Below are 61,074 nucleotides of genomic sequence, written 5' to 3' on the forward strand. Positions count from 1 at the left end.
ATGTGACTTGACTCTCTGTACAAAACTTAGCTCTAACTTTTAGTTGGTTCCTCTTGGGTAGCAGGTAAATCCATTTGAGGCTTCACATGTTGAATCAGTTAGCATTAGGATTAGATGAGTTGAAAAAGTGTGAAAAAGAGAGGCTTAAGCAACATGTTTATTATTCCCTCAACTAGGCAGCATTGAGGAATGGGGAGTGTTATGGGCTAAATTGTATCCTCCCCAAATTCATACGTTCAAGTGCTTACCCCACCTGTGCTCCCCCCCCCAACAGTTCAGTTTAGTTCAGTCGCTCAGTCGTGTCCGACTCTTTGCAACCCCATGAATTGCAGCACGCCAGCCCTCCCTGTCCATCACCATCTCCCGGAGTTCACTCAGACTCATGTCCATCGAGTCAGTGATGCCATCCAGCTGTCTCATCCTCTGTCGTCCCCTTCTCCTCCTGCCCCCAATCTCTCCCAGCATCAGAGTCTTTTCCAATGAGTCAACGCTTCTCATGAGGTGGCCAAAGTACTGGAGTTTCAGCATTAGCATCATTCCTTTCAAAGAAATCCCAGGGCTGATCTCCTTCAGAATGGACTGGTTGGATCTCCTTGCAGTCCAAGGGACTCTCAAGAGTCTTCTCCAACACCACACTTCAAAAGCATCAATTCTTCGGCGCTCAGCCTTCTTCACAGTCCAACTCTCACATCCATACATGACCACAGGAAAAACCGTAGCCTTGACTAGACGGACCTTAGTCGGCAAAGTAATGTCTCTGTACCTCATAAAATGTGACTGTATTTGAGATGGGGGTCTTTAAAGAAGCAGATAAGATAAAGTGAGACCATTATGGTGGGCCCTCATCCGCTAGGACTGCTGTCCTTGTAAGAAGAGATTGGGACACAGATACTTACAGAAGGAAGATGACATGAAGTCAGGGAGAAGATGGCCATCTACAAGCCAAGGAGAGAAGCCTCCGCAGAAACCAACCATGCTGACTCCTTGATCTCTGACTTATAACTTTCAGAATGGTAAGAAAACAGATTCCTGTTGCTTAAGTCACCCAACTGTGGTACTTAGTTTTGATAGCCTAAGCAGACTGACACAGGGACTTGTTGCTGACTAGGCTTCCCATGTGGCGATAGTGGTAAAGAACCCACCTGCCAATGCAGGAGATGAAAGAGTGCTGCGTTCAATCCCTGGGTCGGGAAGACCCCTGCTGGAGGAGGGTAAGGCAACCCACTCCAGTGTTCTTGCCTGGAGAATCCCATGGACAGAGGAACCTGGTGGGGTTGCACAGAGTCAGACACGACTGAAGTGACTTAGCATGCATGTATACAACTAAGCTAAAAGAGATAAAGGTAGGCAGTTAATTTTGCTATGGTGATTCTTTGGATATCTCTAGAATATCTGAGATATGGTAGTTTTATTAATACTATCCTTATGTTGCAACCTTTGCTCTCCTAGTTCAAAATGGCACTGAAGCTCCCTCCATTCATTTTTGTCCCGGGCAGCAGGATGAAGGAAGAAATGGAAAATACCTTTCAAGTCATTCCCAGAAATCCCACACAATCTCTGTTTGCATAGCAATGGCTCCAACATAGTTACATATAAAGAAGTTGGGAAATGTACCCTTTAGATGACTGGAACATGTTCAACTAAATATCAGTTTGTTGTAGAAAAAAAGGAAGATGAATTATTTAGTAAGTAATTATGAGTCTCTGCCACCCACAGAATGGCTTGATCATGGAAGTAAGGACATGTTTGTAATCGGATTATGGAAAGAAGGAGGTGCATGTGCTTGCATAACACATTGTTGGCAGTCTAGGAAAATGGAGAGGGGCATCTACTAACATTATGTGCTCATCTTTTCTCTGAGAACAGTGTCACAGTAGTATTTATTCCTCACATTTATTGACAGTTAAAGGCAAATTTCTTGATCTGGGTGCTAATTGTAGAGGTATGTTTCCTTTGTAGAAATTTACCAAGTGCTTTTCAGAATGTATTAATATGTACATTGATATGTAATATTCTAATAAAGAAAGACAATGAGAAAAGGTGATTGGGAGAACATACTGCCTTTTAAAGATTTGTTTCAAATCCTTCCCTAGTTTTGTCCATTTGAGTCACAACACTAGGAACCTATTTTCTTTCCCCTTTGTATAGAAGTATATAATTATTTAGCATATAAATATATTTATATCACTTTATCATCATCTGTTGGAGAAGGAAATGGCAGCCCACTCCAGTATTCTTGCCTGGAGAATCCCAGGGACAGAGGAGCCTAGTGGGCTGCTGTCTATTGGGTCGCACAATCAGACATAATTGAAGCGACTTAGCAGCAGCCATGCAGCAGCATTATCACAGATAAACACATAATAAAATTTATATATCTATTTATCAGGATTATTACTGAGGCCCACAGATCTGCCTATAAAGCCTTGGTATTACACTACATTAATTATTCTGAATCTAGAAAAAAACATAAAATAAAACCAAATTAACATTTGGAACTTTTCAATGAAATACTTTGTTTCACAATTTTATAACTTGCCTCCTCATCCTGCAGAAAATTCATGTGGAACTACTTCTACCAATACCTATAACATCCTTGAAGTTTCCCATATATCAGTGAGAGTAACCTTTCAAAGCACAAATCTGGCTCCCCAACTTTCCTGCTGAAAGCCAATCAATGACTTGTCAATGTTTTAGGATACAATTCCCAAGATCCTGTATGATACGACCCCTTCAGTTCAGTTCAGTTCAGTCGCTCAGTCGTGTCCAACTCTTTGCGACCCCATGAATCACAGCACGTCAGGACTTCTGTCCATCACCAACTCCCGGAGTTCACCCAGACTCGAGTCCATTGAGTCCGTGATGCCATCCAGCCATCTCATCCTCTGTCGTCCCCTTCTCCTCCTGCCCCCAATCCCTCCCAGCATCAGAGTCTTTTCCAATGAGTCAACTCTTCTCATGAGGTGGCCAGAGTACTGGAGTTTCAGCTTTAGCGTCATTCCTTCCAAAGAACAACCAGGGTTGATCTCCTTCAGAATGGACTGGTTGGATCTCCTTGCAGTCCAAGGGACTCTCAAGAGTCTTCTCCAACACCACAGTTCAAAAGCATCAATTCTTCGGTGCTCAGCCTTCTTCACAGTCCAACTCTCACATCCATACATGACCACAGGAAAAACCATAGCCTTGACTAGACGGACCTTAGTTGGCAAAGTAATGTCTCTGCTTTTGAATATGCTATCTAGGTTGGTCATAACTTTTCTTCCAAGGAGTAAGCGTCTTTTAATTTCATGGCTGCAGTGACCATCTGCAGTGATTTTTGGAGCCTCCCAAAATAAAGTCTGACAGTGTTTCCACTGTTTCTCCATCTATTTCCCATGGAGTGATAGGACCAGATGCCATGATCTTCGTTTTCTGAATGTTGAGCTTTAAGCCAACCTTTTCACTCTCCTCTTTCACTTTCATCAAGAGGCTTTTCAGATCCTCTTCACTTTCTGCCATAAGGGTGGTGTCATCTGCATATCTGAGGTTATTGATATTTCTCCCAGCAATCTTGATTCCAGCTTGTGTTTCTTCCAGTCCAGTGTTTCTCATGATGTACTCTGCATAGAAGTTAAATAAGCAGGGTGACAATATACAGCCTTGACGTACTCCTTTTGCTATTTGGAACCAGTCTGTTATTCCATGTCCAGTTCTAACTATTGCTTCCTGACCTGCATACAGATTTCTCAAGAGGCAGGTCAGGTGGTCTGGTATTCCCATCTCTTTCAGAATGTTCCACAGTTTATTGTGATCCACACAGTCAAAAGCTTTGGCATAGTCAATAAGGCAGAAATAGATGTTTTTATGGAACGCTCTTGCTTTTTCGATGATCCAGCGGATGTCGGCAATTTGATCTCTGGTTCCTCTGCCTTTTCTAAAACCAGCTTGAACATCTGGAAGTTCACGGTTCATGTATTGCTGAAGCCTGGCTTGGAGAATTTTGAGCATTACTTTACTAGCGTGTGAGATGAGCGCAATTGTGCGATAGTTTGAGCATTTCTTGGCATTGCCTTTCTTTGGGATTGGAATGAAAACTGACCTTTTCCAGAGCTGTGGCCACTGCTGAGTTTTCCAAATTTACTGGTATATTGAGTGCAGCACTTTCACAGCATCATCTTTCAGGATTTGAAATAGCTCTACTGGAATTCCATCACCTCCACTAGCTTTGTTCGTAGTGATGCTTTCTAAGGCCCACTTGACTTCACATTCCAGGATGTCTGGCTCTAGATGCATGATCACACCATTGTGATTATCTGGGTCGTGAAGATCTTTTTTGTACAGTTTTTCTGTGTATTCTTGCCACCTCTTCTTAATATCTTCTGCTTCTGTTAGGTCCATACCATTTCTGTCCTTTATCGAGCCCAGCTTTGCATGAGATATTCCCTTGGTATCTCTAATTTTCTTGAAGAGATCTCTGGTCTTTCCCATTCTGTTCTTTTCCTCTATTTCTTTGCACTGATCGCTGAAGAAGGCTTTCTTATCTCTTCTTGCTATTCTTTGGAACTCTGCGTTCAGATGCTTATATCTTTCTTTTTCTCCTTGGCTTTTCACTTCTCTTCTTTTCACAGCTATTTGTAAGGCCTCCCCAGACAGTCATTTCGCTTTTTTGTATTTCTTTTCCATGGGGATGGTCTTGATCCCAGTCTCCTGTACAATGTCATGAACCTCATTCCATAGTTCATCAGGCACTCTATCTATGAGATCTAGGCCCTTAAATCTATTTCTCACTTCCACTGTATAATCATAAAGGATTTGATTGAGGTCATACCTGAATGGTCTAGCAGTTTTCCCTGTTTTCTTCAATTTCTGTCTGAATTTGGTAATAAAGAGTTCATGATCTGAGCCACAGTCAGCTCCTGGTCTTGTTTTTGTTGACTGTATAGAGCTTCTCCATCTTTTGCTGCAGAGAATATAATCAATCTGATTTCGGTGTCGACCATCTGGTGATGTCCATGTGTAGGGTCTTCTCTTGTGTTATTGGAAGAGGGTGTTCTCTATGACCAGATACAGCCCCTGCTACCCCATAAAGTCTTGTCTCCTGCCATGCTTTCTCTAGCTTTCCAGACACACTGGTCTTCTCTCAGTCTGAATTTCAGGAATGACAAGACTCTCCTGAATTGTGGTTTTATGAATTCAGTCTTGTATCTCTGGTGCTGATGCAAGGAGAGAGGAGGTAGGAATTAGAGCTACATCTCTATAGGTGCTGATCTATGGACCTATCTGATAGTACCAATAACTGTGACTCTTCTTAGACATTCATAAGAGGATGGGGTTGATTCTTCTCCAGCCTTACCTCTCCACAGCCCTTATAAGAGATTGGAGAGGGATCATAGGCTCTTTTCTTAGTACCTCCTGCCTTTGTAGTTTTTCTCTTAAGAAGGACACCCCAGTCTACTATGTGTATATATATAAAGGTCTTTACTGAATTGTCCATGGGATCTCAAAAGCCTGGAGAACTCTATCAGAAACAGTGGTCATGGGAATTTGCATATAAAGCAGAATGTCACAAGTCTGCAAGTGAAGCTGATTCACCTTGGTGGGGAACCCTAAAAATTTACCTCCTAAATCTTGCTACCTAGATGTCAGTGTTTTACTTTTCTCTGGATTCTTCAGTTTACTCCAAAACCCTTCAGCAAGATTCTCCCTCACCTTTTTTATTTGGGTATCTTGCATATAACCAGCTGATACATGAGTTACCATTTCTGCTCTTTCAGTCCTTTCCCATCTTTTGCAAATACAAATGCCCTGATTTGCCCTGATGTTGCTTGAAATTCTCCTTTGCTAAATCAAGATTGATTTTGGAGTGGAGAAAAGTAAGCTCTAGTCTAAAGGATGAGGGAGAAAATGGGTTCATTCCATTCTGATTGAGTCTCCTTGTCAGTGAAATTTTGCAGCTGATTTTCTCACTAATATTCTTACGAAATAAGTAGATGTCAGTAATATTATGAAAATGAGATTTTTTTCCCCCTGTGGGATCTTAGCTCCCTGATCCATTCTCCCTGCAGTAGAAGCCTAGAGTCCCAACCTCTGGACTGCCAGGGAAATCCCAGGAAAATTATTTTTCTCATCATCTGACCCAACTTTTGTGACATCAAAGCCCCAGAATTATTGTGCTAAGGAACATTTGATTCTCTGAGAACTGATTTGTTTTTCAAGAGCCTCTATCCAAGATGGCTCTCTATTTTCCACCTAGAAATGTGGTGATAGCTTATTTTAGATACCTTTTAATTCAGGCCTTTCCAACAACTGGGTTGATTTTTTTCTTCCAGAGCATCCCTGCTTCATTCTCCTTTCTTCTTTCTTGAAGTCTCCTCCACACACTGTTCCTTCAGCTATCTAATGTTTCCTCATTTTTCAGCCTCTGATTCCAAAGGGAAGTTCTCTTGAACCCTCAAAACCAGGCCCAACTTCCTGGTCTGCATTTGCTCAACTCTTACAAGTTCATCTGTATAGCAGTTATCATATCTGACTTCTGTTGCATTGTCACAATTGAAATAAAATTACTGATTTTACTTAGTGCTGCCTTCCAGAGTAGAAGACTTCCTGGTGGCTCAGATGGTAAAGCATCTGCCGACAATGCGAGAGACCTGGGTTCAATCCCTGGGCCGGGAAGATCTCCTGGAGAAGGAAAAGGCACCCCACTCCAGTATTCTTGCCTGGAAAATCCCATGGATGGAGAAGCCTAGTAGGCTACAGCCCATGGGGTCGCAAAGAGTTGGATACGACTGAGCGACTTCACTTTCACTTTCCAGAGTAGAATATAGTCTGCATGAAGACTAGGGATGTGTCTGTCTTTTTATGTGCTATATCAGGATGGTGTTTGAATCATAGCAGCTGCTAAATAAATACACATAACCACTTTTTAAAATAGTTTGAACTTGGTTGGTTGGGAGCTAACATCTAAGACTGAGTACCCTTTACATCAGGACTATGTCAAACTGCCTTCTGTCACTTAAGGATGTTTTAGAAAAATCCCTCAGTTTCATTTTTATCACTTCTAGTAACTTAACAGTACAGTTCAGTGTAAAACTCCCCTTTAACCTCTTCCTGTCACTCCAGCTCAGGCTTATCTCATGGTCCAAAAATCTATAATAGGGAGGTGGATATGGTTTGAACTCCCCCACATCCTCCTAGTTTACCTCATCCATTTCCAGCTTCTGACGTGGTTTTAAGTCAGGGACGAATGGGCCAAACTATATCTTAGTTACTTGGCTTCTTAGTTATCTCTGTTTCTCTGGTGGGGATGATGCTGAGGGGCCTGGGCGAAGGGACCATACTGTACAGTTTACCCAGCTGGAGCACGGGAGAATAGGCAGAGCAGCTGGTGAAAGACGATGATACTGATCCACTATAGACGGCTTCTCTGACACATGCCTGAATGCTGGCTGTTGCGTGGAGCATGACTTGGACAGCCTTGGCAGTGGTGGGGGTGAGGAGCTCTCCACTGAAGAGTGCCGATGTGGGAGATGTCCTCTGGTGTGGCTGCTTCCTGCCTTCTCCCAACTCAGCTCCCACTGATGATGTACTATACACCCTCTCGGTGCTGAGATCTGCCTTCCTGGTGGCCAAGGTGGCAAGACAACTAAAACCAGGTACTGTCTGCCAAGTCCATTGTGGAAACTCCTATATATCAAGCTGTGAGTATATAGGCTGCTTTTTCATCTAGCTCCAATGAAGCTCACCTGCACTAGAGGCTGTGCTCCACAACAAGAGAAGCCACTGCAATGAGAAACCACACTGCAACTAGAGTAGCCCCCACTCTCCACAACTAGAGAATGCCCACATGCAATAATGAAGAACCAGCATAGCTAAAAATAAATAAAATTTAAAAAGAAGAGGGGCAAAGAGTGCTGGGGTGATTGCTGAGGCAGCAAATTCAGTTCACAGTCATCCCTGACTGAGCCTAGACATTTACTGTCCCTGACTTATTTGTAGCTCTCTTTAGAATGTGAGATCTCTTTCTCTTTCTAAATCTGAGACATTTGGAAAAATTCTGCCAGGAACCCCATTACAGATATTTGTTGAGAGGATAAGCCAATGTGTTTGTTGTGCTGTCTGTTCCATCCTCTGCCCCAGCTGGGCTCCCAGGCACAGAGGTCACTGTGGTGGGAAACATTTATAGGGGGTCACATTTCTTATTTCATTAAGGAGGAAAAGAATCCATCCAAGGCACTGCCTATCAGGAGATGTACAGACTCTCATCAACCGATGGAACATCAGAGGCAGAAATGTCTCAGTAAAAGGCAGGAGTGATGAAAGAAACAATCAGTAGGGTGAGGTAGAACAGAGGAATGAAAAATTAAGAGGTGGGAAAATGGAACAGAAAATGAGGGTGACAGAAATTTGGAAAGAGAGAACACAATGGAGGAGACAGGAGGGAAGACTAAGAGGTGGGGGTGATGCTGAGGGGCCTGGGCAAAGGGACTGTGCTAAATCGCTTACCCAGCTGGAGTGTGGGAGGATGGGCAGAGCAGCTGGTGAAAGACGATCAGGGCCTGTGGTTGCCACTTTCCAGCTGGTGCAGGTGATTATGGGCTAAAATTTCCCCTCCCCCACCATGCAATCTGCTGAGAAGGTGCAGGGAGTAAAGGAGAATAGCAGGTGGTTGGGGGAGGGGAGAGCACACCTCTCCAGGTGGAGGGTCTGCCACCTTAACAAATGCACTTAAACATAACCCAGAGGCACTGGAGGAGGTTGATACTGTTGTTCCTGGACAAGAAATAAAGATAAAAGACGGAACCTTTCTAAGCAAGAGTCATGTAAGTACACATGGTCAAGGAAGTTATTTAAATCCAAAACCCAGTGAAGAATTTTGGAAAGACTTCTCCCAACTCCCAGCACTGCCCCCTAAAGGAGAGTATTCAAGACAAGAACTCATCACAGAGCTGGGCACGTAGATGGCCTCCATCAATGTTAGTTCGTATTAAGCAGCTCCCAACATGGAGCTTCAGCAACAAGCATGGCCAGGCACTCACTAAATATGGGCAGAGAATGAATGAACTCACTGATCCAAGAGTCCTGGTTTAGTTTGCCTGATCCCACCACCAGGGCCTTGTGCAGAGCCAGATATGAAAACTGTATCCTCTCAGTTCATAGGAGCTCTTGGCCTTGCAAACCTTCCTTGTGCTGCCTTTTGGGACTAACTGGTCTGCTGGGAACCTGTGTGAGGAATCCCACCTGTGACAAAGGTCATGAGGAAGGAAGCCCGACAAAACGCAAAGGCGTGATCTGGCTTCAGGGGTTCCCCCTGGGTTTTCCTGAACATCTACCCCAGAGTCTACATGCTCTACTGTACTATGCTTTCCACTCTTCTGACATTCTCTGGAAAAAAGTTAACTCAGGGCTTCAGTCTCCTGCATATGAAAGGAATGTTTCAGCTCAAACCCCTTCGATGGCTCTCTAACTTGCCTGACAGGTTCCCCCGGGCTTTTACAATTTGTGAATTGCTTACAGCCCCCCAACCATGAGAGGCACAAAGCTTAAAGCATCTTAAAGATACAGAGCCTTTTCTAAAGAGCTAAAAATTATATTGGTGATGGGTTTTCACTGTTGACTCAATGACTGCTGCCAGGCCTCCATATTCTTTATCTTTTAGGCACCTGGGAGGATATTAATCAATGTAATCGGGATGCAGAAATAGGAATATAGTAGTTTTGATGTTAGCAACACTAGACTTTTGAGTTAATTACTTTTCTCTTTGTTATAAATCACTGTACTCCTTTTACTTGTTATAAATTGTTGTATCCTTGCTACTTAAGAATGTAACTTTATTTAGTGCTTTCTGAGAGTGGCACCAGACTTTGGGAAGAACAACATTTTTAAGACAAATAAGTCTTCTGGACTTATCAGAAAATGGCCGTAAAATGTTAATTGGCCTTCTGGCCAGAAGATGATGTAAATCACCTAAGACTTGTGTAGACAAGTAAGTATGCAAAGAAAAAGCCTGGTCTCGATAAGAGTCAGGGCTGCTGACACTGCATAATTTTGTATTACCCATTGATCTCTATGTACAATCAAAAAGTATAAAAAAGCCTTCTGAATAATAAAGGATGGACCAGTTTCTCAGGCTAGTCTCTCAAACTAGTTTCTTGGAAATCTGGTTTCCCCCGTGTCTCTCTCTCTCTCTTTCTCCCTCTCCCTCCCTCTCCTTTTCTGGCTGAATTCCCAACTGGAGGGGGGAGGCTCGCCACATCTACTAACTTGTCCCGGCAAAAAGCCCCTTGAGAGAGGGAGCCCAAGGCGGGGCACCCTCCGCTATTCAAACGAGCACCGGTGGCCTAACGTAGACGGTGCAAACTTCTTGTCCTGAAGTTTTATTGGCTTTCCCCGTAAACCAAGTTATTCAGCCTCTTTTCTCCACTAAAATTTCCTACTATATTATTTCTTCTTAATTTCATTTATATTTCCAAATAAATAAGTTTTTCCTCACCATGCCATCGCTGCTTCGAATTACCCTGGATCCACTGGGGCTGGACCCCGGCACTGGTCCCTGGTGGTATAGGTGATGCACCTGAGGACACTAGGCACCTGGGAGGGACCACTGGAAAATTTAACTTGAGAAGGAGAGGAGGGTGGTATCCAGGAGCAGAGCAGGGCAGGCAGTGGAAGAGAGAACAAAGTCCCATGGACAGGCCTAGAACCATGAAGCTAAGTTCAAAGCAAGGAAGCTTATAGACGTCTTCTTGCACCTTGTGGCTCAGAAAGTGGTCCATGTACAGCAACATTAGCATCCCGTAGAGGTCTTGTTAGAAATACAAAATCTTGATCTCCACCCTAGGCCTGCTGATCCAGAGTTTGCATTTTAACAAGATCCCAAGGTGATTTATTACCGTTAAAGTGAAGATTTGAGAAGTACTGATCTAATCCAAGGCATTTAAATTTAAACTTGCTGCAGTGGAACCACCAGACATCAGTGCTTGAGTTCACTGATCATCATCCCACTAAGTTTTGAAACATATGAGGGTCTGGGGAGTACATGAGAATCTGGTTTGAGCCCTGTACTGGGACTATCAGAGAAGCAATCCCTTTGGGATAGGGGATCAGACATCCTCGAGGCAAACTGAGCTTCATGGGCATGAAACCTAAGCAATCAAACAGGGCCCTGTGCTCAGAAGGGCTCTGCACTTCATTTAGTACTCTGTTGTCATCATCTTAAAATTCTTTTTTCCTCCCTTTTTAAAATTTAATTTTTATTTTGTATTGGAATATCCATTCATGCTAAGTCGCTTCAGTCATGTCTGACTCTTTTTGACTCTATGGACTATAGCCTGCCAAGCTCCTCTGTCCATGGGATTCTCCAGGCAAGAATACTGGAGTGGGTTGCCAGTCCCTTCTCCAGTGGATCTTTCCAACCCAGAGATTGAACCCATAACTCCAATGCCTCCTGCACTGGCTTTACCACTAGCCACCTGGGAAGCCCATATTGGAGTATAGTTGATTTACAGTGTTGTGTTAGTTTCAGATGTACAGCTAAGTGATTCAGTTATACCTATACATATATCCACTCTTTTTCAGTTTCTTTTCCCACATAGTTTGTTACAGAATACTGAATGGAGTTCCATGTGCTATATGGTAGGTCCCTGTTGATTATTTATATATAGTAGTGTGTATAAGTCATTCCCAAACTCCTAATTTATCCCTCCCCCTATACTTCCCTGCTAGCAACCACAAGTCTGCTTTCAAGGTCTGTCTCTGTTTTGCAAATAAGGTCATTTGTATCATTTTTTAAGATTTTGCATGTAAGTAATATCCTGTGATATTTGGAGTTGAAATTCCTAATAACTTAATCTTTCAATTTGTGTTGTAAGTGAAGTTCATTGGAACAAGGGGGCACACTCTTGAGCAGTTCTGTACAGTATGTGTCAATAACTGTTCCTTATGGCCTTATTCATCGTACCCCATGAGCATAGGAGTTAAGTGAGACTCAAATGAGTACAAAGGAGACTCAGATTGAGTACTGGTGGAATGTGTGTGCATGTATGAGCTATGAAACATGAATTGAGTAATTTCAATGATTCTGCATACAAATTAAATGTTCTTGTATTTCTTTCTAAGCTGACATTGCACAATATAAACAGTAAAACTCATAGTAATAATTTAAAATTTTAATTTTCCTTTACTTAGAACAACATTAAATAGCAAGTTAGAAAGTACCATCTCAAGAAGAGAGCCTGAGGAAGACTTTATTTTGTACATTTAATGGGTTAAAGCTCAACATGCAGAAAACTAAGATCTTGGCATCCAGTCCCATTACTTCATGGCAAAAAGATAGGAAAACAGTGGAAACAGTTTATTTTTATGACTTTATTTTTTTGAGCTCCAAAATCACTGCAGATGGTGATTGCAGCCATGAAATTAAAAGACACTTACTCCTTGGAAGGAAAGTTATGACCAACCTAGACAGTATATTAAAAATCAGACATAACTTTGTCAACAAAGGTCAGTCTAGTCAAAGCTATGGTTTTTCCAGTGGTCATGTATGGATGTGAGAGTTGGACCATAAAGAAAGCTGAGCACCGAAGAATTGATGCTTTTGAAGTGTGGTGTTGGAGAAGACTCTTGAAAGTCCCTTGGACTGCAAGGAGATCCAACCAGTCCATCCTAAAGGAGACCAGTCCTCCATGTTCATTGGAAGAACTGATGCTGGGGCTGAAACTCCAATACTTTGGCCATCTCATGCGAAGAGTTGATTCATTGGAAAAGACTTTGATGCTGGGAGGGATTGGGGGCAGGAGGAGAAGAGGACAACAGAGGATGAGATGGCTGGATGTCATCACTGACTCAATGGACATGAGTTTGGGTGGACTCTGGGAGTTGGTGATGGACAGGGAGGCCTGGCGTGCTGCAGTTCATGGGCTTGCAAAGAGTCGGACATGACTGAGCAACTGAACTGAACTGAGTGGCACTCTTTTTCTGCTTTTTGATGGTTGGATGGCATCACTGACCCAATGGACATGAGTTTGAGCAAGCCCAGGAGACAATGAAGGACAGGGAAGCCTGGCATGCTGCAGTTCATGGGGTTGCAAAGAGTCAAATACGACTTAGCAGAACAACAATGGCACTCTTTTTCTACTTTTTGAACAAGTATTCCCAAATTTTCATTTTTCACTGAGCCCCACATATGTGTGCCTGACACTGCCTCAGAGATGGGAGAGGCAGAGAAGAGTTGCTGCCGGGGCACCTAAGTTGTCTCAGGTGGGATTTGCTCCAAGTATTAAGTAACTAGAATCAGTAGAAGCATGATGCCTGGAGAGGTGTGCCTGTTTCTTAGCAGCCCAGGAACATGCTGATTTATAATATACAATGGCTTCTCTTTCTTTTTACTCTTTCCCCCAGAATTGCTCTTTTATTCCATTCATGTATATTTATGTATGCATGCCCGTGGGTGTGTGTGTGTGTGTGTGTGTGTGTGTGTGTGTGTGTCTGTCTGTCTGTCTGTCTTTCTCCCAACAAAACTTCCTCCTCTGCCAAAATAATGGAAGGAAAAGGGGATGATGCTGCATACAGAAAGGAGATCTAGACAGTAAGATTGGAGGATGCGAGCTGATCAGAGGTGAGTTTGGGATGGATATGCAAGCTGGTCTGAGGGAAAGAGAGGGGTGTCTTAGGGAGCCCAGGCCATCTTCTTGTAACAAACAAACCCAAACTTTCTTACCATGCGTGTCCAACGCAGATCAGATAGCCAGCTTCCAAACAATTGCTTGGACCCAGGTTCATTGCATTATGTGGCTCCACTTCTGAGTCCATCGCTTCTTGTTATGTCAATTCCACCCACTTTATATTGGCTAAAACCAGGCACATGGCCCCAGTTAGATGAAAAGGGAGCTTGGAAAAAATTTTTCTATTGATTGATGTATTAGTCAGTGTTCTCCAGAGAAATGGAACCAATAACATACCACATACACACACAAATACATACACGTGCACACACATGTACAGAGATTATTTATGAGGAATTGGCTCATGCAGTTATGGAGGTTTACAAGTCTCAAGACAGCAAGCTGGAGACCCAGGAGAGCTGATAGTGTCAGGAAAAACCAAACATCCTAGCCTGAAGACAGTCAGGAGGAGTTCTAAACTCGTGGGAGGATAAGCCTTTTTGTTCTTTTTTTGGTCCTGTTTTTTTTTTTTTAATTGTTTAATTTTTAATTGGGGGATAATTGCTTTAAATATTGTGTTGGTTTCTGTTGTGCATCAACATGAATCAGCCATAGGTATACATATATCCCCTTTGTCTTGAATCTCCCTCCCACCTCTCATCCCATCCAGCTCTCTGCTGCTGCTGCTGCTAAGTTGCTTCAGTCGTGTCCGACTCTGTGCGACCCCATAGATGGCAGCCCTCCAGGCTGCCCCATCCCTGGGATTCTCCAGACAAGAACACAGGAGTGGGTTGCCATTTCCTTCTCCAATGCATGAAAGTGAAAAGTGAAAGTGAAGTCGCTCAGTCGTGGCCGACTCTTGGCGACCCCATGGACTGCAGCCTACCAGGCTCCTCCATCCATGGGATTTTCCAGGCAAGAGTACTGGGGTGGGGTCCCATTGCCTTCTCCAATCCAGCTCTCTAGGTCACCACAAAGCACTGGATTTGGGTTCTTTGCCTCATACAGCAAATTCCCACTGGCTATCTATCTTATATATGGTAATATATATGTTTCAATGCTCTTGCAAATAATCCTACCCTCTCCTTTCCTCACTATGTCCAAAAGTATGTTCTTTGTGTCTGTGTCTCTTTTGCTGTCCTGCAAATAGGATAATAAATATCATCTTTCCATATATATGTGTTAATATATGGTAATTGTTTTTCTGTTTCTGACTTCATCTATATAATAGACTCTAAGTGCATCCACTTCATTAGAAATGACTCAGATGTGTCCCTTTTTACAGTTGAGTAATATTCCATTGTTTATATGTACCACATTTTATCAACTCATTTGTTGATGGACATCTAGGTTGCTTCCGTGTACTAGCTATTATAAATAGTGCTGCAATGAACACTGGGATACATGTTTGTTTGTTTTTTTAATTATGATTTCCTTCAGATATATGCCCTGTAGTGGGACTGCTGAGTCATATGATAGTTTTATTCCTAGTTTTCTAAGGAATCTCCATAATGTTCTCCACAGTAGCTGTATCAATTTGCATTCACACCAACAATGCAAGAAGGTTCCATTTTCTCCACACCCTTTCCAGCATTTATTGTTTGTAGATTTTTGAGAATGGCAATTCTGACTGGTATGAGGTGATACCTCATTGTAGTTTTGATTTTCTTTTTGTTTTTCAGTTGCTAAGTCATGTCCGAATCTTTGTGACCCCATGGACTGCAGCACACCAGCCTCCCCTGTCCTTCACTATCTCCTGGAGTTTGCCAAAACTCGTGCCTATTGAGTTGGTGATGCTATATAACCACCTCATCCTCTGCCACCTTCTTCTCCTTTTGCCTTCACTCTTTTCGAGCATCAGAGTCTTTTCCAATGATCTGAAGTCGGATCTCTACATCAGGTGACTGTAGTATTGGAATTTCAGCAGTGCTTTGAATGAATATTCAGGGTTGATTTCCTTTAGAATTGACTGGTTTGATCTCCTTGCTGTCTAAGGGGCTCTCGGGAGTATTCTCAAGCACCTCAATATGAAGGCATTAATTATTTAGCACTCAGCCTTCTTTATGGTCCAAATCACACATCCATACATGACTACTGGAAAACCTTAGCTTTGACTATGCAAACTTTTGTTGGCAAGGTGATGTCTTTGCTTTTTGATATGCTGTCTAAGTCTGTCATAGCTTTCCTTTCAAGGAGCAAGCATCTTTTAATTTCATGGATGCAGTCACTGTCCACAGTAGTTTTGGAGCCCAAGAAAATAAAATCTGCCACTGTTTCCCCCTTTTTCCCTTCAATTTTCCATAAAGTGATGGGACCAGATGCCATGATCTTAGTTTTTTGAATGTCAAGTTTTAAGCCAGCTTTGAATTTCTCTAATAATGTGTGATTTTGAGTACATTTTCAGTCATCTGTATGTTTTCTTTAGAGAAATGTCTGTTTAGGTCTTCTGCCTACTTTTTGATTGAGCTGTTTGTTTTTCTGGTATTGAGTAGAATGAGCTGCTTGTATATTTTAGAAACTAATCCTTTGTCAGTTGTTTCATTTGCTATTATTTTCTCCCATTCTGAGGGTTGTCTTTTTACCTTGTTTATAGTTTTCTTCACTGTGCAAAAGTTTTTAAGTTTAATTAGGTTACATTTGTTTATTTTTGTTTCTATTTACCTTTCTCTAGGAGGTGTGGTTTTTCCAGTAGTCATGTATGGATGTGAGAGTTGGGCTGTGAAGAAAGCTGAGTGCCGAAGAATTGATGTTTTTGAACTGTGGTGTTGGAGAAAACTCTTGAGAGTCCCTTGGACTGCAAGGAGATCCAACCAGTCCATTCTGAAGGAGATCAGCCCTGGGATTGATCTCAGGGCTTATCAATCCTGAGTACTTGACCACCTCATGCAAAGAGTTGCTCATTGGAAAAGACTCTGATGGTGGGAGGGATTGGGGGCAAGAGGAGAAGGGGACGACTGAGGATGAGATGGCTGGATGGCATCACCGACTCGATGGACATGAGTCTGAGTGAACTCCGGGTGTTGGTGATGGACAGGAGGCCTGGCATGCTGCATTTCATGGGGTCGCAAAGAGTTGGATATGAGTGAGCAACTGAACTGACTGAAGAGGTGGGTCATAGAGGATCTTGCTGTAATTTGTTCAAACAGTGTTCTGTTTATGCTTTCCTCTAAGAGTTTTATAGTTTCTGGTTTTTTACATCTTAAATCCATTTTGAGTTCACTTTTGTGTATGGTGTTAGGAATTGTTCTAATTTTATTCTTTTACAGTAGCTGACCAGTTTTCCCAGCACCACTTATTGAAGAGACTGTCTTTTCTCCATTTTATTCATATATTTTTGCCTCATATATCAAAGATAAGGTGCTCATAGGTGCATGGATCTATCTCCAGGTTTTCTATCTTGTTCCATTAATCTATATTTCTGTTTTTGTGCCAGTACCATATTATCTTGATGACTGTAGCTTTGTAGCATTGTCTAAAATCAGGAGAGTTGATTCCTCTATATCCACTCTTCTTTCTCAAGATTGCTTTGGCATCTTTTGTATTTCCATACAAGTTGTGAAATTAATTGTTTTAGTTCTATGAAAAATATACCATTGGTAGTTTGATAAGGATTGTCTTGAATCTATTGATTCCTTTGGCTAGTGTTTTCACTTTCACAATATTGATTCTTCCAATCCAAGAACATGGTATATCTCTCTCTCTGTTTGTGTCATCTTTGACTTCTTTCATCAGTGTCTTATAGTTTTCTGCATACAGGTCTTTTGCCTCTTTAGACAGATTTATTCCTAAGTATGTTATTATCTTTGTTGCAATGGTGAATGGGATTGTTTCTTTAATTTTTCATATTATTTTTCATTGTTAGTGTATAGGAATGCAAGACATTTCTGTGTATTAATTTTATACCCTGCAAATTTACTGTATTCATTGATAAGCTCTAGTAATTCTCTGGTGGCATCTTTAGGGTTTTATATGTATAGTATCACGTCATCTGCAAACAGTGAGTGTTTTCATTTCTCTTTTCCAATCTTGATTTCTTTTATTTCTTTTCCTTTTCTGATTGCTGTGGCTAGGATTTCTAAAACTCTGTTGAATAGTAGTGGTCATAGTGGGTACCTTGTCTTGTTCCAGATTTTAAATGAAATGCTTTAGGTTTTTCACCATTGGGAATAATGTTTGCTATAGGTTTGTCACATACGGTCTTTATTCTGTTGAGGTATGCTCCTTCTGTGCCTGCTTCTGGAGAATGTTTATCTTAAATGATTGTTGAAGTTTGTCAAAAGCTTTCTCTCTGTCTATTAAGATTATCGTATGGTTTTTATCTTTCAATTTGTTAATATGATATATCACACTGATTGATTTCCATGTGTGTCTATTGAGATTATCATATGGTTTTCATCTTTCAATTTGTTAATATGGTATATCACATTGATTGATTTCCATATATTGAAGAATCTTTGCATCCCTGGGATAAAACTGTCTTGATTATGATATGTAACTCTTTTTATGTTGTGTTGGATTCTGATTTCCAAACTTTTGTTAGATGTTTGCATCTATGTTCATCAGTGATATTGTTCTGTAATTTTCTATTCTTGTGGCATCTTTGGTTTTGATATCAGTGTGATGGTGGCCTCATGGAATGGATTAGGGCGTTTTCCTTCCTCTGCAATGTTCCTGAAGAGTTTGAGCATGAAACCTGTTAGGTCTTTTGGTAGAATTTGCCTGAAGCCATCTGGCCCTGGGCTTTTGTTTTTTGAAAGACTTTTTGTTATAGTTTCAATTTCATGTTTGTGATTGGTCTGTTCATATTTTCTATTTCTTCCTGGTTCAGTTTTTGAAGGTTACACTTTTCTAAGAATCTGTCCATTTCTGCCAGTTTCTCTATTTTATTAGTATATAATTGCTCATAAGAGTCTTATGATCTTTTAACTTTTGAATTTCTGTGTTGTTCATTGTAATTTCCCTTTTATCATTTCTAATGTGATTGATTTGAATCTTACCCTTTTTTTCTTGATGAGTCTGGCTAATGGTTTGTCAATTTTGTTCATCTTTTCAAAGAACCATCTTTTAGTTTTATTTATCTGTGCTATTGTCTCCTTCACTTCTTTTTCACTTATTTAAGCTCTGATCTTTATGATTTACTTCTTCTACTGACTTAGGGTTTTTTAATCTTCTTTTACTAGTTGCTTTAGGTGTGAAGTTAGGTTCTTTAGTTGTTGTGTCTCCTGTTTCTTAAGGCAGGCTTGTATGGTTGTTAACTTCCCTCTTAGCGTTGCTTTTACTCATCCCACAGGTTTTGAGTGGTCATGTTTCCATTGTCATTTGTTTCTAGGCATATTTTCATTTCCTTTTTGATTTCTTCAGTGATCTGTTGGTTATTCAGAATTGTATGGTTTAGGCTCCATGTGTTTGTGTATTTTTTACAGGTCTTTTTTTTTTCCTGTAGTTGGTATCTAAACTTATAAATACCATTGTGGTCAGAAATGATGCTTGAAATGATTTCAATTTTTTAAAATTTACCAAGATGTGATAAACCCTGGAGAATGTTCCAAATGCACTTGAGAAAGAAAGGAAATCTATCATTTTGGGGTTAAGTGCCCTATAGATAACTACCAGGTCTAACTGGTTCAATGAATCATTTAAAGCTTGTGCTTATTAAATTTCTGTCTGGCTGATCTGTCCATTGGTGTGAGTGGGGTGTTAAAGTCCCCTAGTATTATTGTGTTACTATCAATTTCCATTTTAATAGTTGTTAGCATTTGCCTGATATATTGAGATGCTCATATGTTGGGTGCATATATATTAATAATTGTTATATCTTCTTCTTGGATTGATCCCTTGATCATTTTGTAGTGTTCTCTGTTGTCTCTTGTATTGGTCTTTATTTTAAGTCTATTTTATCTGATGTGAGTAGTCCTCCCATTTTCTTTTGATTTCCATTTGCATGGAATATCTTTTTCCAACCCCTCACTTTCAGTTTTTATGTGTTCCCAGGTCTGAGGTGGGTCTCTTATTGACAGTATATATAGCTCAGTTCAGTTCAGTTCAGTCACTCAATTGTGTCCGACTAAGACTCCAAGGACTAAAGCACACCAGGCTTCCCTGTCCTTCACCAACTCCCAGAGTTTTCTCAAACTCATGTCCATTGAGTTGGTGATGCCATCCAACCATCTCATCCTCTGTCATTCCCTTCTCCTCCTGCCTTCAATCTTTCCCAGCATTAGGGTCTTTTCCAGTGACTCAGTTCTTCATATCAGGTGGCCAAAGGACTGGAGTTTCAGCTTCAGCATTAGTCCTTCCAATGAATATCCAGGACTGATTTCCTTTTGGATTGACTGATTGGATCTCCTTTCAGTCCAAGGGACTCTCAAGAGTCTTCTCCAGCACCGCAGTTCAAAAGCATCAATTCTTCGGTGCTCAGCTTTCTTTACAGTCCAACTCTCACATCCATACATGACTACTGTGAAAACCATAGCTTATAGATTTTTTTTCTTTCATCACTTTAAGTATATCCTGCTACTCTCTTCAGGACTACAGAGTTTCTGTTGAAAAATCAGCTATTGGCCTTCTGGGGATCCCTGTGTATGTTATTTGTTGTTTTCACTTGCTGCTGTGTTTAATTTTTGTTCATTTGATGAATATGTGTCTTGGCATATTTCTCCTTGGATTTATCCTGTGTGGGATTCTCTAGTCTTCCTGGACTTGGGTGGCTATTTCCTTTCCCATTTTAGGGAAGCTTTTGACTATAATCTTTTCAAATATCTTCTCATACCTTTTCATTTTGTCCTCTTCTTCTGGGACCCCTATGATTCAAATGTTGGGCCACTTAATGTTCTCCCAGAGGTCTCTGAAACTGTCCTGCTGCTGCTGCGTCACTTTAGCCGTGTCCGACTCTGTGCAACCCCATAGACGGCAGCCCACTAGGCTCCCCTGTCCCTGGGATTCTCCAGGCAAGAACACTGGAGTGGGTTGCCATTTCCTTCTCCAATGCATCAAAGTGAAAAGTGAAAGTGAAGTCACTCAGTCTTGTCTGACTCCTAGCAACCCCAGGGACTGCAGCCCACCAAGCTCCTCCGTCCATGGGATTTTGCAGGCAAGAGTACTGGAGTGGGGTGCCATTGCCTTCTCCATGAGACTGTCCTCATTTCTTTTTATCCTGTTTTCTTCATGTTGCTCTGTTTCAGCTGTTTTTGCTATTCTATCTTCCAGCTCACTTCTCTGTTCTGCTGCTTCTCTCATTCTGCTATTGGTTCCCTCTAATGGCTTTTCACCTCAGTTATTGTGTTCATTGCTGATTGTCCGTTCTTTAAATCTTCTGGGTCCTTGGTAAATATTTCTTGTATCTTCTCAATCTGTGCCTCCAGCCATTTTATTTCCATGATTTTAGGTGATCTTTACTATAATTATTCTGGATTTATTTTCATGTAGACTGCTTATTTCTTCATTTGTTTGGTCTTTTGGCTTTTCACCATGCCCCTTCAGCTGCTGCATGCTTCTATGTCAGTTCATATTGCTTACTTTACTGTGTTTGGGGGTCTCCTGGTTACAGGTTGGAAGTTGTGGTTCCTTTTAATTGTGCTGTCTTTCCCCTGCCCCTTGAGGGTAGCTGTGATTCCTGGTGCCTAATGAAGTTTCCCTGATAGGGGGACTTGTGTCTGTGTTCTGGTGGATGGAGCTGGATCATGTCTCTCTGAAAGGTAGTGCTGTGTCCAGTAGTGTGTTTTGGGGTGTCTATGAGCTTGGTATGTTTGGAGGCAGCCTTTCTGCAAACGTGCAGGTTTGTGCTCCTACTTTGCTAAATATTTGGCATGAGGCATCTGGAACTAGAGCTTGCAGGCCTTGGAGTGGGGCTTGGTCTTAGATTTGATACAGAGACTTTTGAGAGGGCTCTCACCTATTAATATTCCATGGTGTCGGGAGTTCTCTGGTGGTCCAAAGTCCTGAACTTCGGTATCCAACCTCTGAGGTTTAGGTCCATCCACTTAACCTAGCACCAAGATTTCACAGGCCACACAGCACAGAAAACAACATCCCAAGACTAATGGTGAAACAACAGTCAACAGCCAAGAACACCCAAAGAGACACACACTTACAAAGACAAGAGAGAAGAAGGAGAAAATCAAGGAAGTCAAAAAAGAAGAGAGCAATCAAGCCAATAATCAAGCCCCTAAGTGAAAATGAATACTAAAAATTAGACTCTCAAAAATACAAAATAAAAAACATGGAAAAAGTTGAAGTGTAACTAAGGAGTACTAAAGAGTAGAAATAGGAAAATAAAATTAATTTATTTAAAAATGAGGTGTGTTTTACAAAAGAAAAAGTAAGTTATAAAAAATAAAAATTAAAGGAGTAATAAAGAACGTTATTAGAACAATATAAAAAAAGGGGGAGAGAAAATATATAGAATGGTAGTGATAAGCATGTCCATGTGATTCCTCTGTTTTCCTGCTCCAGTCAATTTGCCTACTGAGAAAGCCCTCCAGTATTTCTAGGAACATCTGTGGACCCGTTGTGGGCAGTGTGGGTTCAGAATAGATCTTGCCTTGCTCTAGCTTGTATTTGCTTAAAATTCTATATGTGTGCATGCATGCTAAGTTGCTTCAGTTGTGTCTGACTCATCGCAACCCTATGTCCCGTAGTCTACCAGGCTCCTCAGTCCATGGGATTCTCCAGGTAAGAACATTGGAGTGGGTTGCCATGCCCTCTATAGAGAAAGAGCAAACGAGCCGAGATGGCATGGTCAGGCTTTCTTGTCCCACATCTTGTAAACAATGATCATGTAACAGCTGAGGTCAATACAAGCTAGAGCAAGGCAAGATCTGACCTCAACTAACATCTGTGTTGCCTCAGTGCCATCAGAGTATCTTCATGGCAGTCAACCCTGGGTCTCTTCCTGAGGTCCAGCCCTCAAAACCTGAGCCTCTGCAACCCAGCCCCACTCTCCACAGCGGGCATGAGCATGTGAGCCTGTTCTCAGCTGGGAAGTGCTGCTCCGCGTGATCTCTGTGTGAAGTCTCTCCATTTTGCCTTCTGAGCATGTGCTGTTGCCCTGCCCTCTGAGGTTCCAAGTTGAACCCGCCTGTGAGGGGGTTTCCTAGTGTATGGACTTTTCTCCTTCACTACTCACTCCCGGGGTGTGCAGGTCCCCAACCTGATATCCTTTGTGTCCCTTTTTGTCTTTAACTATTCCCCTACCTCACTCTGAGGGAACTGGTTTGCCTTTTTAGAAGTCTGGGATCCTCTGCCCGCATTCAGAAGATGTCCTGTGGGGCTGTTTCACATGCACATGTGTTTTTGATGTATTTGTTGGGGGGGAAGGTGGTCTCCCTGTTTTATTCCAACATCAACTTGAAAGTGTCCCCTGCCTTTTTGTGTTTTTCAAGCTTCAACTGATAGGGTGAGATTTGCTCCCACCCCCCCAAACTGGAAAGGATAATTTGCTTTACTAAGCCTATTAAGTCAAACGTTAATCTCACCCGGAAACACCCTCAGGGGCACCCAGAATAAGGTTTGACCTGTGACCAGGTGCCTCTGTGGCCCAGTCAAATTTACACGTAAAATTAACCATCAAAGTCTAGGAAGAAAATGAAAGGGTTTGATGAACACACGGTATTGTCTCTGCCACAGACGTGATAAGGGGAGGGAGAGGTAAGGTTGGTTTGATGCAAAGAGGAAGTGATCTGTGGTAGGACAGTTTGTTGAAAGGGAAAATTGTGTTTTAGTGACCCTATCAGCTCCAGGCCCATGAAGAACCACAGAGGAGGCAAACCAAGAGCAAAAATTCCCATTGTTATGTCGGTGGTGGGCCTGGAAGCTCTTGCCATCCTGTAATGAAAGACCATGGTGAGAGAGCTTTGTCGATTTGATGGGCTTTTTGGATCCTAGGATTCAACAATCAATTTTGACAATTTTAGCATTGTTTATTGAAACAAAACATTGCAGAATACATTCTGCCCATTTTTGGTGGGAAAGCACGTATGTATATGTATGCTAGAAAAACAATAAGAAAACATAGAATAAAATATTACTGTGATTATAAAAACTTCATGTGAATGTTCTTTTAGACATCTCAGTCCATTGCCTTATTCCATATAGCCAGAGATTCTGTCCTGGTTAAGAGCCGATTGCCAATGAGGGCAAGATCTTGCATTCTTGAAGTTTCACTCTAGTTAGCTCTTCTCAGGGACAAAGGAGATTGAGAAGAGTGGTTACCATGATCACTAGCCAAGTTGCCATCCAAGCTACTCCGGAGGAGGAGGCTGAAAGAGTAAGAAAATGCAAAACATTTAGGTGTCCTGATTAATTTGTTGAGAAGGGGAAGGGGTGCTGGACGTTGGCATGGGAGCTTCCATAGCAAGGGAGTGTGTCTCCTCTCTGAATCCAGGCACAGTGTGCCCTGCACATCCTTTTTCCCAGATGAGCAAGAGCTCAATCTCCCAGATGTAAAGTAGAAAGAACACAGAAATCCTCTAAATATTACTGGCTTAGCTGAGTCCTGTACATGAAGATTATCTTGGCGTGTCTGTGGGTCTAGCAAAGAATCATTCTCCTACAGTGGACAGCAGTTAAGTAGGGCAGACCTTCAAGTGCAGTAGTTCATATGATACTGTATGCTAAGTTTAGGGGAGAAAGCACTGCCTGTTGATCACTACCAACTTGGTGGGGAAGGAAAAAAGAAAGGGAAACTAAGAGATAGAGAAGTGTAGGGCAAGGGAGAGGAGAGGAGAGTGATAAATTCTGGAAGGGGAATTAAGGATACTCTTCTAGGATAATTGAGGTAGCTGAAAAGTAACAAGACGGGCTTAGACCTCAAAAAAGAAATGTATTCTTGCTTTTATCCACTCTGTGAATGGGCAGTCACTTTCATTCTATAAAGAACAAGGACTGTGTCTCTTCCTTTTTCTGGATCTCAGTATATGGTGTTGACATAAAGGTGATTTTAGAACCACCCAGCCAACTGGTGGTCTCATGGTCAGACACCAAAGTCTTATACTGGATCTTCAGTGGTGGAAAAGCAGGGCATTATCATGTAAGACTAGAAGACATGACCAGTTGGTTGGGAAGAACACAGAACTTATAGTTTCTATAGTTCGCGTGTGGGAGCAGAGGCAAAGAAATCAGCATAGGTGAGCAGGGTAGACTGGGTCCAGGAAGACCATGGAAGAGCCACGTCCCCAGGAGCCACGATCCCTGGTGACTGGGCGTGCAGAGGGTCTCAGGTAAATGTTGGCACCACGGGTACGAGTTATTCTGGAGAGATGTATACACCAGGGCTTGGGGATGTGATTTCAGGGGTGTGGAGAGTACAGGGCCTAGAATGCTAAAGAGAGTGATTCATATGTATCAAGTGGCCCCCCAAATCCCTAGTGTCTCTAGAATTAAAAGGACTTGGTGGGTCTAATTTAACCACCACTCATTGAAGGCTTCTTTGATACTGTGCTAGGTAGTTACCTGTATTGTCTAGTTTAATTCTCAGAACAGTATGCGATAAGAACTATTATTTTGTCTTATTTAAGAAGGACATGACTTGGAGAAGCTGTCACTTGTTTAGCTAATAAGTAATAGTCACAGGATTAATCCCAGGTGTGATTGATTCCAAAATCTATAATCGTAGCTACCCCACAATTGGACGTGTGTAGGCTTGAGAGAGAGCCAGGAGTGATGCTCTATTGAGTGGGGCCTCCCAGGAAACAGAGAAATCTCAAACAGGAAACCCAGAGTTTGCCTTTCCGACTTTATCAAGGGGCATACACCTGGGAAGAGCAGAGAATCTCAGTCCTAGGGCCAGGCTCTGTTGCTCACCACTCGTTCCCACTCATGTTCATCCATTTGGCCCTTCTTTCTTTTGCTCCTCATTCGTCCTCAACCACTTCTTGGCCCTTCTTTCCTTTGCTATCTACCAGAAACACCTTTATGTCGCTGTACAACACTATCTGGACTGTTCCTCTACTTGCCTTTTTCCTCCCTACTCATCTTGAAATCTCAGTTTATCCTGCAAGGACCCTGCCCTCAGATTCCAGGACCATGCACTTATTAAAGCAGGACAGGCAAATGGGACATGAGAGCCCTTTGCAGGTGAGGACACTGAGCTCCACAAAGGCGAGGGAAGCTTGCTGAGAGATCATGTCAGAGACACAAGGAGAATCCAAGTCTACCACACCTCACTGCTGCCTTTGGGATTCTCCACCAAACGCTATGACAGGCAGAGGGAAAAGATCCCCACACTTTTCTTCATTCAAGAGAAAACTAGTTACCCTGTGCCCACCTCAGCTCCCTTGGGAGAGACTCTTACCTTGTACACAGGGTGAAGTGAAGTGGATTGTGTCGTTTTGGTGGCTTATAGGATTGCTGACTTGGCAGGTATAAGACTTTGAGTAGCTTTGTGGCGTGTGGACATCTTCAAGCACACTGCTCTGTAGCTGTTTTGGAAAGGACCCTGATTCCCAATACCAAGTGTAGGTTACAGATTGGTCCTGGATCCCACAGGATAGCGTCAGGTTGCAGGTGTTCATTTTCTCTGTCATGTTAACATTTATTTCAGGCTTCTGTACAGGGTCTGAAGATGAAGATGTTATAAGATGAGACAATGGGTTTATGCATTTATGAAGCTTTTTGCTGGGAGGGTTTAGCCAACAAAGGGCAAAGGGAGGTCCTGAGGAGCAGCCACGGGGAAGAGGGCCCTGTAGAGGGAGCTAGTGGGCAATTTTGACCTCTGTAGGCTTCAGAGGGAAAGAGCTACTTCTTGGCGTGAAGCTAAACTGAATCCAGAAGGGGGAGCCAGTTACCCAGAAATAAAATGGAGTTATGCCCATCTGTGGGTGAGAAAGAACAGCAGAGTTTTAGCACAGAGATCAGCTAGAGTTGTACTTGATATTCCAACTGTCTGAGCTACTCAGGGCCCCTTCTCTAGCAATGACCCACACTTGGCACCTTAGCCCATCAGTCAGTCCTTCAAGAGTTCTTGGGCTCAGATACAATGAGAGTCCTGTAAGAGATACCACTCTACACCTTTCCTGAACTCTGGCAGAACCACAGAGAACCTCATGGATCTCCCAGCGCAAGCTGGTAGTGATGAATTGCATCTGTTAACTTTGGTATCTCAGTGCCTGCCACAGAGCAGGTATCCTGATGAAAGGGAAAGGTGAATGGATGTAGGAATGGATGTATGTAGGGATGAAGCTGTTATGCAACAGAAAAGACAAAATACTCCCTTCACAGTGAGACAAGCTTGGGTCCTGGACTTGCTTCTGAGAGAGTGGCTCTGAGAGGCAAGACAACTAACCCTCTGAACTCCTTCTCACATGGAAATGACCCTACTTCATAGCACAATGTTAGTAAGATACAGTACCATCATCTGTGAGTAAGTGCTTTTGCTGGGTGTGATGTAAGCATGTTGAAGGTCACAGCATCATCACTGCTTTCACCCTGTGGGCCGATGGGTTGAGATGTAATCCCATCATCTGCTCCTTCCTTGACTAGGACTGCTTTACCTGAAATCCTCTGAGGTCTTTTCCTTCTGGTCAAGGGTAAAACACCTGCAGAATCAATGCAGCTCAGAAGTCATAGGATTAAAATGTAGCAGAGAATTGACCCAATCCGAGCTGACTTCTGGGTTGTATGTCTGTGAGGGGCGATGGAAGCTCTACCAATCTGACCTCCTGAACTCGAGATCCATCTCCTCCATGAAGCCTTATCACATTGCTGGACTCCTCTTGCATACTTTACATGAGCAATCTTCATATGCTTATTCATTTCCTGTGGTCTGGCCTCAAGTCTTATAAACCTTCTGCATTTCCCATAGTAAGCAGCTCAGCCCTGAGCACTCCAGAGCCAGATGGAGCAGTCTGGTTCCAAGATGCCCCCTTTGAGCTTTAGAAATTCCTGAGCTGGACAGAAGGATGAGCCTTTCACTAATTGCATCCTCAGAGCCTTATCCAGAGGCAAGTGTACTAAAGCCACATAGGCCTATGGCTTGTAGGATATTCAGAAATTTTGCAAGTTGGTTGTAAAATGAAACTGATAGCAGTTTACAGTTGGCTGTAATGGGAATATTTGCCACAAAAACTGGTAAATGATGTATATATGAGACCTTTTTCTTTTAATCACTGTAGGAACCTTTGAATATTTCCTGTTGCTAATACATCTTGCAAGTTTAGGAGATATGATATGGAGGAAGTGAGCAAGAAGGCGATTCTAGCCTCTTAGACCAAGGGTCATCATGACCTATGTTAGTGGGACATGAATATATACAATATTCTTCATTCTTTGCAGCATTTTAGCATTTTTATGGCTCCTCACCAGACACAAGACCTTCTGGCACATTTGTTTGTTGTTATAATTTTATCATTTTTGACTGCACCATGCAGCATGTGGGGTCTTTGTTCCCCAACCAGGAATTGAACTCAACACGCCCCCTGCAGTGGAAGCATAGAATCTTAAGCACTGGACAACCAGGGAAGTTCCAGCATTTTAAAAGTGTTTTCACTTTCATTATCTACTTTGAAAATCCTAACATTCTAAAAAGATATAATTATCCTCACAATATGATGAGGAACTCAAGTCTCTGAGGGGCACATCTCCCTTGGATGTCTGCCGAGCCCTCCTCCTCTCATAATTGACAATCTCATCAAGAACCAAGTTTCTGCCTTATAAGCTGTCTTTGGACCCTGAGTTTAAATCACATACCTGAACCAAGATGGGCTAGTCAATTTCTCTCTCTTGAGAATTTAAGTAAGAGACATGAAAGCCTAGACTTTGAGAGAGATAGTCTATACCGGCAGGGACCCACCTTCACATGAAAGATGCCGGTGGCTAGAGGCTCTGGACTGAGCCAGGCTCTCATTCTTCCTCCTCTTCAGTCCTTTTCAACTCTTCTAAACTTTCATTGTTTTAAGAAGTCATAGCTTTAAAAAAAATTCTCCTTTTTTGCTAAAGGTATATCAAGTTGGTGTCCATTACTTGCCATCAACAGAATCTTACCTAATGGGACAGAGATGTCAAGATCTTTCTCCAAGGTCACACAGCCAGTAAGTGTGGTCCAGTGGTTAAGAATCTGCCTGCCAATGCAGGGGACACGGGTTCCATCCCTGGTCCGGAAAGATGCCACATACTGCAGAGCAACTAAGCCCATGCATTACAACTGCTGAAGCCCACACATCCTAGGGCCAGCAAGCTGCAGCTACTAAAGCCCACATGCCTAGAACCCATGCTCCACAATCAGAGCCTCCACCACAATGAGAAGCCCATGCACCGCAACAAAGAGTAACCCCCACTTGCCACAATTCAAGAAAGTCTGCGTGGAGCAAGGAAGACCCAGTACAACCAAAAAATCAATTGAAAAAGAAGAAGAACTCAGACTTATTTGGATTGACCACAAGAGAACATGAAGAGAACAGAGAGGAAACCATCTTTGTTGTCTCCTTCCTCTTCAAATCTTAGACTCTCTAATGTCAGAAGAGGTTTCAAATGTCCCAAAGTTATCTACTTTGGGGTCTGCTGGCCCAGACTCACTTCCAAGTGGAACTGGCTCCAGGAGAAATGGATTAAGCCTGTCCTGAGGTTTTCTCTCCCCCTCCCATGGAGAGTCCCCAGAATCACCAGGAAGCTTCCCAGTGATCTTTCTGGGGCCCCAGAGTCGGGACTAGCCCTTTGGTTACCGTAACTTACCAAGCACCATCAGAGAGATCTTGTATTCCTCCTCATGTCCATTGTCCTTCAGCACCCTCAGGAGGTAAGTACTGCTGTCTTCCTTCTGGACCTTGCGGATGTGCAGTGTGCCACTTTGAGAATCAAGCGTGGCCCTGTCCTTAAATTTAGTATCGAAGTACTTAGTAGGCTCACCAGATTCCCACTCTACAATCTTCTGGTCAGTAGTATAAAACCAGGTGAGTGATCTGTGGTTCTTAGGCAGATTGGAGATTTGCAGACTCACATTGTCACCGGGGGTTGCATATTTTGAATAGCCTGCCAATGAAAGTCAGAATGAGTGAGACCCATTTTAGAGAAAGCAGAACTGCCCAGTAGCCCAAAGCCTGGGCTGGTGGAACAAGGAAGAAGGGAGAGAGTTTTGCTTGGGAGGAGAGAGTATGATCTTTATCAGAGGACCTGACCCCTGATCAGGAATTCAGTGAAAGTGAGAGCTTGAGAGTCTTCCCTGGTGGCTCAGATGGTAAAGCATCTGCTGCAATGCGGGAGACCTGGGTTCAATCCCTGGTTTGGGAAGATCTCCTGGAGAAGGAAATGGCAACCCACTCCAGTACTCTTGCCTGGAAAATCCCACGGACGGAGGAGCCTGGTAGGCTACAGTCCATGGGGTCTCAAAGAGTTGGACACAACTGAGCGACTTCACTTTCACTTTTGCACTTTAGAGCCTGAGAAGTGGGCATGGGGATAGGCAACGTGCTTATAATCCATCTAATTCTACCCTAGATGATAAAGAAAAGGGACACTGAGCTGGCCCTGCCTCCCTTCCTTACTCTCATACCAGGACATTTTCAAATCAAATGATAAGTTACCTTTCCCCTCTGTGCTTGTGCTCTCTGTGACTCAGTTTAGCTCTCTAGCAGTGGCTTCCCAGTTGGCATTAGTGGCAGCTAGAATACGCCTGCCAATGCAGCAGACACAAGAGACACGGGTTCGATCCCTGGGTTGGGAAGGTCCCCTGGAATAGGAAATGGCAAACCATTCCAATATTCTTGTCCAGAAACTTCCATGGACAGAGGAGCCTGGCGGGTCCATGGGGCTGCAAAGAGTCAGACACGGCTGAGCAACTGAGCACACACAGAACTAGGCAAGAAGTAAAGGAGACACAAGGTTTGAAATGAAGGGGAACAAGAGTTATTCAGTGACAAAGTATTATAGAAGAGTGAGCATTTTATTAACAAAAAGATTGTGCTATTTTTCTGGCTTTTGTGATCTTTGTATTTGTTCAGGTTTTAAAAACTTGCCACACATTGGGACTTCTTTTCTCATTCTAACTACACTTCTTTTCGTTCCTATTTGCATTTAGAGTTCTATTCTTTTTCTCATGAGAGCACCCCAAATTGTATAAGCCTCAGTTCTTAAAGACCTGGTTTCATGAAGGCAAGAAGAAAAGGATGATAGCCAGAAGATAAAGATGAAGGGAGGTCTGCTGACTCTTGTAAATGAGAGAAATCTCTGTATAAATGTACAGACTGAGAAAGAGCAGTGAGTGCTGAGTCGCTTCAGTCATGTCTGATTCTTTGCAACCCTATGGACTGGAGCCCACCAGGCCCTTCTGTCCATGGGGGTTCTCCAGCAAGAATATTGGAGTTGACATGCCCTTCTTTAGGAGATCTTCCCAACCCACGGATAGAACCCGTGTCTCTTATGTCTCCTGCACTGAGAAAGAGCCATAGGAAGAAGCTATAGAGGAAAGTGGAAATAAATCTCTATCACTCTTTCCTCAAATACTGTTACACAAAACCTCACATTGCTCAGCATTGTATCTACACCTGTTTTGGGGGTTGGCCAAAAAGTTCATTTGGGTTTTCCCATAGGCTGTTACTTTCCACATGTCTATCATTTACAAAAACATTCTTTTGAATAAAGATTAAAAATACCTATGGCCCCAGGTCTTTCAAGTTCCTAGTCATTAATCCTTCCAACTATCCATTGAACAGTCAGTTATGGAGCATTTATCCTATGCCTGTTGCATTCAGAGACACACTTAGGCATCAATTTCCACAGTGCTTCTGATTGGTCCATCCCATGCTCTATAATCTCTGTGACATAATCAGTCAGTCCAAACGACAATATTTGAACAATGACTACATGCCAGGTCATGTGCCAGGCTCCAACACCAGCAATGTAGACAGAGTCTCTCACCTCTTAGACCATACAGCCTCTTCAGGAGCATACATTCTCTTTAGGATTTCAAAATTATTGGACACATATTCTAGACTTGTTCTCATTCCATTGCTTGTTTCCATGTGAGTTAATAAGAGCTGTTTTAATAGACAGCCTGGGTCAGTGTTTTTCAGCCTTGGTACTATTGACATTTTTGTCCAGGAATTCCTTTTGCCAGAGATGTCTTTGTGTATTGTAAAATGTGTAGTAGCCTCCCTGGCCTCAGCTCACTAGATGCCAGTAACATCATTCCAGTTGGGATCTTCAAAAATGTCTCCAGACAATGCCAAATACTCCCAGGGAGGCAAATATCTTACCTCCTTCATTCTGGTTGAAAACTGTTGGCTTAGGCATCCTTGGTAGACTCTCCATCAAGTCTCAAAAATATGCTGAAGAATATAGCACAACCCACAAGTAACCACTTTATTTCTAAGGAGGAAGTCACAGCCATCTACCAGGATGGCTTCTTTTTTTTTTTTTTTTTAAATCATTACTCACAGTGGTAAAGGAAGGGGGAGGGACAGCTGCAACATCCTGTTCATGCCTATATATTCAAACTCAGATCATATTAAAGTGATCCATTTAATACCTATTACTTGCCTTTATCACCAGACTAGAAGCTTCCTAAGGACAGAAAGTGAATCTTATAAATTAAAATCATTTCCATTGTAGAACATGGGCTCAGGAATTAGACTATTCAAATCCTGACCTTGTCACTTATTAGCTGTGTAACTGCCAACATTTTACCTGACCTCTCTGCCTTCATTTTAGTTTATCTTACAGAGTTTGTGATGGTGAAGTTCAAGTGTCAAGTTTACTGAGTTAAAGGATGCCCAGATAGCTTGTAAAACACTCTTTCTGGATGGTCTATAAGGGTTTTTTTTTTTTTTTTTTTTAGCAGAGATAAGCATTTGAATCGGTAATTCAAATTTGACTGGGTAGAGAAGATCACCCTCACCAATGTGGGTAAGCATCATCCAACTTGCTGAGGCCCAGAATTGGACAAAAAGGAAAGAATAAAAGCAAATTTCTTTCTACTGTGAGTTGGGTATTCCATCTTCTTCTACCCTTGAGCATCAGTGCCCCTGGTCCTTGGACCTTAGGACTTGAACTACAGCTTAGACCACTGGCTTCCCTGAAGCCTCTTTGTGGAAGGATGAATGAAGTTGAGTCTACTGAGAATGAAGATTACAGAGTGTAGAAACTCAAATTGTGAGTCTATATAGTCTCAGATCTGTGGATTTCTACTGAAACTACACAAGGAACTTTCTTGGCCTTCATCTTACAGGTGGCAGATCATGGGACTTCTCCAGAGAAGTACAGAATATGGATTATGCTTCCATAACTATGTGTGTGTGCTAAGTCACTTCAGTCATGTCTGACTCTGTGTGACCTCATGGACTGTAGCCCCCCAGGCTCCTCTGTCCCTGTCTATTCTCCAGGCAAGAATACTCGAGTGGATTGCCATTCCCTTCTCCAGGGTAATTTCCCGACCCAGGGATCAAACTGACATCTCTTATGTCTAACCTGCTATGGCAGGCGAGTTCTTTACCACTAGCGCCACCTGGGAAACTGTGTGAGACTCACTCTCTCTCTATATCCCATTGATTCTTTTTCTCTAAAGAACCCTGACCCAGAGTAACAGAAATAAAATGCTTAGAATATAATTTGATTAATTCAAATAATCAATACACATAAAATACTTGGTATAATACTTGGAAGATTCAGTTCAGTTCAGTTCAGTCACTCAGTTGTATCCAGACTCTTTGTGACCCCATGAATCGCAGCATACCAGGCCTCCCTGTCCATCACCAACTCCCAGAGTTTACTCAGACTCATGTCCATCGAGTCGGTGATGCCATCCAGCCATCTCATCCTCTGTTGTCCCCTTCTCCTCCTGCCCCCAATCCCTCCCAGCATCAGGGTCTTTTCCAATGAGTCAACTCTTCGCATGAGGTGGCCAAAGTACTGGAGTTTCAGCTTCAGCATCATTCCTTCCAAAGAAATCCCAGGGCTGATCTCCTTCAGAATGGACTGGTTGGATCTCCTTGCAGTCCAAGGACTCTCAAGAGTCTTCTCCAACATCACAGTTCAAAAGCATCAATTCTTTGACACTCAGCTTTCTTCTCAGTCCAACTCTCACATCCATACACGACCACTGGAAAAACCATAGCCTTGAGTAGATGGGCTAGTCAAGGGCTTCCCTGGTGGTACAAAGATTAAAAGCGCCTGCCTGCAATGTGGGAGACCTGGGTTCGATCCCTGGGTCAGGAAGATCCCCTGTAGGAGGAAATGGCAACACACTCCAGTATTCTTGCTTGGAGAATCCCATGGACGGAGGAGCATGGTGGGCTATAGTCCACGGGTCGCAAGAGTCGAACACGACTGAGCGACTTCACCTTCACTTTGACTAGATGGACCTTTGTTGGCAAAGTAATGTCTCTGCTTTTTAATATGCTATCTAGGTTGCTCATAACTTTTGGTTAGTAGATAATAAATGTCAGGTATTGTTTATTATTATTACCTACATTATTTTTTGTATCCATAAATTCTATACTGTGCATAAATTATTGAGATGTTCTTTTTAAAAATTTTTCATATGCTTCAGTTTATTCTATTTTTTAAAGTTAAATTTATTTATTTTAATTAGAGGCTAATTGCTTTACAATATTGTATTGGTTCTGCCACACGTCAACATGAATCCGCCACGGGCGTACACGTGTTCCCCATCCTGAACCCCCCTCCCACCTCCCTCCCCGTACCATCCCTCCAGGTCATCCCAGTGCACCAGCCCCAAGGATCCTGTGGGATAGCTTATTGAGATGTTTAACACCTGTCATTAAACTCATTTTATTGTGCCAAAACAGTGGTAAAATAAGGACTAGAATTTTTTTAGGAACGAATGCCTATCTGTGAATCTGAAAGTATAGAATGTGGTGGAAGGGGGAAAAAAAATTGCAGCAACTCCTGCAGAGGCTTTCACCTATAAGCTAGATCTAGTAAACGACTTCAGGGTGTGTAAAAAAGAAACAAACCAGGTCTTTGGTTAGGACATGTGATTATAAGAAAGAGTCCCCAGCACCATTGTAAGACCAGAGAACTTACCTGAAACTTCCTTGGGCAAAGAAAAATGAGGATGAACTCAATGAGGAATAAAGAATACAGAGCATATAGACTGAAGTTATGATTCAGACTCAGTTATAATATACATTACTTCTCCATGTGAGAATGAAGTCTGCTTCATAATAATAAAACAGGGAACATTTCATACAAAGATGGGCACAATAAAGGACAGAAATGGTATGGACCTAAGAGAAGCAGAAGATATGGAGAAGAGGTGGCAAGAATACTCAGAAGAACTATACAAAAAGACCTTAATGACCCACATAACCACAATGGTGTGATCACTCATCTAGAGCCAGAATGCTGGAATGCAGAGTCAAGTGGGCTTAGGAAGCATGACTTAGAACAAAGCTAGTGAAGGCAATAGAATTCCAGCTGAGCTACCCCTCAAAGATGATGCAGTGAAAGTGCTGCACTCAATACGTCAGCAAATTCGGAAAACTCAGCACTGGCCACTGGACTGGAAAATGTCCGTTTTCATTCCAATCCCAAAGAAAGGCAATGTCAAAGAATGTTTGAACTACTGCACAATTCCACTCATCTCACACATCTTGCAAAGTAATGCTCAAAATTCTCCAAGGGAGGCTTCAACAGTATGTGAACCAAGAGCTTCCAGATATTCAAGCTGGATTTAGAAAAGGCAGAGGAACCAGAGATCAAATTGCCAACATAGAAAAAGCAAGAGAATTCCAGAAAAGCAGCTACTTATGCTTTATTGATGACACCAAAGACTTTGACTGTGTGGATCACAACAAACTGTGAAAAATTCTTCAAGCGATGGGAATACCAGACCACCATACCTGCTTCCTGAGAAACCTGTATGCAGGTCAAGAAACAAGAGTGAGAACTGGACATGAGACAATGGACTTGCTCAAAATTGAGCAAGGAGTACATCAAGGCTGTATATTGTCACCCTGCTTATTTAACTTCTATGCAGAGTACATCATGCGAAATCCTGGGCTGGATGAAGCCCAAGTAGGAATCAAGATTGCCAGGAGAGATATCAATAACCTCAGATATGCAGATGACACCACACTTATGGCAGAAAATGAAGAGAAACTGAAGAGCCTCTTGTTGAAAGTGAAAGAGGAGAATGAAAAATTTGGCTTAAAACTCAACACTCAAAAGAGTAAGATCATGGCATCTAATCCCATCACTTCGTGGCAAATAGATGGGGAAAAAAATGGAAACAGTGACAGACTTTATTTTCTTGGGCTCCAAAATCATTGCAGATGGTGACTGCAACCATGAAATTAAAAAATGCTTGCTCCTTGGAAAAAAAGCTATGATCAAGCTAGACAGCATATTAAAAAGCAGAGACATCACTTTTCCGACAGAGTTCCGTCCAGTCCAAGCTATGGTTTTTCCAGTAGTATGAATGTGAGCGTTGGACCATAAAGAAGGCTGAGTGCCGAATAATTGATGCTTTTAAATGGTGGTGCTGGAGAAGACTCTTGAGAGTCCCTTGGACCACAAGGAGATCAACCCAGTCAATCCTCAAGGAAATCAACTCTGAATATTCATTGGAAGGACTGATGTTGAAGCTGAAACTCCAATACTTTGGCCAGCTGATGCCAAGAGCTGAATTGTTGGAAAAGACCCTAATGCTGGGAAAGACTGAAGGCAGGAAGAGGAGGGGATGACAGAGGATGAGGTGATTGGATGGCATCATTGACTCAAAGGACCTGAGTTTGAGCAAGCTCCAGGAGTTGGTGAAGGACAGGGAAGCCTGGCATACTGCAGTCCATGGGGTCACAAGGAGTCAAACATGACTGAGCGACTGAACTGAACTTACAACATTAAGATCTTGTTTGTCCAGGCTATCCCCAACACGTTCCAAAGAACTTCAAACTAAAGCGTGAGGAGGAGGGGGAAGATATAACAGACACAGAGTCCCTGAGATTGTGAACGTTTCAAAGGCGAACACCATGTGTTACTCAAATTTGAATCCCCAGAATACTTGGCTCACATTTAGTGTTTAGTATAGAATGGATGGGACAAAAATCTATACATAAGTGTTCCCATTCATCTCCTCATAACCTCCAAGTAGTCATATTGTTTTATCCCACTTAGCCTCCTTTTGCTTGGGATGTGTGTGTGTTAGTTGCTCAGCTACGTCTGACTCTTTGCAGGCTCTTGGACTGTAACCTGCTAGGCTCTTCTGTCCATGGGATTTTCCAGGCAAGAATACTGGAATGGGTTGCTGTTTTCTCCTCCAGGGGATCTTCTTGACCCAGAGATCAAACCTGTGTCTCCTGCGTTACAGATGGATTCTTTATCACTGGGCCACCTAGGAAGCCCTCCTCTTGCTTACTTCTTAAGATTTGTTTGACCTTTATGAGGAACCACTTGGGTTGGTTTAGAAAATAGAGGTTCTATAACATTATGGCTCAAGAGAATGAGAATCTCTGAGCTGTGGGAGAATGGAATAGTTTGAGAAGACTGAAGAGGGCAGATAAGTGTATGATAGGAAGAGGAAGTATTGCTATAGCTTATAAATTGGATTCCTTTTAACATCTTTAGAGAGACCTCAAGTAGAAATTTGAGTTACTTTTTTTTTTTAATTACTTGTGGACTTCCCTGGTGGCTCAGATGGTAAAGTGTCTCTCTACAGAGGGAGAGACCCGGGTTCAATCCCTGGGTCGGGAAGATCCCCTGGAGAAGGCAATGGCAATCCACTCCAGTATATTGCCTGGAAAATCCCATGGATAGAGGGGCCTGGAAGGCTACAGTCCATGGGGTCGCAGAGAGGCGGACACGACTGAGTGACTTCACTTAATTACTTGTGAAGAATGAACTGTTTCTTAAGTATCATAATGTGCCCACCTGGGCCAGTGTAGCAGCCCTGTCTTACGCTTGTGTGTGTGAGTCACTTAGTTGTGTCCAACTCTCTGTAACCCCATGCATTGTAGCCTGCCAGGCTCCTCTGTCAATGGTATTCCCAGGCAAGAATATTGGACTCGGTAGACACTCCCTTCTTTAGGGGATCTTCCTGTCCCAGGGATTGAACCTGGGTCTCCGGCACTGCAGGCAGATTCTTTACCATCTGAGCCACCAGGGAAGTCTTACGGTTGGGTCCTGGATAAAAGAATCAAAGATGACTCTTATGACATATACAGCAGAGGAGCAGTGAAGAAGCTGCCCAGAAAGTTGTTTCTCAAAAGATACAACACAAAAGAGTGCTTTGTGTATCATTCATGGTTTCAGATATCTACAAAGCAATGAAAAGCAGCTAGAGAAACCTTGAAATAAAAACCCAGCCGTCTCAAATGGGCTGAGACTCATGCTGGCGAATAGCAAAGGAAAAGTGAGTTTTGGGAAAAGGATATGAAAAAAGAAAGAATATATGTATATGTATAGCTTCCCTGGTAGCTCAGCTGGTAAAGAATCCACCTGCAATGTGGGAGACCTGGGTTTGATCCCTGAGTTGGGAAAATTCCCTGGAGAAGGGAAAGGCTACCCACTCCAGTATTCTGGCCTGGAGAATTCCATGGATTGTATAGTCCATGGGGTTGCAAAGAGTCAGACACGACTGCGCAACTTTCACTTTCACTTTCATAGGTATAATAGAGTCACCTCGCTGTACACCTGAAGCTAACACAATATTGTAAATCAACTATACTCCACTATAACATAAAAATTATTTTAAAAAGGAAAAGTGAGTTTTGCTATGAAATATCTAATGATAGTGTGGCCTTCGAAAGCCGCATCAAGATAGAAACAGAAGAAAGAATGCTTGATTAACCATAAAAAAATGGAAAAACATTCTACTCTTCTAAAAGGATCCTATAATCCAGTCACAAGTTGAATAAAGATGCATTAATATTACTATTATACTATAGATTGCAAAAATTAGCATACAGACATTGTAGTACAATTTGAGATATCAAAGTAGTGGTTTAGTCTATTACAGAGGATTTTCTAATAAACTCAGATAAATTCATTGATATTTTCCTTTTATTGTTGTTATTGTTCAGTCACTCAGTCATGTCTGACTCTTTGCAACCCCATGGACTGCAGCACTCCAGACCTCCCTGTCCTTCACCATCTCCCAGAGCTTGTTCAGACTCATGTCCATTGAGTCGGTGATGCCATCCAACCATATTGTCGTCTGTCATCCCCTTCTCCTCCTGCCTTCCATCTTTCCCAGCATCAGTGTCTTTTCCAATGAGTCAGCTCTTCGCATTAAGTGGCCAAAGTATTGGAGTTTCAGCTTTAGCACCAGTCCTTCCAATAAATATTCAGGGTTGATTTCCTTTAAGATTGACTGGTTGGATCTCCTTGCAGTCCAAGGGACTCTCAAGAGCCTTCTCCAACACCACAGTGCAAAAGCATCAATTCTTCGGTGCTCAGCTTTCTTGACGGTCCACCTCTCAGATGCACACATGACTGCTGGACAAACCATAGCTTTGACTAGACGGACTTTTGTCAGCAAAGTAATGTCTCTGCTTTTTAAGATGCTGTCTAGGTTTGTCATAGCTTTCCTTCCAAGGAGCAAGCATCTTTTAAATTCATGACTGCAGTGACTATCTTCAGTGATTTTGGAGCTCAACAAGATAAAGTCTGTCACTCTTTCCATTTCGTCCCCATCTATTTGCCATGAATTGATGGGACCAAATGCCATGATCTTAGTTTTGAGTTGAGTTTTAAGCCAGTTTTTTTCACTCTCCCCTTTTCCCTTCATCACGTGGCTCTTTAATTCCTCTTTGCTTTCTGCCATAAGGGTGGTATCATCTGCATATCTGAGGTTATTGTATTTCTCTCGGCAATCTTGATTTCTGCTTGTGCTTCATCCAGCCAAGCATTTCACATGATGTACTCTGCATATAAGTTAAATAAGCAGGGTGACAGTATATGGTCTTGATGTATTCTTTTCTCAATTTTGAACCAGTACATTGTTCCATGTCCAGTTCTAACTGTTGCCTCTTGACCTGTAAAAAGGTTTCTCAGGAAGCAGGTAAGATGGACTGTGGTTCCTTTCTCTTTAACAGTTTTCCAAAGTTTGTTGTGATCCACACAGTCAAAGGTTGTGTCAATGAGCCATAGTCAATGAAGCAGAAGTAGATGTTTTTCTGGAATTCCCTTGCTTTTTCTATGATCCAATGGATGTTGGCAATTTGATCTCTGGTTCCTCTGCCTTTTCTAAATCCAGCTTGACTATCTGAAAGTTCTTGGTTCATATACTGTTGAAGCCTCCCTTAGAGAATTTTGAGCATTACTTTGCTAGTGTGTGAGATGAGTACAATGGTGTGGTAGTTCAAACATTTTTGGCATTGCCTCTCTTTGGGACTGGAAGAAAAACACCTCTTCCAGTCCTGAGGCCACTGCTGAGGTTTCCAAATTTGCTGGCATATGGAGTGCAACACTTTCACAGCGTCATCTTTCAGGATTTGAAATAGCTCCGCTCGAATTCCATCACTTCCACTAGCTTTGTTTGTAGTGATGCTTCCTAAGGTCCACTTGACTTCACACTCCAGGATGTCTGGCTCTAGATGAGTGATCACACCATCATGGTTTTCTGGGTCATTAAGATCTTTTTTGTATAGTTCCTCTGTGTGTTTTTTTCCACTTCTTCTTAATATCTTCTGCTTCTGTTAGGTCCATACCATTTCTGTACTTTATTTTGGCCATCTTTGCATGAAATGTTCCCTTGGTATCTCTAATTTTCTTGAAAAGATCTCCAGTCTCTCCCATTCTATTGTTTTCCTCCATTTCTTTAGTTTGATCACTTTAGGAAGGGTTTCATGTTTCTCCTTGTTATTCTTTGGAACTCTGCGTTCAGATGGGTGTATCTGTCCTTTTCCCCTTTGCCGTTCGCTTCTCTTCTTTTCACGGGTATTTGTAAGGCCTCTTCAGACAACCGTTTTGCGTTGTTGCATTTCTTTTTCCTGGAGATGACTTTGATCACCACTTCCTGTTCTATGTTATGAACCTCCATCCATGGTTCTTCAGGCACTCTGTCTATCGGATCTACTCCCTTGAATATATTTGTCGCTTCCACTGTACAATTGCAAGGGATTTGATTTAGGTCATACCTGCATGAAGGCAATGGCATCCCACTCCTGTACTCTTGCCTGGAAAATCCCACGGACGGAGGAGCCTGGTAGGCTGCAGCCCATGGGGTCGCGAAGAGTCAGACACGACTGAGCGATTTCACTTTCACTTTTCACTTTCACGCATTGGAGAAGGAAATGGCAACCCACTCCAGTATTCTTGCCTAGAGAATCCCAGGGATGGGGGAGCTTGGTGAGCTGCCGTCTATGGGGTCGCACAGAGTCGAACACGACTGAAGGGACTTAGCAGCGTACCTGCATGACCTAGTAATTTTCCCTACTTGCTTCAACTTGCGTCTGCATTTTACAATAAGGATTTCATGCTCTATGCCACAGTCAGCTCCCAGTCTTGTTTTTGCTGATTTTATAGAGCTTCATCATTAGCTGCAAATAATATAATCATTCTGATTTCGGTATTGACCATCTGGTGATATCCGTGTGTAGAGTTGTCTCCTGTGTTGTTGGAAGAGGGTGTTTGTTATGACCAGTGTGTTCTCCTGGCAAAACTCTGTTATACTTTCCCCTGCTTCATTTTGTACTCCAAAGCTGCCTCTCCAGGTATCTCTTGACTTCCTCCTCATTTTCTTATATATATATATATATATATATACATATATATACACACACACATATATATACATACATATATTTGTTTTTCTGGATATTTTTGTTTTTCAAACAAATTTTAAAGTTAATTGAAAAATATTTTGATTTGCCTTTTAACAATTCCATATTTTATTCGATATAAAACTAGTTAAAGTACTACTTTGATTCAATTCTAACAAGAAGTAGCTGTTCATGTGTCTGAATGCTTAGGATAAAATAACTGTATTTATGTGCAGTTTATAAATGAGGCAGACCTTTCCTATGTTTACCCATGTTTCTTGTCTGTACAGAAGTAAAATTAAAATGGTGTATGGGAGGGGAATCAGACCAAAAGAAGTGGTAATTTCATACAAAAAGGCCTACCCAGGAAGAACAAGGAAGTGCTAAAGGGGAAATTCTGAATACTCTAAAGCAAGTCATGTGGTTTCTCATAAAATTTCAAGAACCAAAAGCGTTGTTTTAAAGATACTGACATGGACTTACATGCAGCTCTCTACTGAGATAAACTGTTTAGCAAATGTGTACAAACCTTTCAGGGAAGTAATTTGGCAATAAGCAGCAAGACTTCAGATGCATGTCATGGGGCAGGATGAAGAGTACAGTGCTCTTTCCTTAGTTGGGAAGTCTCATGAATTTAATCAGCCAGATGGCAGTGACCAAATGCATGGTGAGGAAGCCCCAGGTTTGTGGAGGCTTATTACACAGCAATAGATAGCTGGAACCAAGATGAGGAGTTAGATTTTGGAAATGTGTTTGAAGATGGTGAAATAGCAGAGATTCAGTTCTGTGGCCCAGGAGAGAGCACTGGGCTTTGGAATTTCCTGATGATATTCCTGGCTCTTATCTGTCTCGAACTGTATTGTGGTATTGTGGTCACAATCACAGAGCAATTTCACATTCATATTTCATTGATCTTAATAATAACCCCTTGACAAAATGGGGAGTGTATCATTATACCCGTAATAGAGTTGAGAAAATTGAGACTCAGGAAGCTTTTACGATTTATAGGAAACCCCACAGCTTAGAACTCAGAACATAGGTCTTAAAGCAATTATCCTCCAATTAAAAATCAAATTAAGAAAAAAGAAGATAAGTTTCTGATTCCCAGAATAAGCTACTTCTAGTCACTTTGTGGTGCTAGAGGGAGACAAGGAAGATGCCTGCTAGTGAGGAGTGGGCCTGGAGATCAGAGAGCTGAGAACCTCAAGTCTGAGGAGGGCCAAAAGAGGAGATTTAAAAAATACTTCCCAAATATCTCCACAGAAACATGCATTACTGGGAAAAAAAGAATAACGATACCCCCAGGAAAATCTGGACAGATAGCCTGAATGGAAGTTCTTTGGTGTCATTCATTCGTAGGCTTAACAATTATTTTTTCAGCCCATGCCACGTGCTAGGCACTGTATTAGGTTCAGCAATGGACAAGGTCCCTGTGCTCAAGAGATCCAGGAAGCAGACAGCCAAGCAGTTCACCAGCCATAACCTGGAAGCTGAGGCTTCTGGGAGGAAGTGACGCAAGAATGGGAGGGGCTGGAGAGGGGGCATGCAGGACATTTCAGGCAGAAGGAAAGGCATGTATATAGGCCTAGAGGCAAGAGAGAAAGCACCTCCTCCAAGGCAAAGCACAAAGTTGAATTTAGACAAAATGTGGTTATGGGGTGTTTTTTTATCACTCATTCATGTCCAAGTCTTTTGTGACCCCATGGACTGTTGCCCACCAGCCTCCTCTGCCCTTGGGAGTTCCCAGGCAAGAATACTGGTGTAGGTTGCCGTTTCCTTCTCCAGGGTGTCTTCCTGACCCAAGGATTGAACCCACATCTCCTGCATTGGCAGGTGGGTTTTTTTGTAAAGTCTCTGTGCCACCAGGCTTTGGCGTGAGGGAGTCATAAACTGAAGATAAAAGAACTATCTGCAGGCGTACTCTGCACATGAGGAGATTTACACACAATGGCCTCATGTCTAGAGAAAGCACTGAGATAGTCCACTTCTCTTGGCATGTCTATCTTTCCCAACAATCGTATGAATACTTCATACCAGCCCCTACTCCCAAGGTCATATTAGTGACCTATGAGCTGAGTAAGCCCCATGGAGCTCACACAGCCACAGGAGGCCTGAAGACAGCATGTCTCTAGACGTAGTGTAGGGGAGCAGAATGTGCCACCCTAAGATGTCTCTTTGGCATATTAATTGTTTCAAGTAGGTTGTTTTCTAAGGAAGTAGCAGACATGGTAAACATTCTGAAAACCTTGTACGAGTTACTCTTTCATAAGAAACATTTATATTTGTAAGGGAAACCTCCACTAATAAAGCTGTCTCCCTCTCTGTACCAGACGAGGATGACCAAATCTCTAGAAACTCTTATCAATGCAGAAGGCACTAACTTAAATCTGTCTAACAACCTTACTTTTATTTGCTGTGTTTTTCCTGATAACCTCCCCAAACTTTCATCCTCAACATTCTCTTTTGTCTTTAGCAGAGGATGGTATCTAAGATGAGGGCTTCAGCCATTTTAGCAAGTTACTTGTTTTTTCTGGGTTTCACCCGTGTGAAGTTGCTAGTTGTGTCCAACTCTTTGTGACCCCATGGACTGCAGCCTACCAGGCTCCTCCCTCCATGGGATTCTCCAGGCAAGAGTACTAGAGTGGCTTGCCATTTCCTTCTCCAGGGCTTCCCGACCCAGGGATCCAACCCGGGTCTCCTGCCTTCCAGGCAGATGCTTTAACCTCTGAGTCACCAGGGAAGCATGTACACAATATTAAACTCTGATTTTCTCCTGTTAGCTGATCTCATGTCACTTTCATTCTTACACCAGTCAGAGATCCTAGAAGGGCGGAAAAAATTTTCTTCCTCCCCCAAAGCCAGTCATAAGCCAGATCAAATGTCCTGCCACCCTGAGAGGCCTTGCATGGTAGCCACCAGGATTTCCTTTGAGTATGGCTATCTCATCTGCCTCAGAGTCACATACTATCATAATTTTAAAATGTTATATTTGTTTCCCGTGCCCAAACTCACTTTTACTCATTTTTGCCACAGTAGTGAGCATTAAAGCACCTTTAATGAAAAAGACTTAAGTATTTATTAGGGGGAATAGCGAGAAAGGCAATAGCTTAGCTCTCAGTTCTCAGCTGACCTCGGAAGACAGGTAGTGGAGGGCTGGACAAGTGTAACAGGAAAAGGAAAGTTGCCACACAAGGGGATAGAACACAACCATGGCAGAACGAACTTAGCTTTTAATCAGATGTTCCAGGGTTTCCCTGCTACTGAGGCCTCTGCTCAGACTCCCACTCAGCGACCCTAGACAGAGCCATCCTTCCCAAGTTTCCTTTCCCACAATTTTGATTTCTCTCTGGAGCAATGACATTATTTACTTTTGCTCATGAAACAACCCCTTGCATAGACAGAGGTCTCAAAGAAGGCCTCAAGGATCACGGCATCCCGGAGCCTGCAGTGTGGCAGCTGCCCTTGTGGCCTTCTGTTCTTTGTAATGCAAAGAGACTTCACAGATGATGCACCATGGCACGAAATGGGAGAGGACTACTCCATCTCACCAAAGTTCTATTTGTGTTGCTTCCGCCTGAGACAAGAGATGGAGCCTGATTTTCCAAAGCTTAAGGAAGACTCCCCAACCCCGCTGCCAGGATGAAAATCCATGCTGCCTGGAGCCACTACTCCACTTCAGGTGGAGACACACCTGTATTCCCTTTTCCATCTGACTGGGCCTCCAGTGCACAGTTACAGGCGGACAGTCTGTGGAAAGTACCTTGTATGCTGGTTGCCAGGAACAAGACAGGCAGCAGTAGAATTTCCAGAGTCGGAGACCACTCGCGCCTTCTGGAGCACATGCTCCTCTTCTCCAGAACATTACAGGAACTCTGGACACAGACCAGAGCCAAGCCAGAAAGAGACCAAAGATACCTTTAATTCACGGCTTAAGGTTAGAACTCTCCAACCAGCAACTCATAGTTGGGGCCTGGGGACCGAAAACAGGAAGCCCCATCCGTTCCGTTTTTTTTTTTTTTTTAAATTAACCAGTAAGAAACTAAGAACAGACTTGTGGTTATGGGGGCAGAGGGAGAGGGTGGGAAGAATTGAGAGAGTAGCCCTTTAACAACCATCACCATATGTGAAACTAGACAGTTGGTGGAAATTTCTAGTGTGACGCAGGGTGCAAATGACAAACTAGAGGGGTGGGATGGGGTGAGAGGTGGGAGGGAGGCCCATGAGGGCGAGAATATATGTATACCTATAGCGGGCTCATGTTGATATATGGCAGAAATGAACACAATGTTGTAAAGCAATTATCCTTTGATTTGAAATCAATAAATTTGAATTAAAAAAACAATTTTGTTTGAATGTGTGTTAGTTCTCTTTTCTGGTGAGAGGATCCATAGATTCTACTGGTTTCCAGAGGGATTGGTACTCAGAAAATATTAAAGACCCCTGATAGTGAATATCTGCCTTTGGTTTCCCAGTCAGGAAACACCCTGATTAACCAGAGTACCCACCCTAGGGGATTTCTGACCTGAGCCAACTCTAAATCATGTGAGGAGTAGAAAGTAGATCATGTGTGGCGTAGGCTGAGAGCACAAAATGTGGAAAATCAGATCTACACAGTTTGAGTATTGGTCTCCCCCCTCCACCCCCAAGCTCTTCCTCCCTTATGGGTAAGTTCACTATTTAAACCTTTACATTGGCCTACTCACTGAACATCAGTATTATTATTATTAACCTATATACAAATATTGTGTTACTAACCTATTATCACAGGTTACTTGACCCAAATGAATGTATTCTGCACCCTTGGGTCTAAGAGTTTCAGGCCCATCCCTCTTGAATCTAAATGAATTATTCGCCCACCCAGGACACTTTGAAGACCCATAGGAAAGTCACAGTCCCTGATGTACCATATTTGTAGCAGTTTCAGACTGGGGACATTTCTGATTTTCACCATGGAGATGACCAATAAAAACTGCTCTCCTCAATCTGTGAGCTCCTGCCTTGGAAGTAGTTACCCTCCCCGAAAGATCAGCATGGGGAAATGGAGTCAGCTCACTACCTGAAACTGCATAGGACACCCTATTTACCTGATCATATTGGAGCCCTGTGAGGTGAGGAAAACGGGGATTACTACTTGTATTTGATAACTGAAACTCAGCGTCAGATTTGCCTGAGGTCATGTGCAGCTCCAGTCAAGCCCAGTCTTCTTCACTCAGCTCTTCCCTTCCTGCGAGCTACAGTCAATCTTTGGACTAGAAATCTTTGGACTAGAAGAAAAGATGAGACTGAAGTGGAATGAACAAGATCAAAGTGAGGTTGACTAAGGAAGACTTTAAAGCAAACCGTGAGAAAGAAGCCGAGCAGGAGTATTCTTTACCACTGATGCCCCGGGGAAGCCATCTGAGAAGGAGTAGGGCAAATGACAGATCAAGGTAAGGGACAGAAGTGAACCGTGCGTGGGCTTTGCTCGGACTTTGGCTCCTCTGGGGATTTTGCAAAAGGGCTGTTGTCCAGTGTTTTGCTGAAGCATTTGAGATCTGAACCAGCAGAGAATAGAAAAATCTATTCCCAACCAACTAGGATGAAAGGTGGGACCTCCCTGTTGGCACTAGTGGTAAAGAACCCACCTGCCAATGCAGGAGACACAAGATACGTGGGTTTGATCCCTGGGTTGGGAAGATCCCCTGTAGGAGAGCATGGAAACTCAACTCCAGTATTCTTGCCTGGAGAATCCTACGGACAGAGGAGCCTGGCAGGCTACAGTTCATGGGATCGCACAGAGTGGGACACGACTGAAGTGACTTAGCACACACCCATGCAGGATGAAAGTGAAAGGAAATGGCAACCCACTCCAGTGTTCTTGCCTGGAGAACCCCGGGGATGGGGGAGCCTGATGGGCTGCCGTCTTTGGGGTCGCACAGAGTCAGACACGACTGAAGCGACTTAGCAGCAGCAGCAGATGCAAGAGGACTTCTTGCTGATTCCAGTAGGGGCAGTACAACGCTGCAGGTGTTCCCTCCTCCCTGTATCTATTGGATATTTCTAGAGCTACAAGTGAGGATGTAGAAATAAAAGCTATACTCTTGTCTTCTTTTAAGCAGCTTGCAAACTCATGAAGAACCAGACAAAGAAGAAAAGCATTACAATGTGGTTGTGAAACTATGGGGTCACTTAGAAAGACTACAGAAATACAAACTATGTTATGAGAGGAGGCTACTGGGGGATGAGTGAATAGGTGCAACTCCTTTTAAGAATGATGAAAGTATCTTGTATAAGGAAGATGAGCATGGGTAATATCTGAGAAACTAGAGAACTTGGCTATTTCAGGAAATGGAGGATATTTTAATGAGGCTGAAATAAAAGGAAAGAAAAACAGGTCTATAGTGTTAAGGTTTTAGCATGCATAGATTAGGAGCTTGGATTTTATCCTGAAGCCTTTCAAGGAGATGTAAATAAAGGATTTGGGGCATAGAAGTGTTCTACTTCAATTCACAGGTTGGAAAGAAATCTGAAGAAGAGGAGAATGAGACTAGAAGCAAGGAAGTATTCCAAGGGTGTTGGAAGAATTCATCTACCATTAAAGAAGGCCTGAGCTGCAGGGTGCGGCAGATGAAGAGAAGTCAGATTCAGCAAAGCTTGATTTTTTTATATGCAGGTTGACAGAGAGGGAGAAGATAGAGTCTGGTTGCTGGCTTGAGTGATCAACCCAAGATAGGAGAAGGGATAAACTGGAACACGAGAAATGGTAAGTTCAGTGTGGGATATGTTACGATTAAGATGCCTAAGACAGAGTTGAATATTTGGATGTGGGGCTCAAGAGAGCGATCTGAGCTACCTACCAAGTACATGATTATGCAGCACATAAATTGTGGTTGAGGTCAGACCATGTGCTAGAAGGATCTCTCTCAGAGTACGTAAAGTGAAAAGGGGGTTGAGGGTTGAGGAGGGGCATCCCCTGTGGCTTATTCATGCCAGCCACCATGTCAGAAATACCATAGGCTGTATGGCTTAAAGGACATACATTTACTTCTCACAGTTCAGGAGGCTGGGAAGTATAAGAGCAGGGCACCAACAGACTCAGAGTCTAGCAAGAGTCCACTTACTGATGCAGAGATGAGCATCTTCACACTGGAAGATGTCCACTGGCGTTACATGGCAGAAGAGAAGAGGGAGCTCTCTGAGAGAACTCTCTTTTTAAAAAGTCTTAATCTACAGTGAGGCCAAGATAGCATAGTAGGAAGACCTTGAGCTCATGGGTATATCAAAATTAGAACTATTTACCTCTTTACTATTGGCCTCTTTAGACAGATTTATTCCTAAGTAGTTTATTATCTTTGTTGCCATGGTGAATGGGATTGTTTCTTTAATTTTTCTTTTTGATTTTTCATTGTAGTGTATAGGAATGCAAGAGATTTCTGTGTATTAATTTTATACCCTGCAAATTTACTGTATTCATTGATTAGCTCTAGTACTTTTCCGGTGGCATCTTTAGGGTTTTATATGTATAGTATCATGTCATCTGCAAACAGTGAGAGTTTTTATTTCTCTTTTCCAATCTCGATTTTATTTCTTTTCCTTTTCTGATTGCTGTGGCTAGGATTTCTAAAACTCTGTTGAATAGTCGTGGTCACAGTGGGTACCTTGTCTTGTTCCAGATTTTAAATGAAATGCTTTAGGTTTTTCACCATTGGGAATAATGTTTGCTGTAGGTTTGTCACATATGGTCTTTCTTCTGTTGAGGTATGCTCCTTCTGTGCCTGCTTCTGGAGAATGTTCATCTTAAATGATTGTTGAAGTTTGTCAAAAGCTTTCTCTGTGTCTCTTGAGATTATCATATGGTAATTTATCTTTCAATTGGTTAATATGGTATATCACATTGATTGATTTCCATATATTGAAGAATCTTTGCATCCCTGGGATAAAACTGTCTTGATTATGATATGTAACTCTTTTTATGTTGTGTTGGATTCTGATTTCCAAACTTTTGTTGGGGATTTGTGCATCTATGTTCATCAGTGATATTGTTCTGTAATTTTCTATTCTTGTGGCATCTTTGGTTTTGGTATCAGTGTGATGGTGGCCTCATAGAATGGATTAGGGCGTTTTCCTTCCTCTGCAATGTTCCTGAAGAGTTTGAGCATGAAACCTGTTAGGTCTTTTGGTAGAATTTGCCTGAAGCCATCTGGCCCTGGGCTTTTGTTTTTTGAAAGACTTTTATTATAGTTGCAATTTCATGTTTGTGATTGGTCTGTTCATATTTTCTGTTTCTTCCTGGTTCAGTTTTTGAAGGTTACACTTTTCTAAGAATCTGTCCATTTCTGCCAGTTTCTCTATTTTATTAGTATATAATTGCTCATAAGAGTCTTATGATCTTTTATCTTTTGAATTTCTGTGTTGTTCATTGTAACTTCTCCTTTTTCATTTCTAATGTGATTGATTTGAATCTTACCCTTTTTTTCTTGATGAGTCTGGCTAATGGTTTGTCAATTTTGTTCATCTTTCAAAGAACCATCTTTTAGTTTTATTTATCTGTGCTATTGTCTCCTTTGCTTCTTTTTCACTTATTTAAGCTCTGATCTTTATGATTTACTTCTTCTACTGACTTAGGGTTTTTAATCTTCTTTTACTAGTTGCTTTAGGTGTGAAGTTAGGTTCTTTAGTTGTCGTTTCTCTTGTTTCTTGAGGCAGGCTTGTATGGTTGTTAACTTCCCTCTTAGCATTGCTTTTATTCATCCCACAGGTTTTGAGTGGTCATGTTTTCATTGTCATTTGTTTCTAGGCATATTTTCATTTCCTTTTTGATTTCTTCAGTGATCTGTTGGTTATTCAGAATTGTATGGTTTAGGTTCCATGTGTTTGTGGTTTTTTTTACAGGTTTTTTTTTTTTTTTCCCTGTAGTTGGTATCTAATCTTATAAATACCATTGTGGTCAGAAATGATGCTTGAAATGATTTCAATTTTTTTAAATTTACCAAGATGTGATAAACCCTGGAGAATGTTCCAAATGCACTTGAGAAAGAAAGGAAATCTATCATTTTGGGGTTAAGTGCCCTATAGATACTACCAGGTCTAACTGGTTCAATGTATAATTTAAAGGTTGCGCTTATTAATTTTCTGTCTGGCTGATCTGTCCATTGGTGTGAGTGGGGTGTTAAAGTCCCCTACTATTAGTGTGTTACTATCAATTTCCATTTTAATAGTTGTTAGCATTTGCCTTATATATTGAGGTGCTCCTATGTTGGGTGCATATATGCTTATAATTGTTATATCTTCTTCTTGGATTGATCCCTTGATCATTTTGTAGTGTTCTCTGTTGTCTCTTGTATTGGTCTTTATTTTAAAGTCTATTTTATCTGATGTGAGTAGCCCTCCCATTTTCTTTTGATTTCCATTTGCATGGAATATCTTTTTCCAACCCCTCACTTTCAGTTTTTATGTGTTCCCAGGTCTGAGGTGGGTCTCTTATTGACAGTATATATAGCTCAGTTCAGTTCAGTTCAGTCACTCAATTGTGTCCGACTAAGACTCCAAGGACTGAAGCACACCAGGCTTCCCTGTCCTTCACCAACTCCCAGAGTTTCCTCAAACTCCTGTCCATTGAGTTGGTGATGCCATCCAACCATCTCATCCTCTGTCATTCCCTTCTCCTCCTGCCTTCAATCTTTCCCAGCATTAGGGTCTTTCAGTTCTTCATATCAGGTGGCCAAAGGACTGGAGTTTCAGCTTCAGCATTAGTCCTTCCAATGAATATTCAGGACTGATATCCTTTTCGATTGACTGATTGGATCTTCTTTCAGTCCAAGGGACTCTCAAGAGTCTTCTCCAGCACCGCAGTTCAAAAGCATCAATTCCTTCGGTGCTCAGCTTTCTTTACAGTCCAACTCTCACAGCCATACATGACTACTGTGAAAACCATAGCTTATGGTTTTTTTTCCTTTCATCACTTTAAGTATATCCTGCTACTCTTTTCCGGACTACAGAGTTTCGTTGAAAAATCAGCTACTGGCCTTCTGGGGATCCCTGTGTATGTTATTTGTTGTTTTCACTTGCTGCTTTTAATATTTGCTCTTTGTGTTTAATTTTTGTTCATTTGATGAATATGTGTCTTGGCGTATTTCTCCTTGGGAGAAATCCTGTGTGGGATTCTCTGGTCTTCCTGGACTTGGGTGGCTATTTCCTTTCCCATTTTAGGGAAGCTTTTGACTATAATCTTCTCAAATATCTTCTCATACCTTTTCATTTTGTCCTCTTCTTCTGGGACCCCTATGATTCAAATGTTGGGCCACTTAATGTTGTCCCAGAGGTCTCTGAGACTGTCCTGCTGCTGCTGTGTCGCTTTCGTCATGTCCGACTCTGTGTGACCCCAGAGACGGCAGCCCACTAGACTCCCCTATCCCTGGGATTCTCCAGGCAAGAACACTGGAGTGGGTTGCCATTTCCTTCTCCAATGCATCAAAGTGAAAAGTGAAAGTGAAGTCACTCAGTCTTGTCTGACTCTTAGCAACTCCATGGACTGCAGCCCACCAAGCTCCTCCACCCATGGGATTTTGCAGGCAAGAGTACTGGAGTGGGGTGCCATTGCCTTCTCCATGAGACTGTCCTCATTTCTTTTTATCCTGTTTTCTTCATGTTGCTCTGTTTCAGCTGTTTTTGCTATTCTATCTTCCAGCTCACTTCTCTAATCTGCTGCTTCTCTCATTCTGCTCTTGGTTCCCTCTAATGTTTTCACCTCAGTTATTGTGTTCATTGCTGATTGTCTGTTCTTTAAATCTGGGTCCTTGGTGAAAATTTCTTGTATCATCTCAATCTGTGTCTCCAACCTGTTTATGTGTGCCTCTATTTTATTTCCACGATTTTAGGTCATCTTTACTATCATTATTCTGGATTTATTTTCATGTAGACTGCTTATTTCATCATTTGTGTGGTCTTTTGGCTTTTCACCATGTCCCTTCAGCTGCTGCATGCTTCTATGTCAGTTCATATTGCTGACTTTACTGTGTTTGGTTGGAAGTTGTGGTTCCTTTTAATTGTGCTGTCTTCCCCCTGCCCCTTGGGGGTAGCTGTGATTCCTGGTGCCTAATGAAGTTTCCCTGATAGGGGGACTTGTGTCTGTGTTCTGGTGGATGGAGTTGGATCTTGTCTCTCTGAAAGGTAGTGCTGTGTCCAGTAGTGTGTTTTGTGGTGTCTATGAGCTTGGTATGTTTGGGGGCAGACTTTCCACAACTGGGCAGGTTTGTGCTCCTATTTTGCTAAAGATTTGGCATGAGGCATCTGGAACTAGAGCTTGCAGGCCTTGGAGTGGGGCTTGGTCTTAGATTTGATACAGAGACTTTTGAGAGGGCTCTCACCTATTAATATTCCATGGTGTCGGGAGTTCTCTGGTGGTCCAAAATCCTGAACTTCGGTATCCAACCTCTGAGGATCAGGCCCATCCCCTTAGTGTAGCACCAAGATTTCACAGGCCACACAGCACAGAAAACAACATCCCAAGACTAATGGTGAAACAACAGTCAACAGCCAAGAACACCCAAAGAGACACACACTTACAAAGACAAGAGAGAAGAAGGAGAAAATCAAGGAAGTCAAAAGAGAAGAGAGCAATCAAGCCAATAATCAAGCCCCTAAGTGAAAATGAATACTAAAAATTAGACTCTCAAAAATACAAAATAAAAAACATGGAAAAAATTGCAGTGTAACTAAGCAGGACTAAGGAGTAGAAATAGGAAAATAAAATCAATTTATTTAAAAATAAGGTGATTTTTTGCAAAAGAAAAAGTAAGTTATAAAAAATAAAAATTAAAGGAGTAATAAAGAACATTATTAAACAATATAAAAAAAGGGGGAGGGAAAATATATAGAATGGTAGTGATAAGCATGTCCATGTGATTCCTCTGTTTTCCTGCTCCAGTCAATTTGCCTACTGAGAAAGCCCTCCAGTATTTCTAGCAACATCTGTGGACCTGTTGTGGGCAGTGTGGGGTTAGTTCAGAATAGATCTTGCCTTGCTCTATCTTGTATTTGCTTAAAATTCTATGTGTGTGCATGCATGCTAAGTTGCTTCCGTTGTGTCTGACTCTTCGCAATCCTATGTACCCTAGTCTGCCAGGCTCCTCTGTCCAAGGGATTCTCCAGGTAAGAACATTGGAGTGGGTTGCCATGCCCTCTATAGAGAAAGAGCAAACGAGCCGAGATGGCATGATCAGGCTTTCCTGTCCCACACCTTGTAAACAATGATCATGTAACAGCTGAGGTCAATACAAGCTAGAGCAAGGCAAGATCTGAGTCTCAACTAACATCTGTGTTGCCTCAGTGCCATCAGAGTATCTTCATGGCAGTCAACCCTAGGTCTCTCCCTGAGGCCCAGCCCTCAAAACCTGAGCCTCTGCAACCCAGCACCCCTCTCCACAGCGGGCATGAGCATGTGAGCCTGTTCTCAGCTGGGAAGTGCTGCTCCGCATGATCTCTGTGTGAAGTCTCTCCATTTTGCCTTCTGAGCATATGCTGTTGCCCTGCCCTCTGAGGTTCCAAAGTTGAACCCGCCTGTGAGGGGGTTTCCTAGTGTATGGACTTTTCTCCTTCAGTACTCACTCCCCGGGGGTGCAGGTCCCCAACCTGATAGCCTTTGTGTCCCTTTTTGTCTTTAACTTTTCCCCTACCTCACTCTGAGGGGACTGGTTTGCCTTTCTGGAAGTCCGGGATCCTCTGCCAGCATCCAGAAGATGTCCTGTGGAGCTGTTTCACATGCACATGAGTTTTTGATGTATTTGTTGGGGGGAAGGTGGTCTCCCCATTTTATTCCAACATCAACTTGAAAGTGTCCCCTGCCTTTCTGTGTTTTTCAAGCTTCAACTGATAGGGTGAGACTCGCCCCCACCTCCCCAAACTGGAAAGGATCATCTGCTTTACTAAGCCTATTAATTCAAATGTTAATCTCACCCAGAAACACCCTCAGGGGCACCCAGAATAAGGTTTGACCAGTGACCGGGTCCCTTGTGGCCCAGTCAATTTACACGTGAAAGTAACCATCCAAGTCTAGGAAGAAAATGAAAGGGTTTGATGAACACACAGTATTGTCTCTGTCACAGAAGTGATAAGGGGAGGGAGAGGTAAGGTTGGTTTGATGTAAAGAGGAAGTGATCTGTGGTAGGACAGTTTGTTGAAAGGGAAAATTGTCTTTTAGTGACCCTATCAGCTCCAGGCCCATGAAGAACCACAGAGGAGTCAGACAAAGCTCAAAAATCCCCATTGTTATGCCGGTGGTGGGCCTGGGAGCTCTTGCCATCCTGTAATGAAAGACCATGGTGAGAGAGCTTTGTTGATTTGATGGGCTTTTTGGATCCTAGGATTCCACAATCAGTTTTGACAATTATAGCATTGTTTATTGAAACAAAACATTGCAGATTACATTCTGCCCATTTGTGGTGGGAAAGCACATATGTATATGTATGCTAGAAAGACAATTAGAAAGCATAAAATAAAATATTACTGTGATTATAAAAACTTCATTTGAATGTTCTTTTAGACATCTCAGTCCATTCCCTTATTCCATATAGCCAGAGCTTCTGTCCTGGTTAAGAGCCGATTGTCAATGAGGGCAAGATCTTGCAACCTTGAAGTTTCACTCTAGTTAGCTCTTCTCAGGTCCAGAGGAGATTGAGAACAGTGGTTACCATGATCACTAGCCAAGTTGCCATCCAAGCTACTCCAGAGGAGGAGGCTGAAAGAGTAAGAAAATGCGAAACATTTAGGTGTCCTGATTAATTTGTTGAGAAGGGGAAGGGGTGCTGGACGTTGGCAGGGAGCTTCCATAGCAAGGGAGTGTGTCTCCTCTCTGGATCCAGGCACAGTGTGCCCTGCACATCCTTTTTCCCAGATGAGCAAGAGCTCAATCTCCCAGATGTAAGGTAGAAAGAACACAGAAATCCTCTAAATATAACTGGCTTAGCTGAGTCCTGTACATGAAGATTATCTTGGCGTGTCTGTGGGCCTAGCAAAGAATCATTCTCCTACAGTGGACAGCAGTTAAGTAGGGCAGACCTTCAAGTGCAGTAGTTCAAATGATACTGTATGCTAAGTTTAGGGGAGAAAGGATTGCCTGTTGATCCACACTACCAACCATCAGTACCAACTCGGTGGGGAAGAAAAAAAAGAAAGGGAAACTAAGAGACAGAGAAGTGTAGGGCAAGGGAGAGGAGGAGAGGAGAGTGATAAATTCTGGAAGGGGAATTAAGGATACTCTTCTAGGATAATTGAGGTAGCTGAAAAGTAACAAGATGGGCTTAGACCTCAAAAAAGAAATGTATTCTTGCTTTCATCCTCTCTGTGAACGGGCAGTCACTTTCATTCTATAAAGAACAAGGACTGCGTCTCTTCCTTTTTCTGGATCTCAGAATATGGTGTTGACATAAAGGTGATTTTAGAACCACCCAGCCCACTGGTGGTCTCATGGTCAGACACCAAAGTCTTATACTGGATCTTTGGTGGTGGAAAAGCAGGGCGTTATCATGAAAGACTAGAAGACATGACCAGTTGGTTGGGAAGAACACAGAACTTATAGTTTCTATAGTTCGCGTGTGGGAGCAGAGGCAAAGAAATCAGCATAGGTGAGCAGGGTAGACTGGGTCCAGGAAGACCATGGAAGAGCCACGTCCCCAGGAGCCACGATCCCTGGTGACTGGGCGTGCAGAGGGTCTCAGGTAAATGTTGGCACCACGGGTACGAGTTATTCTGGAGAGATGTGTACACCAGGGCTTGGGGATATTATTCCAGGGGTGTGGAGAGTACAGGGCCTAGAATGCTAAAGAGAGTGATTCAAGTGTATCAAGTGGCCCCCAAATCCCTAGTGTCTCTAGAATTAAAAGGACTTGGTGGGTCTAATTTAACCACCACTCACTGAAGGCTTCTTTGATACTGTGCTAGGTAGTTACCTGTATTGTCTAGTTTAATTCTCAGAACAGTATGCGATAAGAACTATTATTTGTCCTATTTAAGAAGGACATGACTTGGAGAAGCTAAGTCACTTGTTTAGCTAATAAGTAATAGTCACAGGATTAATCCCAGGTGTGATTGATTCCAAGATCTATAATCGTAGCAACCCCACAATTGGACGTGTGTAGGCTTGAGAGAGAGCCAGGAGTGATGCTCTATTGAGTGGGGCCTCCCAGGAAATAAAGAAATCTCAAACAGGAAACCCAGAGTTTGCCTTTCCAACTTTATCAAGGGGCATACACCTGGGAAGAGCAGAGAATCTCAGTCCTAGGGCCAGGCTCCATTGCTCACCACTCATTCCCATTCATGTTCATCCATTTGGCCCTTCTTTGTTTTGCTTCTCACTCCTCCTCAACCACTCCTTGGCCCTTCTTTCCTTTGCTGTCTACCAGAAACACCTTTATGTCGCTGTACAACACTATCTGGACTGTTCCTCTACTTGCCTTTTTCCTCCCTACTCATCTTGAAATCTCAGTTTATCCTGCAAGGACCCTGCCCTCAGATTCCAGGACCATGCACTTATTAAAGCAGGACAGGCAAATGGGACATGAGAGCCCTTTGCAGGTGAGGACACTGAGCTCCACAAAGGCGAGGGAAGCTTGCTGAGAGATCATGTCAGAGACAGAAGGAGAATCCAAGTCTACCACACCTCACTGCTGCCTTTGGGATTCTCCACCAAACTCTATGACAGGCAGCGGGAAAAGATCCCCACACTTTTCTTCATTCAAGAGAAAACTAGTTACCCAGTGCTCACCTCAGCTCCCTTGGGAGAGACTCTTACCTTGTACACAGGGTGAAGTGAAGTGGATTGTGCTGTTTTGGCGGCTGATAGGATTGCTGACTTGGCAGGTATAAGACTTTGAGTAGCTTTGTGGCGTGTGGACATCTTCAAGCACACTGCTCTGTAGCTGTTTTGAAAAGGACCCTGATTCCCAATACCAAGTGTAGGTTACAGATTTGTCCTGGATCCCACAGGATAGCGTCAGGTTGCAGGTGTTCATTTTCTCTGTCATGTTAACATTTATTTCAGGCTTCTGTACAGGGTCTGAAGATGAAGATGTTATAAGATGAGACAATGGGTTTATGCATTTATGAAGCTTTTATGCTGGGAGGGTTTAGCCAACAAAGGGCAAAGGGAGGTCCTGAGGAGCAGCCATGGAGAAGAGGGCCCTGTAGAGGGAGCTAGTGGGCAATTTTGACCTCTGTAGGCTTCAGAGGGAAAGAGCTACTCCTTGGCGTGAAGCTAAACTGAATCCAGAAGGGGGAGCCAGTTACCCAGAAACAAAATGGAGTTATGCCCATCTGTGGGCGAGAAAGAACAGCAGAGTTTTAGCACAGAGATCAGCTAGAGTTGTACTTGATATCCCAACTGTCTGAGCTACTCAGGGCCCCTTCTCTAGCAATGACCCACACTTGGCACCTTACCCATCAGTCAGTCCTTCAAGAGTTCTTGGGCTCAGATACAATGAGAGTCCTGTAAGAGATAGCACTCTACACCTTTCCTGAACTCTGGCAGAACTACAGAGAACCTCATGGATGTCCCAGCGCAAGCTGGTAGTGATGAATTGCATCTGTTAACTTTGGCATCTCAGTGCCTGCCACAGAGCAGGCATCCTGATGAAAGGGAAAGGTGAATGGATGTAGGAATGGATGTATGTAGGGATGAAGCTGTTATGCAACAGAAAAGACAAAATACTCCCTTCACAGTGAGACAAGCTTGGGTCCTACACTTGCCTCTGAGAGAGTGGCTCTGAGAGGCAAGACAACTAACCCTCTGAACGCCTTCTCACATGGAAATGACCCTACTTCATAGCACAATGTTAGTAAGATACAGTACCATCATCTGTGAGTAAGTGCTTTTGCTGGGTGTGATGTAAGCATGTTGAAGGTCACAGCATCATCACTGCTTTCACCCTGTGGGCCGATGGGTTGAGATGTAATCCCATCATCTGCTCCTTCCTTGACTAGGACTGCTTTACCTGAAATCCTCTGAGGTCTTCTCCTTCTGGTCAAGGGTAAAACACCTGCAGAATCAATGCAGCTCAGAAGTCATAGGATTAAAATGTAGCAGAGAATTGACCCAATCCGAGCTGACTTCTGGGTTGTATGTCTGTGAGGGGCGATGGAAGCTCTACCAATCTGACCTCCTGAACTCGAGATCCATCTCCTCCATGAAGCCTTATCACATTGCTGGACTCCTCTTGCATACTTTACATGAGCAATCTTCATATGCTTATTCATTTCCTGTGGTCTGGCCTCAAGTCTAGTAAACCTTCTGCATTTCCCATAGTAAGCAGCTCACCCCTGAGCATTCCAGAGCCAGATGGAGCAGTCTGGTTCCAAGATGCCCCCTTTGAGCTTTAGAAATTCCGGAGCTGGACAGAAGGATGATCCTTCCACTAATTGCATCCTCAGAGCCTTATCCAGAGGCAAGTGTACTAAAGCCACATAGGCCTATGGCTTGTATGATATTCAGAAATTTTGCAAGTTGGTTGTAAAATGAAACTGATAGCCGTTTACAGTTGGCTGTGATGGAATATTTGCCACAAAAACTGGTAAATGATGTATATATGAGACCTTCTTTTTTTAATCACTGTAGGAACCTTTGAATATTTCCTGTTGCTAGTACATCTTGCAAGTTTAGGAATTATGATATGGAGGAAGTGAGCAAGAAGGTGATTCTAGCCTCTTAGACCAAGGGTCATCATGACCATGTTAGTGGGACATGAATATATACAATATTCTTCATTGTTTGTAGCATTTTAGCATTTTTACTGCTCCTCACCAGACACAAGACCTTCTGGCACATTTTTTTTGGTTATAATTTTATCATTTTTGACTGCACCATGCAGCATATGGGGTCTTTGTTCCCCAACCAGGAATTGAACTCAACACGCCCCCTGCAGTGGAAGCCTAGAATCTTAAGCATTGGACAACCAGGGAAGTTCCAGCATTGTAAAAGTGTTTTCACTTTCATTACCTACTTTGATTCTCATAACATCCTAAAAAGATATAATTATCCTCACAATATGATGAGGAACTCAAGTCTCTGAGGGGCACATCTCCCTTGGATGTCTGCGCAGCCCTCCTCCTCTCATAATTGACAATCTCCCCAAGAACCAAGTTTCTGCCTTATAAGCTGAGTCTTTGGACCCTAAGAGTATAAATCACATACCCAAACCAAGATGGGCTAGTCAATTTCTCTCTCTTGAGACTTTAACTAAGAGACATGAAAGCCTAGACTTTGAGAGAGATAGACTGTACTGGCAGGGACCCACCTTCACATGAAAGATGCCGGTGGCTAGAGGCTCTGGACTGAGCCAGGCTCTCATTCTTCCTCCTCTTCAGTCCTTTTCAACTCTTCTAAACTTCTTTCATTGCTTTAAGAAGTCATAGCTTAAAAAAAAATTCTCCTTTTTTGCTAAAGATATATCAAGTTGGTGTCCATTACTTGCCATCAACAGAATCTTTCCTAATGGGACAGAGATGTCAAGAACTTTCGCCAAGGTCACACAGCCAGTAAGTGTGGTCCAGTGGTTAAGAATCTGCCTGCCAATGCAGGGGACACGGGTTCCATCCCTGGTCCAGAAAGATGCCACATACTGCAGAGCAACTAAGCCCATGCATTACAACTACTGAAGCCCACACATCCTAGGGCCAGCAAGCTGCAGCTACTAAAGCCCACATGCCTAGAACCCATGCTCCACAATCAGAGCCTCCACCACAATGAGAAGCCCATGCACCACAACAAAGAGTAACCCCCACTTGCCACAATTCAAGAAAGTCTGCGTGGAGCAAGAAAGACCCAGTACAACCAAAAAATCAATTGAAAAAGAAGAAGAACTCAGAACTTATTTGGATTGACCACAAGAGAACATGAAGAGAACAGAGAGGAAACCATCTTTGTTGTCTCCTTCCTCTTCAAATCTTAGACTCTCTAATGTCAGAAGAGGTTTCAAATGTCCCAAAGTTATCTACTTTGGGGTCTGCTGGCCCAGACTCACTTCCAAGTGGAACTGGCTCCAGGAGAAATGGATTAAGCCTGTCCTGAGGTTTTCTCTCCCCCTCCCATGGAGAGTCCCCAGAATCACCAGGAAGCTTCCCAGTGATCTTTCGGAGCCCCAGAGTCGGGACTAGCCCTTTGGTTACCGTAACTCACCAAGCACCATCAGAGAGATCTTGTATTCCTCCTCATGTCCATTGTCCTTCAGCACCCTCAGGAGGTAAGTACTGCTGTCTTCCTTCTGGACCTTGCGGATGTGCAGTGTGCCACTTTGAGAATCAAGCGTGGCCCTGTCCTTAAATTTAGTATCGAAGTACTTAGTAGGCTCACCAGATTCCCACTCTACAATCTTCTGGTCAGTAGTATAAAGCCAGGTGAGTGATCTGTTTTTCTTAGGCAGATTGGAGATTTGCAGACTCACATTGTCACCGGGGGTTGCATATTTTGAATAGCCTGCCAATGAAAGTCAGAATGAGTGAGACCCATTTTAGAGAAAGCAGAGCTGCCCAGTAGCCCAAAGCCTGGGCTGGTGGAACAAGGAAGAAGGGAGAGATTTTTGCTTGGGGGGAGAGAGTATGATCTTTATCAGAGGACCTGACCCCTGATCAGGAATTCAGTGAAAGTGAGAGCTTGAGAGTCTTCCCTGGTGGCTCAGATGGTAAAGCGTCTGCTTGCAATGTGGGAGACCTAGGTTCGATCCCTGGTTTGGGAAGATCTCCTGGAGAAGGAAATGGCAACCCACTCCAGTACTCTTGCCTGGAAAATCCCACGGACGGAGGAGCCTGGTAGGCTACAGTCCATGGTC

At 42.7% G+C, this 61,074-nt stretch overlaps 1 protein-coding gene across 1 annotated transcript; it reads right to left on the reverse strand.

Annotated features, from left to right (window-relative positions):
* On the reverse strand, positions 23,531–60,696 carry CD48 (CD48 molecule; the record flags this gene model as incomplete). Its single annotated transcript, XM_018046384.1, is given in 4 exon segments — positions 23,531–23,890; positions 25,924–26,187; positions 29,298–29,594; positions 60,426–60,696. Coding segments are annotated over 4 exon segments (912 nt in total), but the record flags the coding sequence as incomplete, so codon positions are not given.

Source organism: Capra hircus, chromosome 3 (genome assembly GCF_001704415.2).
Source record: "Capra hircus breed San Clemente chromosome 3, ASM170441v1, whole genome shotgun sequence".
In the NCBI taxonomy this organism is placed as follows: Eukaryota; Metazoa; Chordata; class Mammalia; order Artiodactyla; family Bovidae; genus Capra; species Capra hircus.